The following is a 71,681-nucleotide window of genomic DNA, read 5'->3' on the forward strand; positions in this document are numbered from 1 at the left end:
AGAATCTCGGCAAGCAGTACTTTAGCCTCTATTATCTCTGAAGGGGTCGGAGATTCTATCTAGCTCGGTGTGTGGACATCTGGCTGCCTCCCTAACCGAGGGGGGTGGAACTTGCAGTGGTTCTCCATAATGAACCACTCGAGACGCCACCCCTTGATGCTATCCTTGAGGGGGATGTCGAGGTACTCTATTTTCCTCCCGCGACGAAGCTCCAGACTCGCGCCGCCAACGAGCTGGTGCTGTCCCCCTGCCATCCCGGGTCGACAATGATACAGGTACTTCCAGAGACCGAAATGGGGGAGAATCCCGAGATAGGCCTCACACAGATGTACAAAATGGAAACTTGCAAGATGGAATTAGGGTTCAGATGGGTCAAGTTCAGTTCGTAGAAATCAAGGAGGCCGCAGAAAAAGGTAGAAACGGGAAGAGCAATGCCGTGAATAAGAAAGGGAACGTAAACGACAGATTCATGGGTATCCTCTGTCGGAACAGTGACCCCGCGGCAAATTTGCCAGGAGCAGAGCTCTTTCGGAAGTAAAACCCCAACATCGACAAGGTGAAGAAGGTCAGATTCTAAGATAACAGACATGTGGTTACCCGCGAATGGCAACTGGCTGTTGGGGTCGATGGGCGGGATGATTGCCGCGACGGAGCTTTGCCTCTTCCGTTTCACCGCCATCGCAATCTTGCAGCAGAACAAACATGAGCGAGATCTCAAGGAAGCAGAGGAGTGGTTCGAGGCGGAAATGTGAAGTTAGGGCTCGGAAATCAAAACTGCACGTCCACGCGAGTATAAATGGGGTTTCCCGGGTCGGGCACTATTTTCTAAACAGCGCCAAGTCATTACTCGAGAAAAGCTAAGTTCCAAGCGTCAGATATGACTTGGCGGTTATCTCTAAAGCGCTAGCAGTGTCAGCCATCGCTCGACAGTTACCTCCAAAACGCCGGCAACATCAGATATGACTCGGCGATTATCTCTAAAGCGCCAGCAGTGTCAGCCATCGCTCGACAGTTACCTCCAAAACCTCGGTAGCATCAGATATGACTCGGTGGCTACCTCTAAAGCGCCGACAACATCAGTCATCGCTCGACGGTTACTTCTAAAAACGTCGGCAACATGGAGCATGTGGACGAACTGACAACCGTGTGAACAGAAAAAGCGGCAAAAACATGACTTTTACTGGAAACATCTTAAGCCTTTCATTAATATTGAGGGGGGGAGATTACACAAACTCAAAGACTGACTCATTATGAGCCGGCCTTTCCCCCCTATCTTCTACTACATTACATTATCCTACGTTACATTACTACACTACTTACACCATACTATACTACTAACTACTACTACATTATTCTACTACTACTACTGCTACTAATTATCTATACTAATGTTTAAGCCAGTGGCGCTTTGCCACTGGCCTTGCTGCCGCTGCCATCGCCACTGCCTCCACCGCCGCCCTCGTCGCCGTCTTGGCCATCGTCGTCGCCGCCACCTCCACCGCTGTCGTCGCCACTGCTGTCGCCTTCGTCGTCGTCGCCGTTCCCTTCCTCGGATGAGTCGGAAGAGTTCTCCTCGTCCGAGGAGACCTCCGACTCATCCGAGCCCTCGAGCCTGCCACGCTCGACGAACCAGATGTATGTCCACACCTCGACGGCTATCCCCTAGGAGTCGTCCGAGTCATCAGACGACGTCGGGGGGGGGGGGGGGGAGCGTAGACCGGCGACCTCTCGGACCCGGAGGAAACCTCCTCCTCTGAGTACTCAGAGTCACCGAAGTCCTCCGATGGAAGACTTGGTTCGCGCTTCCGCCTGTCACCGGAGCGACGTGGCGAACCTCGACCCTTTTTGTCCTTGCCCATGGTCAGATGGAGGAGAAGAGGGAGTTAGAAGAGAAGCAACAGATGATCGAAGGATAAGTGAAGAGAACAACGGTGCAAGCAGGCTATTTATAGAGGCCGGAAGCGACTGTTCGTTTCCTACCATGCTCGCCGAACAGTCGCAAGTATTCAGTAAGCAATTCAAACCGCCTGAAAATGAGTCAGGCAACAGACGTCGCTTCATGTAACACGACACCATTTGGACTAAGGTCAACTGCTCGGGCGATACGATTACACCCCGCGGTCACATCAAGTTACTACTCCAGGACAGTGTGCTAAATGCTCTACGTACTAAGATGTCCCTTGGCCACACCCATTGGGGGGACGGCCAGGAATTTTCAACATATTTTCTGAACAAGTCATATCCATATAGTATACGCAATGAATGTATTGAGACAGAAGGAAGAGATCGAAGGAAATCCAAATATAGCTACTCAACGGCAAGTCTAGTCAGCAGAAGCATTGAAGCATAGAGCGAGGTGAAGACCAGCCAAGAGCCATGTACCAGACATCCAATCTATCACCGATCAAATAAATTTCAAACCTAACAAGGCATGGGCAGACCACATTGTTTGAAATCGCAAGAAGCATGAAAAAAGCAAAATGCTGATTTCTAAAGCAAGAGATGAAGATAAAATGCTGATTTCTAAAGCATAAGATAAAGATCTTTGAGTGGATTATTTTCAAAAATCCACTCAAAGCTCGGGGGCTACACCCATTGGGTGCACCTCTAGTGCACCCAATAGGTTCTAAACTCTAAAAGACAAAAGGCTGATTTCTAAAGCATAGGCTGATGATAGAGCGCCAATTTCTGAGGCAGGAGAAGAAGACCTTTGAATGCACCAAAGGAGGACCCTTGAAGACTTTTTTACTGAGTCACTCAGAGTTCAGAAGCAATGTACAATAGGTGCACCTTTGGAGCGCCCATCACCAAAATGAAAATCAAGCCACAGAATCGCAAGCTGGACCTAGAATCTTTGGACCGATTATTTCAAAATCAACTCAAAGATTGGGGCTTGTGGGGGACGAATATCCCCCGGGTCCACTAGAAGGCAAGAAGGCCTCGCAAAAGGTTTTAGACCTATTGTCTCGCAAGGCCATCCCTTCGTGGGCCATGGAAGAACTGCTGGTGGAATGGACCGACGCAGGGAAGGAGCAGACTCAGGCCCGGGCGGCTCGTTGGACTTAAGCGCTATCCACAGCGCCGATCCGACCTTCCCGCGTGAGACGACCTTGATTCACGGAACAAACTAAGGATAAGTCGGATGGATTATAGGAAGATAAGTTCAGTTGGTTCACTATTACTTAGGTACACATCGTCATCATACACGCATGTAATGCCCCACGGTCAAGTATATAAGGCATAGGGGGTACCCCATCAGATTCATCGACCATCTACTCAGCTCACTAGCTTTCTCCATACTAGAGACTTTCCTTGTAACCCACCACATAAAGATCCACACCATGAAGTAGGGTGTTACGCATTTCAAAGCGTCCCAAACCTGTAGAAAATCGCCTACCGTCTCTCGTGCGTCTCGCATGAACCATTGAGTTACAGTCAACAACACCGTCCTACCCAAAAGCACCTCGAGGGGTAACCCCGGGTGCGCGGTCTGGCTCCAAACACCGACACCCGCGACGGCGGCGACGACAGTTCCTTGATTTGGAGGCGCGACGGCGAGGGCTCCCCGACCCGGAAGCATGGCAGCGGCGGTTCCCCGATCCAGAGTTGCGGCGTCGGTGACTCCCCAATCTAGAAGCGCAACGATGTCGGCTCCCTAATCCGGAAGCACGCCGGCAGTGGTTCCTCGATTCGGAGATGTGACGATGGCTCCCCTATCCGAAAGCGTGACAGCGGCCCCATGACATCCTCCAATCCAGCGCGCTTCGGGCATGCTCCGGCGATGATCTCCTCTAATCCGATGGCTTTGGGGCATCCTTCGGCGATTACCTCAACAGATCCATGTTTATGCCTCAATGATTACTTTTATGTCGACGACTACACTACTTTACACATTCCATTCGATGTTTTTATGATGATAAATATAGCGTCTCTCACTTGGCTTGTTATTTTTTACGGTAATAACATTTATGCTATATTTGCCATTATTTTTACGTTCAAAATTAATGATTTTTACGACCATAAATTCAACATTTGAGTTATCAACGGCTCTCATGTTGGTTCAATGTTTACGATCAAACATGAGGATTCTTACGCTAAAGGTTAATGGATTTTACGCAAATCTGGGGTGCGTCACCAATGTCCCACATGCATATTTTTCGCATGCACAGTAAAAAGGAAACCCGTAAATTTATGGTTTTTGTAACTACCATTAAAAAATCAAATCACATAATCAACTCCCTTAATCAAACCCCGTAATCAACTTCCCTAATCAAATCCCTTGATTTATGGTGGTTGCATGGACGTGGTGGCTGTTGGTTGGGATTGAATCAACGTTTACGCTGCATCTAACACTATTTTATGCTTAAACCTTAGGTTTTTTACGGTCATGGATACAACAAATCAAAGTTGTCAACATCGCTTATGTTGGCTCGACATTACGATCAAAACCAAGGAGTTTTACGCTAAACATTGAAGCATTTTACGCTCAAACTGGAGTGTGTCCACTAGTGTACCACATGCATATTTTTCGTGAACGCAATGAAAAAGGAAGTGCCTTAATTTATTGTGTTCGTGACTACCATAAAAAATTAAATTCCTTGATCGACTCAACTAATTAAATCCCCTAATCAACTCCCTCAATCAAATCCCTTGATTTATGGTGCCTATATGGACGCAGGGGCTATTGTTGGGAGTGAATCAACATTTACACTGTATTTGACATTATTTACGTTAAAACGTGAGAATGTTTACGCTCAAATATGGGTTGCGCCCACACAATGTCCCGCATGAATTTTTTTTGCATGCACAACCATTTTCGAATCTGCTATAATTTTTTGACGTGCCATAATTTTCAAATTTGAAACCGCACCTGCCATAAAATTGAAAACCGCATGCACGCCTGGTGGGTGATGATTGTACCTTCCATAAAAACAGGACCCCACATGCGAGGTGATGAAACACATGATTTTATGCTATGTCTAACCCTATTTTACGCTCAAACATGATGATTTTTACGCTCAAAACCTAGCATTGCGTTTATAACTGCCATAAAAATAGATCTCTAAAATAGTGCACCCACGTGATCTGGACATAGGATGCGGGTGTAAAGCCCTAAAATTTGTATAAGGTAAAATATATCTATATAAATAAAATAATAATAAAATAATTAAGTACATGCATTTATATAAAAGTGATTTGGGAATTATTTGATTTCCTTTTCTTTGTGCAAGCTCAATTATGGGAATTAAAGTAGCCAAATAGCAAATAAATAAATATGGAGATATGAATCTCATGTTGAGGTTCTTGTATTTGTGCATTTGAGTTTAAATTCGCAAGACAAGTTTAAGTTAAAAAAATAGAATTTAAAATGGAGGAAAGAAGGGAGAAGAGGGAAATAAAAAATATGCACTATAAAGAAAATAAAAATATTATAAAATAAATAATAGGCATTATCTTCACATTATGATTTTTATTGGATATATTTGGAAAGCTGAAGTTCAAACATGATTTAAAATTTGAATTGAAGTTTCAAATTTGGAAAAGAAATCAGAAAAAGGAAAAAAAAGGAAACTAGTCCTTGGGACGATTCCCTCTCCATAGCCCAGTTATCCTTTCCACCGTTCGGCCCAAATAGCACTCCCGCGCAGCCCACCCCTCCTCGCGTCCACTGCGCTGTCATATGGGGCCCGTGTGCCAGCCACACTTGCTCTCGCGCGCCGGGCTCGTGTCACTGGCGGGTGGGGCCCGGTTCGTCAGGGCAGTCCCCTTCACCGCGCGTCCGCCATGGCTGAGCAAGATGCGGTCCGTAATCTTTGTAGCAAGGATTCTGTTATACCTATCGCAAGATCTTCGGGTAGACTTCATTGGAGTCCGCAAATCGGCCGTGGCTCCGGGATAAATACCGCCGGATCCGCGGCCCTCTTCCTTCCCATCGGGTGACCGGCAACACGTACGGGATACGCATGCTCTGGGTGAGTCGTCGCACAGAGAACCAGGGGAGAGGGTGGCGACTATCCTGGGCATCGGCATTCATGGGGAGCCTCGGGTCGATGCCGATTGCTCACCAAAGACCAACGTTGCTGTGGATCCACTGCGCGCCATAGGGCCCCCATCTTCTGCCATGAACCGAAACCGGGAAAGAGAAGAGGAAATCGCCATCGTCGGGTATGGTGGCGGGTACCGCAAACGCCGTCCCTCGCGTGGGCCATCGTCGATCCCTTGGGGACTGCTCTGGGTGGTTCGCCGGGGTGCATCGGTGATGTACGTGGCCTCACCGTGCTCGGGGTTGGTGTAAGCGCTGGGCAATTTCTCGCCGGTGCTTAGATGTCGCCGTGGAGCTCCTGCGCACCGTGAACTGAAGTTGTCGCGACGCAATTCAAGGTAAAGTATTTGCCCTATCGTTCATCGTACTCACTTGCGTGTTCTGTGCTTGTGTCAGAGCGGGTCAGGGAGTTGGTGAGGTGATGGTGCCTTGCCGTGGTTGTGCGCCGCCGTGTGAACTACGAAGAGAGAAAGGTTAGGGGAGAAGGTGACCGCGGTGGACCGTTGGATCCCTGAAACGCGACTACGATCAGATCTGGGCGTTGGTTGGCGTGGACCGTAGATCTAAATATGGACAGTCTGGATTAGATCACAAAGCAACGATTCGGTTGATGCGTCCGTGACCGTTGATCCCGGATCGGAGGGAGTGGATCTGACCGCGCGAAATTAAATCCGAATCGTTGATGTTGGATCAAAGGGACGGAGTTGGATACCGGTTCGGGTGCGTGGGATTCTAATCTGAACCCTTGTTTTGCGATCGAGCGGCTCAGATTCCATCTTACTCCTTCGCCGCGGTTATTTTCTAAAAGAGCCCCTGCACCTATTTGAAATAAACCCGCCGTCCATCGGTGGGTTAAACTGTGTCTGGGGAAAACTTACTAGTTAGCCCCTGCAGTTTCCGATAATAATGCGCCCAGTTCGTGAGCAGTGAAATTAGATAATAAATTGTAGAAAATGATTTTTTTTAATAAAAAAATAATTTCAGAAACTTGTGAAATTCATATTTAATTCATTTTAGCTCCAAATTGATTCATTCTAGTTGCAATAATTTTGTTTTAATATTATCTATCACCTAGTACCTTTGTTTAGCCATGAAACTTGAATTAAAATTGTTCATTTGAATTAATCTATTCTAGGTGCTAAATAACTTTAGAAATTCGTAACCTAATAACCGTAACTTCGTTTTGATCCCTTCTAGTTTCATTAGTCTCACAATAATATTTATTATCATCTGGTAACTTTGTTTTGTCATGAAATATAGGTTAAAATGTTGCACTTAGTCTATTCAATACTTAACCACGGGGATCTTCGGAAAACCATAACTTCACAACCGTAACTCCGATTGTAGTGATTCTCGAGCACACGATCTCGTAGTAACGCGTAGATTATTATTATGCAGTGTATTCTTATGTTTGGTGTGATGTTAATTTTGCATATACCATGTTTGTCTGTATTGCTACGTTTAGCAGTGAGGACACGAGTCACCTGAAGAGCAAGTTGGTACCTGGAATCTCAAGTCCCAGGCAAGTTGTGCCCTTGATCACTTCTTTTTACCCAGCCATGTTCTGATTAATCATAATGATCTGCATAGGTTAATTTTGATGGGACCTAATAGGTTACCCTAGTTTGATTATCTTTATACCTTGTTACCACTAAACTTTTTGGGTAGTACTTGCTAGTGCTTTATGTGGTTTTGGGTATGAAGATACATTACTCATGATTATACTTTTGTTATCCGTTGTTATTTATCGTTCATGATAAGATCATTATGTTAATTGGAACATGGAGCGACCACCCGGGAAAACAGTGCTACCACAAGGGTATAATGGGACGCCCTTGGCTGATTAATTAGGAAGGCTAGTGGAGGACTACCTTACCCGAAAGGGGCAAGGGCAGTAGGGGAGTGGTCAGTGTAGGGAGGCCCTCGGGAGGATTTTGCTGCGATGGCGGTCCTGCAAGGGATTCCTGCATTGGAGCTTCCTATAAACTGTAGCGGGTTTTCTGAAGCTAGTGGAACTTTGTAAAGGCCTCGTAGTGTTACCCTGCCTCGCCTCCTCGGTAGAGGTGTATGGGAAGTCGCGATCCCTTGGCAGATGGGTAACATGACTTGTGGGTAAAGATGCGCCACCTCTGCAGAGTGTAAAACTGGTATACTAGCCGTGCTCACGGTCATGAGCAGCTCGGACCCTCACATGATTAAATTATGGAACTAAATTCAATTTGTCATATGCATTGCATCGCAGGTGAGTTTGTTACTTTTGTTCTACTACTTAATTGGGTTGGTATTTACTTATACTTAGTAACTGCTAATAAAATTTTGACCAACTTTAAAAGCAATGCTCAGCTCTAACCATCCTCTTTGGTAAGCCTTACACGTGAGCTCCCACCTTTGGCGAGTTCATGCACATTATTCCCCACAACTTGTTGAGCGATGAACGTATGTGAGCTCACTCTTGCTGTCTCACACCCCCCACAGGTCAAGAACAGGTACCGCAGGATGAGGCGCATGGAGGATGCTGTGGCGAGTTCGTGAGAGGTCTAGGCCGTCGTCTCCCAGTCAACTTTGGGTTGCTGGACCGTTGTCTCCTTATAATGTAATTACTTATATATTTTGTATAGAACTCCTATTAAATAGTAAAGATGTGACATTCGATCCTGTGCCATGATTCATCATATGTGTGAGACTTGGTCCCAGCACACCTGGTGATTATGTTCGCGCCCGGGTCTTGGTGCCCCCGAAACCCGGGTGTGACAGCGGGGTGGTGGGGCAGTACGGGCGTGGGACGTGGGGGAGGGAGCCAACCAGAGCTTCCTGTAACTGTTGAAGCTCTAGGCTCTAAATAACCAGACCATATATATATATATATATATATATATATATATATATATATATAGTGGCTAGCTAGAGCTCGTAAACGAGTCAAATCGAGTTGACTTTGTGGCTTGTTAGCTTAGTGTCGAGGAAATGATCATTGGGCATATGGGGCCCACTAGTCAGTAGAAGGCTAGGGAAAGGGTCGCCCACGGTTAGTCCCAAGGCCCCGAATCTGGGGTCGGGCGAGGTGGAGCCGAAAGAGGGTCGGGTGGATCGAGAGGAAGCCACTCTATTCGGTTGTGGTGTGTAAGAAGCAGAGAACTCATGCTTGGTGCCTTCCTCCTCAAGGTACTCTTCAAGTTGAAGGTTTTTGAACTTGGATCCATTATCGCTTCACACTTTCTTGATTCTCAAGTCAAACTCATTTTACGCTCTCCTTAAGAATCTCTTGAGGATCCATTGGGTTTCACTTTTATCTTGCAAGAAAAATAATGAAGTGAAGCATGTATAGTCATCAACAATTACAAGACCATACTTACTTCCACCAATTCTAAGATAAGCAACGGGACCGAAGGGATTCATATGTAGAATCTCTAATGGTCTTGATGTAGTCATTATATTCTTTGTGTGATGATTTGATCCTACCTGTTTTCCTGCTTGAAAAGCTACATAAGGCTTATCTTTCTCAAAAGAAACATTTGTTAATTCTAAAACATGCTCGCCCTTTAGAAGCTTGTGAAGGTTCTTCATCCCAACATGTGCTAGGTGACGATGTTGTAGCCAACTCATGTTAGTCTTTGCAATTAAACATGCATCAAGTTCAACATTATCGTTCGAAAAATATACAATATAAAGTTTTCCCTTTAATACACCTTTAAATACAATTGAACCATCACTCCTTCTAAAGACTGTCACATCGACATCGGTAAATAAGTCGTTATAACCAATAAAGCATAATTGACTAACGGAAAGCACATTATAGTCTAATGAATCAACCAATAATATATTAGAGATAGAATGTTCTATGGTGATTGAGATTTTATCTAACCCTTTAACTTGACTTGATTCCCATCTCCAAATATGATTACATCTTAGGAATCCTTATTATTAACGCTGGAAGAGAACATGCGCTTCTCCCTAGTCATGTGGTATGTGCATCCGCTATCCATAACCCATCTTGTCCCCCAAATGCATAAACCTACAAAACAATTTTAGGCTAGGGTTTTAGGTACCCAAATAGAGTTGGGTCATGTCAGGTTAGTCACACAAGTTTTCGGTACCCAAACGCAAGTCTTACCATTCTTGCATTTAAGTCCCACATGAGAGGCAACTACTTTGCTAGATTTACAATAAAGCACATAATAAGCATCAAAAGTATGATGAGATAGAAAGACCATTTGATGCATTCACTTAAGGCACATTAACGAATTTAGCATTATTAACACTTTGCCTACGCCTACAATGAGCAATAGATTAATGGGACAAACTAGCAAGCATGTCATGAGGAGTATAAGCATTGTGCACATTATGAACATTATGAGCAGCATGATGAACATTATGAATCTTACTAGCAACATGAACATGACCATTCTTAGCATTTTTAACATTAACAACATGCGTCTTAGCATAAGAATGAATAATATGAGCATGATCATCATGAGAAACAAAATCACAAAAATGAGCATTTTGGATCATAGGAGACTTTCCATTTTCCTTAACAAATTTGGGACCTTCATGGCTCCTGTTGGATTTGTCTTGAGCTCCCTATTGGAAGCCAAAACCATGCTTGATCCTGGGATGCCTACCACTTAGATAGATTCCCCTAGAGAATTTAACTTTTCTAGCTCTTCATTGCAAGTTTTAATTTGAGCATTTAATTTAGCAATACCTTCATTCAAACTAGCAATGATAGCAACATGAGCATGACAAACATCAATATCAACATCCTTGCATGTAATATAGATAGAGACATGCTCCACGACAAAAGAAGATGCAGGACATTCTTAAATCATTATTGGCAAACTTAATACAGGAAATCGAATAATGACAGTCATATAGCTCTTTAGACAAAATTACATTTTTTAGTTTACAAAGCAAGGGCTTCTACACTAACAAATTTATCATGTTCTTCATAACTAAGATCCTCTTGCTTTTCTAAGAGCCTATCCTTCTCATTAAGGACATCAATTAATTCATTAATTTTATCAACTTTCAATCTATCAAGTCCATTAAATAATTTACTATAATCCTCTTCATCATCACTAGATTTATCACTATAAGAGGTGTATTTAGGAGTGACTCTAGAAAATACCTTCCTCTCCTTTGTCATCGGACAAGTGTGACGCTTGTTGGGGAAGAGGGGTGACTTATTGAAGGTGATAGTGGTGAGTCCCTCCTCCTCCTTGTTGGAGGAGCAGTCCAAATCCCACTCCTTGCCAATGTGTGTCTCGCCCTTCTTTTTCTCGTAGAATTTCTTCTTTTCAACCTTCTTCCCCTTCTCGTCCTTCTCCTGATCATTATCATTATCTGGTCAGTTTGCTATAAAATGACCAGACTTATCGCACTTGAAGTAGACACATTTAGCATTTGATTTGTTGTCGTTGTAGCTCTTGCACCCCCTTTATTGCGGTCTTCAAGCGCTTGATACCAAGCGTCATTTCCTCATCATTGAGGTCGGAAGCCTCGACTTGCTTCCCCTTGCTTGGAAGTGACTCCTTCTCATTTGTTGCTTTGAAAGCAACGACTTTGTAGCTCGGTGGGTGGGGGTGCTCCCATTGGTGACATCATCGATGTACTTGGTGTCCTTAACCATTATTTGATGGCTACCAAATTTGCCAAGTACCTTCTCGGGCACCATCTTTGTGTACCTAGGATTCTCACAGATCAAGGAGACAAGTGTAGGATCTAAAATAGTAAATGACCTTAGCATTAGGTGCATGACTTTGTGATTCGACCATCTTGTGCTCCCATAGTTCTGCACTTAGTTCACCAGGGACTTTAACTTGTTGTACATCTCTTGTGGTCCTTCTCCCTTCTTCATGGCGAACCTCCCAAGCTCACCTTCAATGAGCTCCATCTTAGTGATTTTGGTCATGGTGTTGCCCTCATTTGTTGTCCTCAGTGTGTCCCATCTTTCTTTTGCATTCTCCAAGCCATTAACTTTGTTATATTCATCCATGTATAAAGATACTAGCAAGACAATATTAGCTTGGGAATTTCTATGAACCATCTCTTATGCTTCTGCAATATTAAAATTTTCATCATCACTATCTAGCACATTTATTCCATTTTCTACTACATCCCAAATGCTAAGGTGGAGGGAAAAAAGGTGACTACACATTTTATGGATCCACAAAGAATAATCATTGCCATAAAAATGAGGAGGTTTGCCAAGAGGAATAGAAAGCAAATGGTCACTTGAATTGTAAGGAATGCGAGAATAAATAAAAGACATTTTAGAATAGTTTTGTTCAACCGTTTTTTTCTTGGAGGAGGACTCCTTGTGCGAAGTGGTCTAAGAAGTAGAAGTATCGCTTTCATAGTACACGATTTTCTTGACACACTTCTTCTTGCCCTCCTTCTTTGTTCTCGAGTCAAGGGACTTCTCGCCTTTGGGCTCACCATCATCGGGAATCTTCTCCTTCTGAGCGTAGTCGTTGGCCACCATCCCCTTCCCTTTAGGATCGACTCAAAATGAAGAGCCGAACTGTGATACCAATTGATAGTCACCTAGAGGGGGGTCAATAGGTGACACCTGAAAATTACAACTTAAACACAAAAACTTGACTCTTGATTAAGTGTTAGTACAACATGCAAGATCCAAGCAAGTGAAAGAGGGAGAGGAGTTCTTGAACTTGATTGCTCTTTAAATGTAGAATTAGAATTAGAGCAATATTACAAGCTTGATCAAGAATTTAGAGGAAGAACAAATCGCAAGGAAGTAAAATGCACAAGAGAGACAATAAATTTATCCCATGGTTTGATCAAGCCTAAAATGCTTGACTATTCCACGTTGTGGTGTCCCAACGGATAAGGGTTGCACTCAACCCCTCTCAAGCGATCTTATGATCAACTTGAGTGCCATGATCTTCCTTATCTCAATATGTATCTCCTCGCAAGGATCTTCACATGTTGGACTCTCTTGAACCCTTACAAGTTTGATGAGATATGAATTCTATATCAACGCAAGGGATATATCAAACACACACAGAGCCAAAAGAACACCACCCAAAGACACAACACGAATTCACAACAAAGAAACAACACAATCTTGTAGAACTGACGCTCGAATCACTTTGGGGTGTCTCATGAATGCTTAGGAATGAAGTAGAGTCTCTTGGTATGCTTGGTGTGCAGAAGAGGTCGAAATGTGTCCTATTTATAGCCCCAAGTCTCCTTCTAGCCATTGGAGGAGTGCTGAAATTGCTTCCTGCGCAGTCGCACCAGACCGGTCCGGTGCACCACTGGACCGACTACAGTGCCCGACCACTGGGATCCTAATTGGCTCCTTCCATACCAAAAGGACATCGGACCAGGTCCGTGCACCACCGGACCACCATGTGTCCGCCTCACATAAAGTAGTCATCGGCTCCCCGAAGTAGTTGTTACTATGAGGTCCGGTGCACCACCGGATCATACACAATACCGTCCGATGATTTTTATAAATAAAAACCTGAGACTATAGAGTTCTTACGGAGGCTATCCGATGCACCACTAGACCGGTCTGGTGACTCCCAAACTAGCACAGTTAAGGTTTTTTATTTCAAAACTAATTCCATTTGACTTGGACTTTCTTGTGAGCTTCCCCACGACTTAGACAATCAAAGTTAGCACATAATCAAATTTACCTAGTCTAGTAAATTCACCTTTTACTTATAGTTTCTCTAGGAATTGAGTTATGGCCCAAATTAAGTGCAAAATGTACTTTTCTCACAGAATTGAGTTAGCAACCAAATGAAAGTGCTAGAAACATTGTAAAAAGGTTTATGCAACATTTCTAAAGGTTCAAACCTCATAGTTTTACCCTTTTACTCGGATTTGCACTTTCTGGTCTCTTTTGAGCTCGTTTGGACTTAGAAATCTCCAAATTGCATCTGAGTGAGCCAATACTCATACACTTAGCAAACAAGTTAGTCCATGATATTGTGTTGAACATTCAATCACCAAAACAGGTAGAAATGACTATCTAGCCCATTTCCTTTTTAGAAGCCATGTCCACATGATCTGCCTATGCGATCACAAGGAGTGTCGTAGCCATGTCCACACTGCCCCAAGGACCATGGCTTGCTAAGTTTGTGGAGAAATTTGAGTCACTGCCATAGAGAAGCGTGTGTTACTCTAATGCAAGAAGTTGGGAGTAGACCTCTACCGTTGTCAGCAGATTTGACTTGGTCGCTATGGTCGTTACAATGGAGTTAAACTTCGCATCAAGCATGAAGAGAATATAGAAGATGAGTTCTTTGTCTTTATTTGGCTCGCTAACGAAGATCATCTCATCAGTAAGTCATCTTTATTCATATGGGTTAGGGCAATTCTTGTGTTGATAAAGCGTGCCTATAGTCATAGAAAAAATATTCCCCCTATGGTGCTCATGCAATCCTCGTGGTAATGTTTGTCGCCACATGTGTCATAACATCTTTTGCCATGGATGAGAAGAGGTATGTAAGTGCTTATTGATCTATTACATACCATTTTTTATTGGCAGATTGATGATGATGACTTTCTTACCATCCTGTTGTACCTTCATCATAACTTGCAAAGTCAATGAAGCCCTAGTGAGGTGGTCTTCTAGATGCGCTACTCCCACCACTAACAGAACCTGTGCCTTCCATAGCACATAGTTTGTTTTGCTGGGCTTTGACTTTTGCCCTTTAAAGCCAAAAGTCAAACCAAAGAACCCGAACTAGAAAACAACTTTTTTCAAAAGCTTGCTTTGTTGCATTGTAAAATTAAAAGCACATCTGTACCTATTTTTAACAGCTTTTGGATAGAAATGTGCAAATATATATGGAAAAACTTTTAGCGGCTTCCACCAAACAATTTTTAGTTTTTTATAGCTCTTAGTCCACATCAGTTTTTATCACTGCTCACAACACACATCAGTTTTTTTTCACGGCCACAGTCTAATCAAATATGATCATATCAGTTTAATATGAAATGACTTTACCTGTAACAAACTTACAAGTAACATGTGTCTCGTCCCCAAATTGGTTACATGAAAATTATCCTTTACAGCTACTATCATCTCCAAAGGGCGGGTACCAACTACCAACCACGCTACAACAACTATACAGCGGGATGCTACTAATTGGAACATACATCTTATAAGCCATCTTACTCACTTCATCATTACTATAACTCTCTTGGAGGGGGGAAAAAGAAGACGTTCAGTCTTGTTTTGTCTTCTGCTACATAAGTATGATTTTGCAATTACTTGGCAACAATGAGCTCGTCCAGTGTCACACCGTCACTGTCCGTGCTAAGAGGTGGCAGCACCAGGTCATCATCGGCAGTGAAATGGTACCTTTCGCCAATGGCTCTGAGGAGCTGGTAAACCTCAAACATGGTTGGCCTCTCCTTCGGGGTGGCGAGCGTGCAGGAACACGCAACTTTCAGGAACTGCATCAGCTCACCATCAGCGTCCTTCGCCACCAGCGACTTGTCGATAGCATCTTGGAGGAGTGCGTTGTTGGACAGATGACTGATCCATTCCACTAGGCTTCCTCTGAAATTCTCCGGGGCTGAGGAGACGTGGGTGGGCCTCTCACCGGTGACGAGCTCAAGGAGAACCACGCCAAAGCTGTAGACATCGCCCTTGGGAGTAGCCACCAGAGTACGCGCGTACTCCGGCGCCACGTAGCCGAGGTCTCCGAACTCCCCGTTGACAAAGGTGCTGAGATGGGTGTCTATTGGGTTCATGAGCCTAGCGAGACCGAAGTCCGATATCTTTGGTTCGTAGTCCTCGTCCAGGAGGATGCACTTGGAGCTGATGTTGCGGTGGAGAACTCGAGGGTTGCAGGTATGGTGGAGATACGCAAGCCCTTTCGCTGCACCGATGCCGATCCGTAGCCTCAGCGCCCAGTCCATCTTGCTACCTTCCTCTTTGTTTAGCTGGTCGTAGAGCGAGCCCAAGGGCATGTGCTTGTACACCAGCAACCTCTCCTTCTTGGCGACGCAGAATCCCAAGAGCGGAACCAAGTTCCGGTGCCTCACCTGGCCAAGTGTCTTCATCTCCGATGCGAACTGTGATTCGGAATGTTGCGAGTCCTGTAGCCTTTTCACGGCTAGGAAGGAGCCGTCAGGTAGCACCGCCCTGTACATAGTCCCTGTCCTCCCAGTACCAATGATGTTCTCTTTACTGAACTCGTCTGTGGCTTTCATGAGATCACTCAGTTTCATCTTTGAAACTGGATTCTCAAACATAGATACCTGGATAATAATAGAAATGATCATTATGTCACCGAGAAGTTCCTGGTTACTTTTTGTGAGAAAGGTTACTTAGAAAAAAAGAAAATAAAAATTCAAATGATAAGTTAACAACTTGCCTTGATAGTTTTTGTTCCTTTGATACTCTTCGCCCACTTATTATCATCCTCATCCTTTGCCGCCTTCTTGGCCGGTACCCTCCGCAGACAAAAGAACACAACTATTGCACCGATAATGACGACGACTACCACGCCAACAACAGCCCCGATGATCGATGCAGTGCTCTTGCTCTTCGCTGAAGCTTGGCATTCACCTAATGGAGGCCCACACAGTCCGTCATTACCAGCGAAGTTTGATGCCGGGAATTTCTGTAGAGAGCTTGGGATAGTCCCTGACAGCTGGTTGTCAGCAACATTGAACTCCTGTAACCGAGCAAGGGCGCTGAACTGCCCTGGAATGTCACCACTCAACTGGTTATGCTGAAGATTAAGGGTGTTTAGGTACGTGATGTTATAGATGAGCACTGGGATTCCGCCTGAGAAACCGTTGTAGGAGAGGTCCAGAGATGCTAAGAACGGCACTTGCTGCTGGATGTCTGAAGGAATGGCACCTGTGAAGCTGTTACTCGACAGGTCCAGCGTAGTCATACTGGTACAGTTCTTGAGACCTTTAGGGAATGGGCCCTGAAGGCCAAAGTTGCTGAGACGCAATGCGAGAACTCGGTTCTCATCAGGGTGCCAGCATTCCACACCAGGAAATTTGCATATGAAACCCACAGAGGTATTATCGAAAACCCATGAGGATTTTAGTATGCCAGTAGGATCGGTCACTGATTGCTTAACGTCTCTCAGGCATTGGACATCAAGGTCGGAACTGAAACAGCTGCTACTTAGCAGCAAAAGAAGAAGAGCACCTAGACCTAGAGCGAAATGATCTGTCATCGAGCACTCTGGCGGAACAATCCAACTTCTCCCTGGTGATGTTACCACGCCACTTCTCGATTCAAGCTGCAACTACACAAAATCAAATTCGAAGCCACGGAATTAGAGACGCTGGTTTTTTTTCCAAATAATAAATACTAGTAAAATAAACTAGAGAGATATGTACTAATTTTTAAATGGTGACTGCAGCCAGTATGGGGACATGAAAGTTGCTATGCAACTTCTGTCTTTCACTGCCTAAAATGCGAAAATTCAATTCAAACTTGGTATTATCGACAATGCCAAATAATGTGAACTACACACAAGCAACGTCAGCAAAGAACCGATCCCCATTCCCCACTAGAGACAATCAAATAAGACGAGTTGGCAGCTTTTGTTACGTTTTTTCTTCTTCGACGAAGAATAAGTGCGGCCAGATGGATGGAAAGCAACCAAAAAAAAACGAGAGGCAGATGCAGATCATGAACAAATCGACGGTTCTATGTAAAAGCTGTCGACAAGCTTTCTAATTAGTCTCTTGATCTCTCATGCTCCCTCCAACCGCAAAAAAGGCGCAAAACTTTTAGAAGAAAAAATCTGAGGAAAAAGATCTCCCGAAAGCGGGCACCATAGAGCAGCACATGCTCCTCCGCCTTTCTCTATGATTTCACACGCCGTGTCGTTCTTTTTAAAAACAGCACCTTTTGATTGTCGCAGACCCTTCCTTCCTGAGGACACCAACCCGCTAGAACGAACGCAACACACAGGGTTTCTCCCCCAAATTCCAGCACAGTACTATGCGAAAACGCAAAATTGAGCGCTTCGTTCCCTTGCCATGACTGACGGACAGCTCCTCTCGAATTCAAGAGCCATCGATCGGCCAGACCAGAGCATGCGATATCGAACCGGACCGCGGCAAATTTTGGAAGAACAATAATAATTGACCCACAAGAAAGGTAGTTTAAGCAAACAGGTGAGAGGACGAGACAAGTGAGGGAGGGACCGGTTCCATGGGTGCTCACCAGAAGCTGCTTCCTGCAGCCCTGGAGGAAACCTGTAGCCCGGCGCACCAGGGGAGAGAGCGCAGACGGGAAGAGAGGAGGTGACGTCGAAGCTGCAGGTTGAGGGAGGTGAGGGGAGAGGAAGAGGACTCGAGGTCTTGGAGTCGGAGGACTAGAGCGAGCGAGCGAGCAGAGCTGGGCCGGTGTGGAATTAGAAAGCGAGACGAGAGTTTTCAAAGCGTGTGGGGGCCAGCGGGGCCCGCGAGAGAGGTGGTGGTGTGCTGACTGCTGAGTGCCTGAGTGAGGGTGAGCGAGGCCGGGAGCCCGGGACGCGCAAACAAACGACTTTCCCGTCAACTGTCCCAGTCCCAGTCAGTCCACCCCGCCGGCCTTTCCTTTTCTCTCTCATCTGTCACTGTGTGTCTGTGTGTGTGATCGAACGGACCAGAATGACAGCGGATAGGCTGTGGAGTAAATATTCGCCTCATAGAAATTGTTTATCAGTACCCATATCCATATGCTGTTTGTGGCCTCTAAATTTTCCCTATATGCCTTACTATACACCCACATCATCTAGATTACACTCTCTATTTTTTCCTTCCTGCGCCGGTTCCCTCAAAATTCTCTCCCTAAACCCTAATATAACCTTAAAATATTATTTTCAATACTTATTCATTATCCAACATTATTTTTTGTTCAGCTAACAAATAATGATGTGCACAAACTTCGAGACAAGGAGGCTTCACAGTGCACTCCTTGTTCTGGAGTGATATCATGCGCAGCAGGAGAAGTGGAGGAAGTAGCGCTGCACCCATAGAGTGACCCTACACGTGAATAGTCTTACGGGAGGGAGTGCCGAACGTCAAGCGTTGTGGATAGCCTAATACTCTCCAATTAAATTATCACATGATTATATAAATGTTTAATTTTTAATAGTATGTTGCCCGTGTCTAACTATAGTTTCTATATTCACAATCTTTTTAATATCATTTTTATAAAACATAAACAAATATGTATTTTAGTGGTAAAAAACTAAGCCCAGAGATAGAGTTTTAGGGTTTCTATGATAAATTTTATATATTTTTTATGGTAGTAGAGATATATCATGAGAAAAGCGGCAGAACTAAGGACACCGCTTTAAAATACCCTATATTTTAAACACTAATAGGTGAAGTAACATATAAGTTTACATTTGCGCTATATTTGATGCGAAATATTTTCGAATTTTTTATTAAGAAAATATATGATTCTGTACCTCTTATATTGAAAAACTACAATGTGTCTATATTTTATATGCCTCTTAGCATTGAAAGCCGCAGTATCGCTAAGAGTGTTGGACTATTCTTTTTTAAATATTTATAAACTCCACCTTCAACTATTTTGTTTCTAAACTATCATTTATTCATTTTGCTCATCTAGATGTTCCAAAGCTATAACACACAAACTACTCCTTATTGTGTTTCTGAAAAAGACACAACAAAAGTTATATTTTGTTTTTAAGGTCACTAGTAGAAAGAGATCTAAGTATGCAATGAGTTCTACTTTTTATAGGCGGTTTCGTTTATCGCGCGCCAGTGATAATAAACTGGTGGGCCTGATTAAGCAACCGCCAGTGGAAACACATTTCAAATAGGTTGCTTTAAGAAAACTCCTAGTGGAAATATTAGTCCCTACCACTAGCGGGTCTGAAAAAGCCAGTGAAAATAGGTTTAGAACCGCCGCTATAGAGCTTCTGTGTACTAGTGGGTAACAGAAGGTCTCTATAAGAATCTTATAATTGTCACTGCAATTGGAGCCTTTTTTACAACTCTTAAAAACGAAACCAAACAAAAGGATAATTGACTGAATACTAAGGTCCTGTTCCAAACCCCTAAAACTAATTATTAGCTAATTATAAGTTGCTAGTTGGTTTTAGCTAGGTTAAGACAACTAATAACTTATGGTTTTGAGGGAGTAGCTAATAATTAGCTGGTTCATTAGTTGACTCGTTTAAATATTTCAACTATTTTAGCTGCTAATTATTAGGTTTAGAGTTTTAGAAGAGAGCCTAAGCCTCTTAGGGTGTGTTTGGATGGAGGGACGAGGAAGGACGAAGAGGGATGGGATGAGATCATTTTAATTTGACTCGTGTTTGGTTTGGAGATCCAGAGTCAGGGTCAAGGAATATTCTTAAAAAATGGTGGATGAAGTCATCCCTCAAAAAATAAGGGACGGGGTCAGCCCAGGATTGATCCCGTCCCATCCCTCGTTGACACCGAACCAAACACTACCTTAAACGGCAAACCTCCATGCTTAGTGAATATTTTCATAGCCACGGTCTTGTGAAGTGCCCACTTTAAAAAAGACATGTCCTTCTTCAGCAGGGCATTTGAGAAACAAGTTCAACAATTATCCTAAAAATAACATGTAAATTCGAGTATATCTATAGTTTCTATTAAAAATTTCCAACGTCACTAAATTGTTAAATAGATCAAAAGATTGCAATTGCCTCCACACAAATCAGAGAGTGCAAGTGTTGGCTTACTTTTTTACTTATACATCCCACGCACCAAATAAGTCAGATACATCTTTTGGTAGTTTGAGATTAAAAGCCACTTGGTGGTATAAATCTAGCTACATAACAATCAAATAAAAACACTGAATACTTCACTTATTGCCACACAAACATCTATCATCGTATTTCCAATTTCTTTGATTAAAACTATTAATTAAGAACCAGATAAATATATTGATTTTAAGTGGTAATTCTAGCTTCCACAACAACCTTTTAAAGGCATGTCAACTTGATTAGTTAAAAAGTGTTCATACATTTATTGCACTGTGAAAGTTCCTTGTTTTGTAAGGCTCCACTTAATAGAATCTTGTTGATCATCCAATTGCACAAATGCAATTTTAGTCACTATTTTATTCCAATTAAGTAACATCCCCCCCACCCCACTAGAGGTCTTCTTGAACAAATGATAAGGGGAGTAGTGTTTGGTTTCCCTGTCTAAAGTTTGAATATTAATTATGAGTATTAAATATAGACTTAAGTAGATTTAACAAATTCTACGTTGTCTCCACGAGCACAGGGATGAGCTCACCGTTGCAGACTTGCAGCTGCCACGGCATCACATCACATTTGACTTGAAAATTGTTGTGAAGCCGGCAGGACGTAAGCTGAATTGAACGGGTCAAGTCTTAGCCTCATATGGGGTCCAGTCTCTGACGTTCATGTCCATCCATGGAAGACTTGAAATCACACCTTGGAAAACAGGTTTGGCTAGGTTCACATGAACACGCAGCCAGATAGATCCCCGTTTACATTCTGTACGCATGGCTGCCAAGTGCCAACCGATTTCCAGGTCAAGCACAACTGATAAGAAAATGGAGGCCACAGGCCCACAGCTCTTTATCTCTTATTTATTTATTCATTCATTCACTCACTCACTCACTCATTTCGTTCTATTGTTTGTTTATTTATTTATTTATATCGAATTCAATCGAGTAGATTTCTACGCCTTTTAATCTGGTCTTGTGGTAATGGTCAAGAAGGCTTTGATCGCTGTTAGATTCCTTTTGGAGCAAATCTTCAAACACTAACCCGTGTCTAGAGTTCCTTTTTCCTGCTTGGTCAGGTAAGACTAGACTAGAGCCCGATGAGGCCATGCACCACCGGGAGAAAACAAAACATGGCAATCCGTAGAGGAGTAGGAGAGGAACCTCCGTCGCAGATGGTCAAGCGCAATTTGTTGACACCTTATACTACGGTTGAAGTGGAGTGTTGGACCGCTCCAATGTGTCGCCAGCTTTCCAAGCTCGATTCCAGTACATTAATATATATAGTTTGATTGGTTATTTGTACTGTATTGTTCTTAGCCTGCATTGTTAAATGTTACGCAACATAACTTTAGTCATGCACATGTATGTAGGAGTGTAGGACATTAATCTTAATTTGGTTGTTCTCTACAGGTGAGTCATATTTAACAAAATTGTGTTTAGTTGTTTAAGTTATATTACATGTGGTCACCTCCATGCATGTCTCGTATTTGCAGTGAAGGTATGAGAGATGAAGATATTTTTTTTCCCTGTGTGCATAGACTTATACAATGTTGTTAGTATAAAACAAATACATCAAACATTGTATTGTATGAGTCCATTAAAACCAAAAGAAATTTTACTTTTGGAGTAAGGGGAGGGGGAAGGGGAGAGATAAGATACGAGGGATGATCCAGATAATATTCTTTATTGGATTTGAGTGACCAAGGGAGGGAGGTTATCCAGCGATCCGAGCCGCTGGTTTTGATGATGTGTTAACTCTGGGTGCAATTTCTTTGGTAGATTGAGTGGAGGTCATGGATGTGGAGTGATTTAGTTGGGTAAGTTTTGCAAAGTTTAAACTGGTAGGTTATATAGTGGTATATTTATATCTGATTCATCATCGTTCATTTGAATATAGACATAAAACTAAGAGCTAAAATGAATATTAATTTAGATCAGAGAGAGTATTATGTAACACGAACAAACTTCGTGTGCTACCTAATGTAGAGCTGGTCTACTTTAAGCATGTACAAGCCTACATAAGTCTTAACAGGCAAGCAAACATGGACAGGCGAAATCGCACTGCACTAGCCTATAGGCTAGCTAATGTTGACAATCAATTAGACCTATATAGACTGACAACCAGCACGCGTGAGGTTCGCCCGACCTGTTCATAGGTGCACAGTGAAGGACACAACATTAGCATCATAATTTGCATGGAGGATTGGAGGAACATGATGACCGATGAGATAATCACCTTTAAGCTAGTGTTTGGATGAGAAACAAGACAATTCTCCATTGGAAATATTTGTCTAAGATGTAGGGTGACCGTGTACATCAAAAGAAGTGGATGAAGCCATCCCTCTCGTGAGGTAGGAGTGCGGCCTGACAATAGGCACACATGCAATGGTTCATGCCCCGGCTTAAAGGTGACACCATGAAGAGGAGGAGCTGATGAGGCGACGGCTAGTGGACACAAGTCGATATGTCAACTCTCTTCATGAGAGGTGGCCCCATCACGGGCGTCTACAACAGCTGCCTCATGCCCCGGCTTAACGAGGTTAACACACTATGCGCCTTGCTCACAAGTCCTCCTAATGATCTCTCCGTGGAGATAAGTGTCCCTTTCAATGATCTTGAGTACAAGTAGAAACATGAAAACAACTTAGGTCCAGTTCGGCACGCCATGGTTCAAGCCAGGCCGGTAATTAAACCACCCAGGAACGAGTGAAACCTGGTTTGCCACTTATTTCTGGTCACCACCTCATTTCTATGCCAGGAACTAATCCGAAAGCTCAATCACATGTACTCGTTCTAGGTAGAAGATTGAGGGAAGGAAGTCCAAACCAGATGGTTTATTTTCGGACCAGTTCAAAACGAACATCTACACCAAACTGAATCAGATTCCAAACCGTATTTATTTATTTTGTCTCAAAGAGGCAGGGAATAGGTGGATCCACCAAAACGAACGAGGCCTTAGGGTTTATTCGTTTGGGCCAGGAACGAGCAAGAAACCACGTGGATCAGTCCTGCCTAGTGTTGGGAATTTAGGCCGGGCTTTTCGGGCCAGCATGAGCATGACCCGAAAATAAGAGCCCAAAGCACGGCCCGGCACGAAATAATGTGGGCCGGGCTAGCACGGCCCGAAGGCGGGCCTGGGCCGAGCCTCAAATTCCGACCCGTCGGGCCCCCGACACGGCCCAATTAAGCCCAATCTGTTTAATTTCTTTAATTTAGTAAGATATTGACTTTATATTGTTGTTATATTTGGAGTTTATGTGGTTAAATGATGCTATAATTGTTTAATATCTTTAATTTAGTAAGCTATGAACTTTATATGGTTATAATATTTTGATTTTATGTAGTCAAATATACGGGCCGAGCTTGGGCCGGCACGACCCAACGAAGGCACGACGTGGATTAGGGCCGGACTGGACTACTGTTTTTATACTTCGGGCTGACACGACACGACCCAAAAATTGTTTGGGCTTTCCTGAACCGAACCCGTTTGGCACGAAGCACGATGGGCTTGGGCTGAGCTGGCCCAACCCGGCCCAATTCCCAGCACTAATCCTGCCTATGGTGGAAAACGCTTTCGGTTAGCCCACTCGAGGATCCAACTCTCGTCCATTCCTGGCCTTTACCCTAACACCGACCCGAGAAACGGCCCTCCAAGCACAACGACGAGCGCACATGGGTGACAACGCAAGGCAGCGCGACGGCGGGGCTGCGGCTACTGCATAGACGAGCGGTGGCTGCTGCCGCTGCACAGATCTGGCCCTCCCTCGCGCAAACTCCGTTCCGCGTGGCTCCCTCGCCTCCCAACGTTCCGTGCGGCTCCCCCGCCTCTGGCCAAATCCAACAACGACATCGACATAGTGGTCTCCCACTCTCCCATTCGATTCAGTGGCTATCTTCTCACCGGTAGTCGCATCACCCTCCCTACCTTTCCTTTTTTTTTTTCCTTATGTTCCAGTTCTAAGGTTCTTGATTTGTGCCGGTTCTAGGTTTGAAGATTATGCGTCATCGAACACCTGTTCTGTTAGACTAGCTTGTGCCGGCGCTGTCCGGTGTTAGGCCTGCCGCCGGCTACAAGATTCGTGTCAATTTCTGCGCAAGCTTGTGCACACTGAAAATCGGTGGATTCGCGTCAGATTTTGTACAAGCTTCTGCACAGGCCTCTGAACCTGAGCTGTCACCAACCAAAATGTTGTTCCACCACTACAACTGTGGATTGATGTCGATCAAACAAGAACTGAGCCATGTCGTCCTTTGCGAGGGAGCCTAGGTTTACAAGTTCGAAGTAGGCAGACAAGTAAGGTTGCTGCCTGCTTGTTGTAGTGACGCATTAGGGCCTTGTCAAGTTGAAACCGTGCTTGTACAAGCGGCGATGAGCTGATCATCTCATATCCACTAGTAATACTGCAGTTGTAGTACAACTCTTTAAAAGTTTATTGGTCAAGCTGAAGTGCATTGTCAGGTCCCTTCATCTGTATGCCAAGCTGCTATTCCATTCCTTTTCCACATTAGCTGCGTCTTTCATGTGTTGGACCTCGATAAGAAGAAAAGATCAGCTAGGGGCTAGGGACGATGCATGCGTTTGTATGGAAGCAGATCATGTATATATATAATTCAATTCAATGGTCCACATGCTGCAAGTCCTGCGTATGCTGGTCCATCAAAGGAACACCTGAACCGTTTTATTTTTCAATCTTGAATTCTCAATGGCATGGTATGTCAGCTGCCACACCTCAACTTTTAAAACCTTTATATCTTCCTTTGTTATTGCTAATTAAGACGTATGTGGTGCGGTGGTATATCTAGATAGCTTGTTTTTCTTCTGTCCTCCACCACAGAATATGGAGCAGAAATAAATCTGTTTCAATTGTCAGCTAACAATTAGAGGTCCGTGCTACAAAAGCGGTGTTTATTATATTGGTGCCATGCATAATACGCTATATTTTTTTTGAAGTTTTACTGCCATGAACGATATATTGTAAGAGAAACTAGCGATCGAAATATGAGCTTCTAAATTGCACCAAGTCTCAAACAACGCTGTATACTTTCAGATGGAGTAGCACCTTGCCTATATGAATGAATAAATAATACACCATTTAAGAAGGCGTCCTTGGTACTGCTTTGAGCAATAATAATAATAAAAAAACTCAGGTCAATGCAAGTACACTGTCCGTTCCGGAAAGGACGATGCGGTTATAGCTCCAGTGCTAAGTCAAACTATCTACTGTTTGATACTCCCTCCGTTTCTTTTTAATTGTCGTTGGATAGTGTAATTTTGCACTATCCAGCGACAACTAAAAAAACAAAGGGAGTAATAAATAATACGTAGTACTGTTGATAACTTTACAAATATAAGCAAGATAGTAGTATAGAAGAAATAAACAGTTAAGATACAATTCGGAAGGCAGGCTGTTATGTGGAGGTGTACCTTATAAAGGAAAACAGAGATAGTAGGAGGTTGAAATGAATACGATTGGATCTGAACTAAGCAAGCATGACTTTGTTTGGAAATTACTATATATATATATAGTGGTAATATATCTGGATGACACCGACACCCATTTCGGTACGTATTTTGCTGCAACACAGGAAACGAAACAGGGCAGAGTGAGCTGACTCCACCCACGTTCCTCCGCGTCGAGGAGTTGAGTACGCCATCGCGTTCCTCGTGGGCGCCCTCGCGCTCGCGCGCGTAAAAAAGATCTCACGTGGCCCTCGCGCGCGCAGCGCATGCAGCACGCAGCAGCAAGAAACAATTGAATATTCATCGGCCGCATGCAGCAGAAGCGCATCAAAGGAAAAGGAAAGGAACAAACACGAAGTCAGGCACCGATCAAGTAACACGGAACTACTAGTATTTTGCAAGAGGTAGGCAATGGCAAACCCTGGCCGGCAGAAGCGCGCGGCAACCCAAAGCGTCACGAGCGTTCGGGCAGCAGGACCATCTCACGTGTCGGTGGTCTATAGTGGCCTGCGAGAAAGGACAGGTGCATGTGAAGTGAGCTGCCAGACCAGACGTCCACGTCCAGTTATCCAGTTTCCATTACACTCCCCGCCTGCCACTCCTTGCAGTTAGTTCTACGGCAGAAGCATCAAAGACCTCATCCGCATGCAAATGGCTCCATGGGTTTTCTTTCACACGGACAAAACACATTATTTATTAGGGCCTGTTTTTTTTGTCACTACAGTTTACATAACCTTTTCTAATTAGGGTTAAGTTCTTAAATTTGACCAGCTAATTTTGACAAATTGTGACCCAGCTGGAGCAAAACGGCCTTCATTCATTCATTCACCAAAACGGCCTAACCCAGATGGGGGCCCACGTGGGTTGGTATATGGTAGGCGGATGAATGCAGATGGAGCAGTTGCGTGCTGCGACTGCGAGCATCCGTGCAGCTGGTCTGCCTGCCATATGCACGCTTTTGTCACAGGCCATAAACAAAAAGGTACGCTCCAGCCTCCAGCCTCCAGTAGAGGTAGGAACTACTAGCATCACATTCCCCTCCCCGCGCCGCCCGGACAGGACAGCGCAAAAGGCCACCTTTCCTTTTCCTCCGACGAGGCCGGCCGGAGCTTTGGGACTTGGGAGTGATTGATTCCATATCATTGCGCATTAGGTGCGCGATCTCCGTCAACCTCCTTGCCTCCACTCCACAGCCCACGCATCCCCCTGCCGCTGCCTGCGCCTACATATCTGACAAACGACCTCCGCTCTGCACCGTGCCGAGACTGCCGACTACCGACAGACACGGTGGTCTGCCACTGCCAGTCTGCCACTGCCAGGCGCCGTCCTGCAGAGATGGCAGCGGCGCTGAGGCCGAGGCTGCTCGTGCTGCTCGCGGTGGCGGCCGCGGCGACCGGGCCGTCGTGCGCCGGCGCCGGCCGCGTCGACCTGTGGCCAATGCCGGCGTCGGTCGCCCGCGGCGCGCAGACGCTCCTCGTCAGCAAGGACCTCAGGCTGTCCACGGCCGGGAGCAGCTACCCCGACGGCAAGGGCATCCTCACGGAGGCGTTCCGGCGGATGGTGGCCGTCGTGGAGCTGGACCACGCCATCAACGGGACCTACTCCCGGGGCGCGCCCGTGCTCGCCGGCGTCCACGTCGCCGTCCGCTCGCCCAACGACGAGGTGGGTGTGGGGCACAGACAGAGCCACAGACTGGACTGGATTCTGGTGGAGCTGGAGCTGGAGACACGCCACGGGCACCCAAGCGCCCCCTGCTGCTCTGCTCTGCTGCATTGCGTTCTCTGCGCCTAGTAGTGCTGATAGATTGCTCTTTTTCTTCTTCTTCGCTTCTGCAGCTCAACTTCGGGGTGGATGAATCGTACAGGTTGTCTGTGCCTGCCACTGGGGATCCGCTGTATGCCCAGATCGAGGTTAGTGTAGCGAGCTGTCCTTGAACTACAAACAAAATGTTTTTTATGGCTCCCGCTCATAAGAGGACCGAGTTTTTGGAGGCACCGTATAATGGCACAAACCATCCTTATCACTTGCTGAAATAACTTATTCACCATAAAAGAAACGTGACACATAATTGATGCTGTTTGTATTGAGATATTTTGCAGGCTCAAACAGTTTACGGAGCGCTTCATGCCTTGGAGGTAAATATGGAAGCGAAACCTATGCACAAGCCAAAATCCGCCCTGTTATATCTTCAACATACCTAATGTATATTTTGCGCTATTGCAGACATTTAGTCAACTGTGCAGCTTTGACTTCAATGCAAACCTGATCGAACTTCATTCAGCTCCATGGACTATCCTGGACGCTCCCAGATTCCCTTACCGAGGGCTCCTCATCGGTAAGCCAGTCTGATTTTTGCTCTGTTTGGAAGAAAAAAAAAGGCAGGTGATCGCCCTCGCCCTAGCATAGGCAGCGGTTTAATTAGGACTTGGTCCAAGTACGGATCAGTGGGACAGATTAGATATGAAAAAGAAACGAATTGTGGTCATGGAGCTCATGCTTGCGAGATCATGCCGAATTCCTTGTTTTAATGTTCCAAACCAATTTTTTTACAGATACTTCAAGGCACTATCTTCCTGTCCCAGTGATAAAAGGTGTGATCGACTCAATGACCTTCAGCAAGCTGGTACGTTTTCGAGTTTCCACACGCAGACCAAACTTCATTAATTAATCCTTAGTGCTGCTACCCTTTCCTTTCCTCCAGAGCTCTTGAAAACATGATATCCTTGAATTAGTTCCGGCTCAGTCATGTGGCCCGTGTAATATCTATCATTGCGCAGAACGTTCTTCATTGGCATATCGTGGACGAGCAATCGTTTCCGCTCGAAATATCTTCCTACCCAAAGTTGTGGAACGGCGCTTACTCTTATTCAGAGAGATATACAGTTGATGATGCACTCGACATCGTACAGTGAGTTCTGTTTTTTTTTGTCATCGTACTGGAACTATATATATCTCAGCAGTCACTTGACACCTAGACCTAGACTTTTAAGTGGCAAACAAAAATATGACTTCATAACTGTGAAAAAAGCAACAATACTATTGTCTGAAAATTCCAGATATTCATCCTTTGCTTAGACTCGAATGTAGGGATTACTTATCTATGCTCCTGGATTTCCCAAGTTAAGATGACATATCAGGGATTCACAGGTATGCTGAAAAAAGAGGCGTGAATGTCTTGGCTGAGATTGATGTACCTGGCCATGCTCTTTCATGGTAATACATTTAATTATGTGCAACATTACTCTTCTTTACAAAATGGGTAATTTGTTTTTGAAAATTATTGATACAAAAAATTATTTCGTTGTTTTTATCATCTGCGCATTCTCATTATATTTTTAGTATATAGAAAGTACATTTTATCTTACAGATGAAATAATACAAATATATTTAAGATTGAACATACCTAAAAATTGTTAAAATTTGGTGCATTTCTCTTGTTTCAGGGGTGTCGGATATCCATCATTGTGGCCATCAGCTACATGCAAAGAACCGCTTGATGTCAGCAATGAATTTACATTTCAACTGATCAATGGAATTCTTTCAGGTTGTGCTCTGTCAAAATGAATTATTATAGATTTAGGCCCGCATTGAACACTTGATAGATCAAGTACTATACGCCTTCATGGTTTGTCCCAAAATATAATGAAATAGCACCCTGTACTTTAAAGTTCAGCTACAAAAAATGATGCTTCAATGGCCAGAATTATGAGTCAAGCATTGGAGGAAAGAAAACATATAGCCTCGTACAATACTGAATAAATTGCATTACCTTTGGTTGCCTTTTCAGATTTCAGCAAGATTTTTAAGTTCAAGTTTGTCCATTTGGGCGGAGATGAAGTAAACACAAGTAAGCTTGCAGAAATACGTGCTGTACAACTGATATATGCATGCTAGAATCTATTCATTCTTTATTATGATGTCAGGTTGCTGGAGTACCACACCACACATTAAGTCGTGGTAAGAAATTATCTTGTAATATGGCAAATAAATAAAAGGAAATTTTGCTAACCTGATATGACAGTTGATAACCTTTCTGTTCGTTGTAATTTGTACAAGCAACAAACTGCCCTGGCTCAGTCATCTAGTCTGATCAGAACTCTTTTTTCCTGTTTTGCAGGTTGATGCAACATAGCATGAATGAATCTGATGCCTACAGATATTTTGTACTGAGAGCTCAAAAGATAGCGATATCACATGGTTATGACATCATTAACTGGTAGGGTGACTGGTGTTACTAGTTTTTTTTTTCATATCAAAATGTCCAACTGATTCTAATAACCGTTTCTCATCCTTGTAGGGAAGAGACATTTAACAACTTTGGAGACAAGCTGGATCGCAAAACAGTGGTGCATAACTGGTATTTCCCCGCAGCCTATTTTTTCTCAGGCACTTGAGAAAATATTTACTAGCATCCTTGTTGGAAAATAACATCTGGCATAAGACCATGCATCCCTGGCTGATTTGTACCAATAAATCTATTGGTGCAAACCACACATAGTTCTTGATTTAAAAAATGCACTGATTTATATCCACAAATTTAAATAGAGAGCTTTCACCCCCTAAGTAATAGGAGCACATCACATCAACAGATCCATTGTAACCTCACATGCTGAAGTAACCGTGCTAGTTCTTCCTCATAACTTGGCAGGCTTGGAAGTGGAGTTGCAGAGAAAGTGGTTGCTGCTGGTTTGAGATGCATCGTAAGCAACCAGGATAAGTGGTACCTAGATCACTTGGATGCTACATGGGAAGGATTTTACACGAATGAACCACTGACAAATATCTACAACCCGGAGCAGCAGAAATTGGTACTTGGTGGTGAGGTATGCATGTGGGGCGAACACATTGATGCATCAGACATTCAGCAGACAATTTGGCCACGTGCTGCAGCAGCTGCAGGTATGATCAGCTCGATATGTTTTGACCAAATTTTTTACCTCCTTAATACCTTAGCAGATAGATTCTTATAATACTAGCAGTCACGACGTCGATATAAGAGAATTAGCAATGAAAATTTTGAGCAGTAATTGCTACCAGCATGTCAGAATGGGGATCTTTCATAACCAAGTGCTCTGATGTGCTTCGTTGTATTGAGAGAATTGGGAGACACGCTTCACATCGTAACTGACAAACTGAAACATCTGTTCTTTCTTATTTTAAGCGAGCATGAATGTATATGCAGACTACGAAAAGACTAGACATGCCTGCACAGTATGAAAGGCATAATAAGTTAAGTCTATCAGGTTTATAAACGCTCATAAGTTACATTTCAATTAACAATGTATAGTTTTGATTTGAGTTCTCTCGCAAAAAAAAAAAACAAAGTTTTGTCTGTATCAAGTTGCCTTGACTCACCGCATCACTTACTGATTTGAAGAGCGGCTATGGACACCAATTGAGAAGCTGGCGAAGGACACAAGATCGGTCACTGCAAGATTGGCACGCTTCAGGTGCTTGCTGAATCAAAGAGGGGTTGCTGCTGCACCACTAGCTGGTTATGGCCGCTCGGCACCATCAGAACCAGGTTCCTGCTTAAGGCAGTAGATATTTTTCATAGAGTAGATTAATAAACATAATTCCAGGCATCCAATTTACTTCTCTGAGCGATTAAAAATAGCTCGGATCGATGTAAGGCGAACCCGCAGAATGTTCCTATTTTTCTGATGCGCTCTATTCATTTGGAGATGTCTGGTCATGTTTTACTTTCAGTGTAAGGTCATGAATATCAAGATTTAGTTTCATACACCAATGAAACAAAAAAAATAATTAGCATGTGTTCTAAAGAAAGGTGCTTCAAACCTTGCAAGAACCAACATTTTAGTTCGGATGTTTTAATGGAAATTGCATCCATAACCCCTGCCTTTACAAAGAGCACTTCTGGCAAAGCTTGTCAATTCATTTCAATATGCAGACGACACTCTTCTGATTTTGGAAGCATGCCCTAAGCAACTTTTTTTCCTCAAGGCAATCCTCAACTCTTTTGCCTCCTCTACTGGCCTGAACGTTAATTACAACAAGTCAAATATGTTCCCTATTAACGTGTCTCCGGATAAAAATGGTGATCCTGTCCCGAACCTTCAATTGTCAGATTGGCGAGATGCCATTCACCTATCTTGGCTTGCCTTTGGGCCTGGTGAGACCTAGAAAGGAACACTATTTACCTCTTATTCAAAGGATTCAGAGGAGGCTGTCTTGCTCTTCAAACTTTTTGTCCCAGGCTGGGCGCTTGGAATTGGTAAATTCAGTCTTCTCAGCCCTACCAGTGTTCTTCATGTGCACGCTCAAGATTCCTAAAACCATCATTAAGGAAATTGATATTTTCAGAAAGCACTGTCTGTGGAGAGGAAATGACATCAACTCCAAGAAGCCACCTTTGATTGCTTGGAATTCGGTCACTCAGAGGAAAGTGAATGGTGGGCTGGGAGTTCTTCGCTTAGAATCACAGAACGAGGCTCTTCTAATTAAATTCTTGCATAAATTTTTCAACCACAGCGACTTACCTTGGGTGCATCTGATCTGGAACAATTACTATCTTACTCGAGGTCTCCCTGGCAATAGAAGCGTTGGATCTTTCTGGTGGAAGAGCATTGTAAAGCTTCTGCCAAACTTCAAAGGACTGGCTATCCCCGTTATTGGCAATGGCAGATCAATTTCGTTCTGGGATGATCAGTGGAGTCAGGGCATCCCGAGGCATATTTTCCCAGAGCTTTTTTCCTTTGCCAAAAACTCAAAAATGACTATCAAAGAGGCCAAGGATCAAGAGCAGTTTCATGGTCTTTTTCATTTACCTGTCTCTGATCAAGCATTTGATCAATTTCTGGTGCTCAAGGGGTCCTGGGAGCAAATCGTTCTTAATGATGCTCACGACCGATGGAAGTACATTTGAGGGTCGGACAAATTCTCGTCCCAAAAATCTTACAGATCTTCCATGGGCCAGATGCAGACTCACCCTATCTACAGACTAGTTTGGAAAAGTAAATGTCAGCCTAAGCATAGAGTCTTCTACTGGCTGTGGCTCAAAAACAGGCTAAACACCAGAAATATGTTGAGAAGGAGAAACATGGAGCTAGATTCATACTCTTGCGAAAACTGCCTTTGGCAAAGAGAGAAGACCCTTTACCATCTTTTCCTCAGATGCAACTTCACGAAAGCCTGCTGGAACTCAATTGGCATTACCCCGCCCAGAATTCCTAATCCTGAAGAGGCATCAGTGAACCTCAAGCACCAGCTCAACGTTCCCTTCTCTATGGAGATCATTATTCTTATGACTTGGAGCATCTGGAAAAGCCGAAACGAGTGGCTGTTTTCAAACAAAGATCCCTCGGTGCTCCGCTGTACTCAGGAATTTAGTAGAGAATTGCGACTGATCATTCACAGAGCGCGGGGGGAATTTGACACCTCAATCCCGAATTGGCTAAGTTTGTGGCAAACATAGGAATAGTTCTTTCTTTTTCTTTTTCTCTTCCTTTTATTGATTGTAAAAGTACCAGGTTCTAAGCTTTCCTTTTCGCTTTCTAATAAAATGCGCAGTAGGGGTTCCCCCCTCCTGATCCTTCAAAAAGCTTGTCAATTCATATTTATCATCGCAGTCCCAAAAACTATAACAAATGTTCATAAACATGAACATATACCTATCTTGAGCAATAAATTTACTACAAGTGCCACAATGATAAAAAAACACGGTTAATACATTCAAACCCCCGATATTACACAACTTCTTTTAATAAGAGAAGGATTTTATTAGTTCACAATCGTTAATCGAGTTGAGACAATAATCATGAACATGATTTTTTTTTGTTTCAGGAAAATTCTTTCAAAAGAATCATGTGCAAAATCATATTGGTGTATCCATGCTGCTATTACATAGTGTGGTTGAGAAAATATTTACAAATACGTCTTGTATCGTTTATATCACAGCGGGGATTTATCCTAATTTTTACAGTCATTTTTTCTTTTTTCTTAAGTCGAGATCTTCTTGTTCAAAATCCATATCTTTACTTGATCCCTAACCATTTTATTGGAGGTCATTGGGGTCCCAAAATATTTCCATGATTTTCCCGGATTTTTAAAAGCTTCCAAAGACTTCTTCGAAGATTAAAACAAAATTTTTTAAATATTTTAACCCTGAAAACGATATTCCAAAATTGGAAAAATCATAATTATAATCTAACTCGGCCCAGAACCCTCAAAGCCACCTTTTCGTCGGGATCTAAACTTAAAGCATCTCCAAAAAACACGTAAAGGCTTACCAAAACCATTTTTATAGAAGAAACACTGATTTTCATACTCCAATAGAATCCCTTTCCTCACTCGTATTTTTTCGTGACCCGCAAACAAGGACCAACGTCCCTCGAATATGGGCAACAAGAAAGTTCCCCCAATCGTCTGGGCACGTGCGCGCACTAGCTGGTGGCGTGACGGGCGTGTCATGTGCTGGTGTGCGAGAACACAAGGCAGTGGCATGCAAATTTAAAAAAACAAACGACATGTATGTGGGCTATTAAAAGCTGGTCCAATTTCGTTTTAGTTTTTTATTTTGGGGAAACTGCTGGAGTAAACATTTTATTCCACCCCTAATCAGTTTTAGTATGGCCTCTGTAATCAGTTTTTGGGGAAATTTTTTGCATATTCTTTTGGAGTTGCTCTTAGCTGCTACAAACGACCAAAAGAGCTCTCCATTCTATCCAACTCTGGTGAGGAAATTGTTTAACATCTGTCTATATCCAACTCTTTTGAAAGATCCCTTTGTGTTCTACTCTTTAAAAAGCTTTACAATGTTGAGTATTCTTTGCCCGATGATCCTCGGTTTGTGTGTCAGCGCCTATGTATACATGTACCCTAGGCGCTACAACCAAACGCGGAGAGAGTGGACAATGGGGCCCGCCTTTAAGGTCGGTCTGTTCGACAAGACTTCCGTGACCTCGCCACACATCATCGCAGTAGGGGCTTGCCAGATAAGCCTTCATCAAGCCTCCTCCCGAAACGACCCTTGCCAACCCATCAACAGGCCCGATTACGCCATGTGGCTCGACCGAGCCCCGTTGCCATGTGTTTCTGGGGACCCGGTGGGCCCCCGGACCCCTGGGCGATTTTCTATGCCCTACTATCCATTTGTTCCTAGGGCCTGGTCTCCGAAACACTAGGGCAGGTTCTTTCAGATAGTCGCCCCGCCAACAACCAAGTGGGACCTAGGAGCCTAGTGTACCTAGGTTTTAGGCGACCCAAACCTAACAAGAACTTGGTACGCCACGTGTCTCAAAGGCCTCGCGATGACCACAGTCAATAGGAGGGCTTCAGACAGGCCACATGACTGGCCGCCACGATGTGGTCGGTCGAGGAATTGGTGGAATCAGAATACGTATCATGCCTATTTAACGTAGCAAACATTGTTGTGTGAGCATCATACCCACTTCCAAGTTATTAGGCCCCAGTAATCTGTGGCATGGTGCCAGCATGGGATTGTGGCAGTGCAGCATGGTGTCACAATCTACTATGGGCACTGTTGCGGCATGGACGATATGTGCCACGAACCGTCATGTTCCATGTCATTCGCATCGTGCGCCACATGCCCCTAACTCTGATCATCTGTGACGTACACTGTGACGTCCCAAGCCTTCTACAGCGGCATGGAGGACCTGCTCTTCCACCTACCATGTGACAATGTCCTAGGATTTCGCAACAGACACACACCTTGTGCATATGTGGGATATCCGGTACAAACGGGGCATGCAACTACATCATCTTGGACATGCTTCCATAAATGCAGGGTGGGGCCGACACCATGCCAGGTCCGGTCTCCACCTATCAGGTGTAACCCTCTTTCTTGGTCTATAAAAAGGAAGATGGAAGCCTCTTTTGGAAGGACACACACAGACTACTCATAGATTCTGTCTGTTGGTCACTTATCTTTTATTCCATCGGGCATAAAAAAACAAGGCATCACAATTATGTTGTAATTCACCCTCATTTTTATACTCCTTCCTCTTCAGGGAGAAGGTCAAGTATAAAGATAAAGATGTAATCAAAGTGAATAAAAAAGTGTAAATACAATAATGGGTTAAAACGCATGATGAATAAATACATCACACACTCTTATAAACATGATTCATTCCCTTCAACATCATTCCATTATTAAATTGAAGATTACGTTTATACTTCGACTTTGTGAGGCTTACAAGACGAAGGAAGAATTACAACTCCGGAGACCGAGGGTATCCACCCTTGCTCCCATCAGAAGACGTCCAAATGTATGATATTGTGTCTCTATTTATAGGTGCGGGGTACAGTTTCAGTAAAATTACAATTATGTCCCTAGATTATACATTCGAACTATACAACATGATGAGGGTAATGATGTATTTTTTTTTCTCTTGCTGTCTTGGTGAACAAACTCTTGAAAACCTCCTTCAGCTTTGTCATTCATTCCCTTGCGATATTGTCTTGATGCTTGTTCTTTCGTTTGCAGTTGTTTCATCCGAAGGTGCTTTTGGTATGAATATCTATAACACTTAAAAGTAATCGAGGAAATAGTTGTTATCTTGGTGTTTTGAATACCTTCGAAAGAAGAAGGCCTCTCAACACTGTCCGTCTACATAACTTTATGCATTCTCACTCTGAGGCTCTGCCGAGCCTATTGTAATAGGACATAGCCTCTTTTTACAATCTAATTCACTTAAAGAGGACAAAGGGTGTTATGCCTAGGTGGTCCGGACCTCCATGAAATCCTAGTCTTCTTCATTGTGTAGGGTGGTTTTATTGCCGTGGTCATCTTTCAGGTTAACTAGACCGAAACCCCTAAGTTGTGGTAGACAATAGTGTGGCACACCAAGATTCTCTGCCGAATCTTTACAATGGTATTGTCCTTGTACCCTCGACTGTCGTGGCGACATATAGAAGCCTAGCTAGGGAGACGTAGCAGATGTAGATGGTATCGCTATCAGGGAGTTTGGAAACAAAGATTTGGTACAACGTGATGCTCTGTCAGACTCAATCTCACTGTTCGGTGTTACATAACTTAAAAAAGCTCCTAGCTAGCATGACATATATATCTTGAAGTACCAGGCAAGTACAGTTATTTCCATACTACATAGGTTTGAGGAGATTGAGAGATATCAGGAGAGATTTAAACCCCGTCCAATTCCTTTTAATATATATATGGATTGAGATTAAGAGCATGTTTGGTTAGACGTACAAGGAGGGATGACAGGAGGGATGACATTTAGACGAGAGTCACCTAATAACAAGTAAACAACATAGCAATTTTTAATGACGACGTGGTTCCAAAAAATCGAGAAAACGGTGTCTCTTCCGCCTCATCATATTATAACCTTAAACTAAACACATCATAAAATGAGCATACATTTGCTCAATATAGAAAATTAACGAAGCCTGAACTAACCTGCCTAGAAAATACATCATCTAACTCTAGCGGCGTGGCCCAATCGGGATGGCATCGTCCGACCTCATATCATATCGATCTCTCGGGACATGATGAATATTAGAATATATATGGTCCATGCATCAGTCGATCGCCCGCCGAGACGGTCGTTGGAGGGCTTTAACTCCGTGCCGCATTCATCTGGGCCCCGCCGCGACGCTGATCGGGTAGTATAGTTGGCGTCAGGACTCAGGAGGCCTGATGATGAAGCAGAGACGACAGAGTCGGTGTCAGTGAGGCCGACGGCGAAATCGCATTCAACGCGCGCGCGCGCAAATTAAACACGCATAGACGCTGGAGCTGGGCATGCATATGCCTCGCTGCCTGTTTGGTCGCGATCTGGCTTCACTTTGGTAGCTGCTGCAGATATTTACGTAGTTCATCACGCATTTGCTGCATGCCCAACGTGACTCTGAACAGCGGTAGAATTATACAGAGACAGGGATGGAATACGGAGTAAGCAGTTATGAATGAATGCAGCGAGAGTAGTAGACTAGTAGTAGCTCCATTTGGCGGGAGCATTGAATGTCAGCTGGTACACTACACGTACGTACGTACGACGGCATTCTTGCATTGGGAGTTATCGTTGTTTTGTGTCCAGTCACCCTCGCTCTGCAAAATACCTTCTGACATCCTCGAGTAATTGACTAGCTTAGAGGCGTAGAGCTGCCCCTGCTGCATTTAACTGCTGAAATAGCTGGATCGTAGCCTTCAACCTCTAGTGTAGCTGCTGTTTCTTCGCGTCACCTCATGTGCATATAGTCGCCTCCACCACCATCCCTCCTCCGGCCGAAAGGACACGGCCGGTCATCCCGCCTGCAACTGACAGCGCAAGAAGTAATTAGCAGAGACAATTAATAAAAATGTAGTAGCGGTGCACACACCGTGTCACTTAGATCGGAACTCAGGAAACCATGAAAACAATAACTTGGCCGGGGTCCGTGTAAAAACCGTCATAAACTGAGTTTCTTAAACCGAATGCCAACATGACGTGCCACGTTAGAGAATAATAATAATAATAAAAGTTTAGAGTTTAGAGACCCAAGTGACATAACATAATATACCGACCTGAGTTATACAATATTCCAAGTTCTGAGACCCAAGTGGCCTACAACGTAGCACATCACGTCGGTGTCCGGTTTGAGTAAACCCGATTTTAGACTGGTTTTGGATGTGCCTTTAAGTTTTAGCACTCGTTTCCCTTGTTCCAAGGGTTTAAGGACCCCAAATAGCACATCATCATGCCAAATTTAAAGGCGCATTTTACTCGTAATCTAATATGAGATGACGGGCACCACACAGAAGACAATTGATAATTTACAAGTGCTTCTATATGGTTATACAACGATAAAAATTTGATATATTATATATATAACACAAAGACACGCTACCAGAATCAACTGCTTTGCCGAGTGTCTAAAACACTCGGCAAAGTCTGTACGGCAAATAAAGCTCGGCGAACTGAACATCGGCAACATCTTCTTTGCCGAGTACTTTTTATTGGGCACTCGACAAAGACTTTGCCGAGTGTTACCAGGTACTTGGCAAAGAAAAGTCACCGTCACAACGGCTAGTAACGGCGACGGAGCCTTTGCCGAGAGTATTAGGTGACACTCGGCAAAGAGTTGACATCTTTGCCAAGTGTTCGCCGGACTAGCACTCGGCAACGAGGTCGCTAGCGGACCCCTTTGTCAGCAACTTCACCGAGTGTTTCCTTGTTTCGAGTGTCCTGCTATCAGTAAACGTGGTCGTTACCGAAAGTAGAACTTGGCCAAGTGTGGCCCTCGGCAAAGACTGCTTTACCAAGTGCCCGATAAAAAACACTCGATAAAGCGCCCAAAGAGTACACCTTTCCCGAGAGTTTTAGGTGACACTCGGCAAAGAGTTGCCATCTTTGCCAAGTGTCCACCGGACTAGTACTCGGCAACGAGGTCGCTAGCGGGCCCCTTTGTCAGCAACTTCGCCGAGTGTTTCCCTGTTCCGAGTGTCCTGCTATCAGTAAACGTGGTCGTTACCGAGATTAGAACTTGGCCAAGTGTGGCCCTCGACAAAGACTGCTTTACCAGGTGCCCGATAAAAAACACTCGATAAAGCGCCAAGCACTCGGCAAAGAGCCAGATTGCGGCAGTGACAGTTAACAAATATAAAATTTGCAACAGAGAATTCATATCTATGCACCGAGACCGATTAACGTATTCGCTGTCGCACATCGTATGTGCCAGCAATTTACAATTCATTGCTACGTACCATAAGTAGAAGTGGCACCTATTGGAGTAAAAGTGGTAAAATGAAGTTCTGGAGCGGCTTGCCGGCTTGTTGTGAATCAGAATCGATCGTAACAAACCCGATAAAAGCGACATATCGTTGACGAGACTACACGTGCGGATGTGACTATTCAAAGTTTCCATGCATGTATTTTTGAAAAGCTGTAATGCATGTAAGCTATACATAAGCCCCTCCTCTCTCTGTATATATATATATGCCCCATATGGATTTTACGAGTCTCTCGCGACAGGTGCCATGCATATCCATGCTAAGGCACCGTTCGAGAGGGCTCCGGCTTCTTTATAAATAGTTCTAGCTTTGGCTCCTTTAAAGGAGCAGCTTTTCCATACGAACCGATGTCTTTTACAAATTGTTTGATAAAATGACTCCTCATGTATTTTTCGAACACTACATCGTGAATGGGTGACCACCAAATGTGGGCTCGGACACCACGGATCTATGTCGACGACCGCGTGAATCTACAACATCGGTGCGTGCATGAGGATCCATGGTCGTTGGCATGTCGACATCGGGGAAGGTGCGAGCGTCTGGCGGTGTGGCGTTGCATCTACCAACATTATGACACGACGATGGCTCAGGGAGAGACGTAGCATGGAGAGGTGGTTACTCGGAGAGAGATGCTGCTTGGGGAGAGACGCGGCGCGGAGTTGCCTCTGCGCCCGTACGCGGAGTCGTGCAGAGTCAAAAATTTGGGCTCTAGCTCTGAGCTGTATTTTGGCTCCTGCTCAAGAGCTGTTTTTGGATGTGGCGTTTGGGAGGGCTCCGGCGAGGAGCCAGAGCTAGAGCTACCCGGGAGCCCTCCCAAATGGCGATTATATAGTTGCTCGTTATATAGATACTAGCATATAGACTGTGCGAACGCTACGATCCAGGGGAGGCAAGGGATCGATGACGGCAGCAGCGACACGAGAGGAGGGATTGATCGCGGTAGCAGGAGTGAGGGGAGGGGTGGCAGGGACGCGGGGGAGGGAGGAGGCTGGGACAACGAGGTTGCAGAGAGGGATGAGAGATGATATAAATAATATTGTTTATTGGATTTGAGTGAGTAGGGGAGAGAGTGTTATTCAACGATTTAAACAGTTGGTTTTCATTATGTGTTAAGTCTAAGTGTAATTTGTTTTGTGGATTAAGTTGAGGTTATAGGTGTTGGGGTGATTTGGTTAGGTAGGTTTTGCAAAGTTTAAACTAATAAATTATATAGTGGTATAGAATACATCATATTGGTTTGCTCTATGCCTCTATAGGACTTGGCCATCAAGGATCCTCAGGCGACTAGTACTTATATATCGGAGCTCATGAAGTGAAACCCAATTTTATTTAGAAGAATAATCAAGTGCAAGTGTTTGTCGTAAAAAACCATAGTCCTCATAAAAAATAATATGCATGCATGTTTAAAAATCTAGTAGTTTATTATAAATTAATGCCAAGCTTCATATATAGAATAACTTAGGTTTATATTATTTTGACTAGATTAATGTCAAAATTGTGTATACAAATGCATCCAAAGACAAAGCAACAATATAACTCAAACACTAACATGATATAGTGATATTCAAGTCAACTTTGTGAATTACATTAATAATTCAAACCAACAAGTACAAAATAAAGGACTCATTTCTTTTACTATCTATATTATAAAGGATGCTACTGTCTTGCACTTAATTTAGTCTTCAGATCCTTAAGCGACTAATTTAGCATGTTAACATCTTTGGCTCCGTAGTCATGGCCTGTATATTAGTAAATATGAAATATTGCATAAAAGATAACACAACCAAAACTCTAAAGCATATAATGACTATGATTTATTTATAGTAAAAGTCAAAATAAATTAACAATTATATGTATACATTGTTGTATTCTTTTTTTTCTATGATAGGTATATATAAATATTTAAGAAAAGATATGCCACATAAATTCTTCAAATTATTGTATATAGTTTATATACTAAAGTTTTTATATTAAATTACTTATTAAGTTATGATATTAAATTTACCATGAATGGATATATAGTGCCGTGCGACTTTATTTTTAATTAAATTAGTAAATTAAAAAGCCAGTTAGAAAGTCCAATATGTAGTAATCCTATGAAGCATGCATATATCGTCTTACTATATGACAAAATATATATTGTCATGAATGATAATAACAATTATTATTGTTATTAGATATTACTCTCTCCATCCCATAAAATAAGGCGTGTATGGTCAACACGTTTTAAACTTTAACAAACAATTTGGCAAAAAACATATATTAGTATGCATGTTATATACTTGAATTTATATTAAAAAATACTTTAATGTAATGCTCGCTCTGTATTTGTCGATGTTATATTTTAAAACAAAGTAATGGTTAAAGTTTTACTCTAAAAACTTTGTCAAAAGAATATACGTCTTATTTTATCGGATGAATGTAGTATATTATAAAAAGGAAGAGTACATTTGCAGCAAAAAATCATCTATATGTATATAGTAGTATAGAACCGAACCTGATAAAGATCACATAGTGGGCCGGTAATCCCCGCCCGTCGTGCTGTTTTTCAAGAACTGTCCACCGTTGATCTGCTGCTGCTGCACATGACCAGACACTACACCGTGCCCGACGCCCATGGCCGGCGAGTAGGCGAAGCCATAGCCTCCACCTCCGTTCATGCCCACCCTCGCCGCAGCTCCATTCTCACCCTCGAAGCTCATGGCCAGCATCTGCACGGAGGCAAAGTTGTCTTGCTGCATGAACGGCCCAGCTCCGGTGATCGACGCCATCGTGGAGTACCCGGCATTGATAATGTTTTGTGTGCAATTGGGCACTGCGTTGCCTACGAAGTCTGCCATCCCAGCTGCTGCCACACCATGGGGTCCCACGGCCACAGAGGCCGCCGCGGCTTCAGCCGCCTACACCAAAAATTGTGGCGCACGTGCGCGTACTCATTAGAACACGGCACAGGCCGATCACATGGCAGGAATAGAGGTGTATGTACGTGTGCGCATGATCACCTGGTAGTTGGACAGCTCTAAGCTGGCGCTCTCGAGCGCCTTCTTGAGCCGTATGAGGCGGTGCTGAAGCATGGAGACGACGCCGACGCAGCCGTAGATGGGGTCGCGGATACGCATTTCCGCCTCGTAAACGAGCGAATTGACGGCGTACTGGCGCTGGTAGGGCTGGAGGTTGTTGAGAATCTTGATCACGTTGCTGGTGCCGAAGACGCGGTGCACGTACGCGAACTTGTCTAGGTTGTCGGGCGGGAAATAGGGCGCAAATATGCAGTCCGGCTGGCACTTGCGCCGCAGGTATTTGCACCCTGCGCACGGCCCGCCTTTGCCGCCGCCTGTGATACCTGCAGAGACCGTCGATCCACCACCCGTGGGCGGCGAGGCCACAGTGACCACGGATCCCATGGTGACAACCGGCGGCACCGATGATGCTGACGGGTCGGCCATCTGTGCCTACGCGAGGAACTGATTAAGAGATCCATCTCAGCGTGAGAACCCAATAGAGATGAGAGCGTGAGAACCCAAAACCCTAAACCCAAGAGAAATATAATGGCAGAATGAGAAGCATATCAAGCGCGCGTTCGGATCCGATGTTGAGGAGTTAGAGGGAGGTTCGTACCTTTAATTTTGTTTTCCTCCGGCGAAGATGCGAGGCCGGCCGGCCGCCCGCCGCTCCGGTTCAACCCCGGCTCCGAGAGTAGCCTTTTGCTCCTCGTTTGAATAGGCTTTGGTTTTTTAACTCCCCGCCTTATAACCTGGCGTTTCGGGTGTTTGTTATGGAGAGAGAACGGATAGATATGAACTGGAAGCGATGACTCGCGGCACCGTGGGCCGTTTGGAATTGTGTAGCCTCGGCCAATCAATTGTGTCACGTGTCTATCTTTATATATATACTATTCGGTTGTCCGTGCGTTGCGACGGTTTACAACAATACCCACGTAAACTATCAACAAAAAAAATTAAGATTTTTTATTGATTGTCTCCGCTATTTGTATAATATTTTTTATTTGGCTAACTAATGTTATTGTTTATTCCATGCAATATGTCATGGTACAACACGGCCAATGAAGTGAGCGATTAGAAGAGAGTTTACAACGATTAACTGAACGAACAGAGGTTATAAAATTGTATAATTCCACCATACAGAGACCAAATAAGAGGCTAACTAATGTTATTGTTTATTCCATGCAATATGTCATTGTACAACACGGCCAATGAAGTGAGCGATTAGAAGAGAGTTTACAATGATTAACTGAACGAACAGAGGTTATAAAATTGTATAATTCCACCATACAGAGACCAAATAAGAGAAAGTTTGTGAGCTCAAGTTTCTAAAATAAGTCATATGAACTCAAACTTATAAAAAAAGATGGAACAAAATATGAAGTGATTGTTAAAGTCAGGCATCAATAAAAATTGGATGCGCTCCATATAAATTATGCTATTTCGTAGCAATTACTAATGTTTAAAACCAACAAATAACTTTTCATTTTACTGTTAGTGTGACAAATCATTGTTGCTCCATCCAATTCAGCAACCTCAAACATCATGGAGTCCATTGCGCCAATATGGTCTCAGAAACGACCTAATACTTGCAAGAGCCAAGAACATCGTGCAGTACTTGGGCTGTAGCCTGGGCCCGTAGTGCTGGCCCGGCCCAACACGAATATTTTTTTTACAAAAAAAACGTATATACATATATACAATTTATATCCAATATTAAAAACATCTAAGCATTATGTTTTACTGGTTAGACAGCTTGACCCAGTGTCTCCCGCCCTTCTTCCATCAGGGCATGAGTTCGAACCACACCTCCTACACTGTTTTTTAACATTTTACGCTGATTTAATCAAATGAGCCGGCGGGCTAACGGGCTGGCCCGACACAGTCAGCAGGCCAACATGACGTGCATGGGTCAGAGTTGTGCCCCGCAGGCGTCTGGCCCATGCCGGGCCGCCGTTTGGCCATCTATAGTCGTGTAACGGATTAATTTGAAATAACTGCGAGGGGTTACTTGTAAAAAGATGACGCCGGACGATTGTTGAAACTGATGCTTTAAGTATATATTATATATATATATGGTGAAGATATTGGGAGCCTCGAACTACCAATAGAATACATAAAGTTCCAGCCACCCTCTGTACCATCGAACATGGCCGCTAGACTGCCCCCCGCATGTTTGTTTCCATTTGCATGTGCGAGAAATTAGGAAGCGTATCTGTTTGAAAGGGAAATAAGCTCACACATTTTCCTAAACGATTTTTGTGGTTGAATTGCCCAACACAAATAATTGGACTAACTAGTTTGCTCTAAATTATAAGTTATACAGGTGCCAAAGGTTCAACACAAACCAATAAAAATTCCAAGAAAGGGTTCAAATAAAAAGAGCAAAAGACAACCGAAGGCTGCCCCGGTCTGGCGCACCGGACTGTCCGGTGTGCCACCGGACAGTGTCCGGTGCACCAGGGAGATCAACTCCAAACTTGCCACCTTCAGGAATTTGGGAAGCCACTCCGCTATAATTCACCGGACTGTCCAGTGTAGCACCGGACTGTCCGGTGTGCCAAGCGGAGCAACGGTCGCCAACGCAACGGTCGAGTTCAACGGTTGGCTGACAACGCTACAGTGCGCGGACTGTGCGCGCAGAAGTCAGAGCAGGCGCAGATGATGCACCGGACAGTGAACAGGACCTGTCCGGTGGCCCACATGTTAGAAGCTCCAACGGTCGAACCCTAACGGTTGGGTGACGTGGCTGGCGCACCGGACAGCGTCCGGTAGCGCACCAGACTGTCCGGTGTGCCTGTCGACAGCAGAGTTCCCCAACGACCATTTTGGTAGTTGGGGCTATAAATACCCCCCAACCACCACTCTTCAAGGCACCCAAGCATTCACTACTTCTCATTCAATACAAGAGCAATACACAATACTCCATGACACAAATCAAAGCCACCGATCGAATCAAAGTCCACAACTCAACTCTAGTTTTTAGGACTTGTGAGAAGATCAACTTGTGTTCTTTTGTTGTTCTTGTTGCTTGGTTGGCTTTCTTCTTTCTCTCATTCTTACTCTCAAAGCCTTGTAAGGAAAGCAAGAGACACCAATTGTGTGGTGGTCCTTGCGGGGTCTAAGTGACCCGGGAAATCAAGGAAGGAAGCTCACTCGGTCTAAGTGACCGTTTGAGAGAGGGAAAGGGTTGAAAGAGACCCGGTCTTTGTGACCACCTCAATGGGGAGTAGGTTTGTAAGAACCGAACCTCGGTAAAACAAATCACCATGTCATCTGCTCTTATTTGCTTGTGATTTGTTTTCACCCTCTCTTTCGGACTTGATTATATTTCTAACGCTAACCCCGGCTTGTAATTGTGCTTAAACTTTATAAATTTCAGATTTGCCAATTCACCCCCCCTCTAGGCGACTTTCAATTGGTAAAGAGCCTGGTACTTCATTAGATCCTAACCGCTCGAAGTTATGTCGGGAGCTCACGCCAAGGAGATGGTGACCGGCGACAAGCCCGCCACAAGCCACGGGAAGGCTCCATCGGGAGAGTCTGGCAACAAGAAGAGGGAGGAATCACCTCCCCGCGTGAAGTCACACCGGAGTGGCGACAAGAAGAAGAAAATGAAGAAAGTGGTCTACTACGAGACCGATTCTTCGTCGCCTTCCACCTCCGGCTCCGACACGCCGTCCGTCACTTCCAAGCGCCATGAGCGCAAGAAGTTTAGTAAGATCCCCTTACGCTACCCTCGCATTTCCAAACGCACCCCTTTACTTTCCGTCCCACTAGGCAAACCACCGATTTTTAACGGTGAAGATTATTGTATGTGGAGTGATAAAATAAGGCACCATCTAACCTCACTCCACACTAGCATTTGGGGCATTGTTGAGTTTGGTGCACAGGAACCATCCGTGGGGGATGAAGGCTATGACTCGGACGAAGTAGCCCAAATCCGGCACTTCAACTCCCAAGCCACTACTATACTCCTCGCCTCTCTAAGTCGAGAGGAGTATAATAAGGTGCAAGGGTTGAAGAGTGCCAAAGAGATTTGGGATGTACTCAAGACCGCGCACGAAGGAGACGAGGTGACCAAGATCACCAAGAGGGAAATGATTGAGGGGGAGCTCGGTCGCTTCATGCTTCATCAAGGGGAGGAGCCACAAGCGATGTACAATCAGCTCAAGACCTTGGTGAACCAAGTATGCAACCTCGGGAGCACAAAATGGGATGACCATGAAATGGTCAAGGTTATTCTAAGATCACTCGTTTTTCTTAATCCTACACTAGTTCAATTAATTCGTGGTGATCCTAGATACAAACTAATGTCTCCCGAGGAGGTTATAGGAAAATTTGTGAGCTTTGAATTGATGATCAAAGGCTCCAAGAAAATCATCGAGCAAGGCGTCTCCTCCACACCCGATGTGCAACTCGTTTCATTCAAAGCAACGGAGGAGAAGAAAGAAGAGTCTACGTCAAGTAGGCTCCCCATCGATGCCTCCAAGCTTGACAGCAAGGAGATAGCGCTCATCATCAAGAGCTTCCGCCAAATCCTCAAGCAAAGGAGGGGGAAGGACTACAAGCCCCGCTCCAAGAAAGTTTGCTACAAGTGTGGTAAGCTCGGTCACTTTATAGCAAAATGTCCTATTTCTAGTGACAGTGACAGGGGCGACGACAAGAGAGGGAAGAAGGAGAAGAAGAGGTACTACAAGAAGAAAGGTGGCGATGCCCATGTTTATCGGGAGTGGGACTCCGATGAGAGCTCCACCGACTCCTCCTCCGACGAGGACGCCGCCAACATTGCCGTCAACAAGGGCCTCCTCTTCCCCAACATCGGCCACAAGTGCCTCATGGCAAAGGACAACAAAAAGAAGAAGGTAAAATCTAGAGCTTCCACTAAATATGCAATATCTAGTGATGAGGCTAGCTCTAGTGATGATGAGGATGATTTGCTCACCCTTTTTGCCAACTTAAACATACAACAAAAAGAAAATTTGAATGAATTGATTAGTGCTATTCATGAGAAGGTTGAACTCTTGGATAGCCAAGAGGACTTCCTTATTAAAGAAAATAAGAAGCATGTTAAAGTTAAAAATGCTTATGCTCAGGAGATAGAAAAACGTGAAAATTTAACTAGTGAGCTAAGCACTTGCCATGACACTATTTCCAACCTTAGATTTGAAAATGATAAATTGATTGCTAAGGTTGAGAAATTAAATGTTAGTGATGATTCTCTTGTCAACCTTAGAAATGATAATGCTAATTTGATTGCTAAGATTGACAAATTGAATGCATCTCTCTCTAGCCTTAAAATTGAGAATGAAAAATTAATTGCCAAGGCTAAAGATTTAAATGTTTGCATTGTTTCTATTTCCAATCTTAGAGATGAGAATGCCAATTACATGCTAAGATTGTTGAATTAAATACTTGCAAACCCTCTACATCTACCGTTGAGCATGTTACTATTTGCACTAGATGTAGAGATATTAATGTTGATGCTATTCATGATCACCTAGCTTTAATTAAACAACAAAATGATCACATAGCTCAACTTAGTGCCAAAATTAATGAGCATGACTTAGAAAATGAAAATTTTAAATTTGCTAGAAGCATGCTCTATAGTGGGAGACACCCAAGCATTAAGGATGGCATTGGCTTCCAACAGGGAGACAATATCAAGCTTAATGCCCCTAAAAATTGTCTAATTTTGTTAAGGGTAAGGCTCCCATGGTTCAGGATAACGAGGGTTACATTTTATACCCTGTCGGTTATCCCGAACACAAAATTAGGAGAATTCACTCTAGGAAGTCTCATGCTGGCTCTCATCATGTTTTCATGTACAAGAGTGAGGCATCTAGCTCTAGGCAATCAACCCATGTTAAATTGCCTAAAAAGAAATCTCCTATAGCATCAAATGAACCTAATATTTCATTTAAGACTTTTGATGCTTCTTATGTGCTCACTAACAAATCAGGCAAAGTAGTTGCCAAATATGTTGGGGGCAAACACAAGGGGTCTAAGACTTGTGTTTGGGTACCCAAGGTGCTTGTTTCTAATGTGAAAGGACCCAAGACCGTTTGGGTACCTAAGAACAAGGCCTAAATTTGTTTTGTAGGTTTATGCATCCGGGGGCTCAAGTTGGATAATTGATAGCGGGTGCACAAACCACATGCCTGGGGAGAAAATGATGTTCTCCTCCTACAAGAAAAACCATGATCCCCAAAGAGCTATCACATTCGGGGATGGAAATCAAGGTTTGGTCAAAGGACTTGGTAAATTGCTATATCACCTGACCATTCTATTTCCAATGTTTTTCTTGTAGATTCTTTAGATTATAACTTGCTTTCAGTTTCTCGATTATGTAAAATGGGCTACAATTGTCTTTTTACGGATATAGGTGTTACTGTCTTTAGAAGAAGTGATGATTCAGTAGCATTTAAGGGAGTGTTAGAGGGTCAGCTATACTTAGTTGATTTCAATAGAGCTGAACTCGACACTTGCTTAATTGCTAAGACTAACATGGGTTGGCTTTGGCATCACCGACTAGCCCATGTTGGAATGAAGAATCTTCATAAGCTTCTAAAGGGAGAGCACATTTTGGGACTAACAAATGTTCATTTTGAGAAAGACAGGGTTTGTAGCGCATGTCAAGCAGGAAAGCAAGTTGGTGTTCATCATCCACACAAGAACATCATGACGACTGACAGGCCACTCGAGCTACTACACATGGACCTATTCGGCCCGATAGCTTACTGTTGGGGCAAAGGCGAAGACGCTACCCTTCGCTCCAGGACTTCGTCACCTCGCCGCACCAACGGAAGCATGATGACGGCGTGGTCCACCCTCCGCCCTCCTCATCGCAAGGCGAAGGCTTACGACGAAGGCCTACGATGAAGTCTTCCCACCCCACGTCCTCACCAGACCTGGAGGCCCTCTTGGGACTCGGCCCACCGTAACAGGCCCCGCATTGAGAAACCTGTTACGGGCCCAATTTGTAATAGCTTTTCTGTAATGACAGTCTATAACCCTCCCTTGTGGGAATATTCTGGGGATATTCCAGGTGCCTGAGGGCACAAGTGTCCTTACTTGGAGACGTTGGGCACCCAGGCACCTATAAATACCCCCGTACAGTGCCCTTGAGAGGCTAGATTAACAGAGCAATCGCCATCTCAAGTTAAACCTTGTTTGCACTCCTTTCACTCCCCCGTTGGATCATCTTGCCCAGGAGAGCAAGTTCCAACATTTGGCGCCCACCGTTCGTGCTACGAACAAACCACCCGCGATGGCACCCAAGAGAGCTAGCTCGAAGGCAGCCCCATCCGTTGACGAAGCAGCGAAGGCAGCGCTGCTAGCCGAGAAAAAAGGGCAAGGCCCTTGCAGACACCACCCACAAAGAAGTCTGCGAAGACGACGCCGTCAGCAAGAGACAGCGCAACAATCAACCAACTCCCGAGGGCAGCCTCTGCACCTGCAGCTCCGGAGGACAGCCACAGGAACCACCCCTAGGTTTCGCTCCGCTAGAGGGCGAAGACGCCACAGAGGACGGCAAAGTCATCGACGTTTCAGCAGAAGAACAACTACAGTTGTGGGCCCTGCGCATCAAGAACCGCAACCTCCAGAAGCAGAAAGAAATCCTCGAGGCCAAGCGCCAACGCGTTTCCGTGCAGGCCAAGGTGCGCCAGATGATACGAGACGAGGAGCAGAGGGCTCAGGAACTCGAGCAAGAGATTGCGCTCATGCAGCGCGAAGGCCAACATGATCTGCAGCACGGCCCGCCCCTCCAACAGCGCGCGCAAGTCGGAGACCTATTCATTCCTCAGCGCGGACCCTTCGCCCCGCACACCACAGCATTCTAAGGCATCAACTACCTTGATGAGCGGATCCCCCTAGCGCCGCAACTGCAAGTGTCACCATGGCCCGCCAACTTCAGGGCAGGGACCTACCCCAAGTACAACGGTAGCACCGACCCAGCATAGTACATCATGAGCTATCAAGTCGCTGTCGCATCATCCGGAGGGGACGACGCCACGATGGCCAAGTCCTTCATCATCGCCCTCGAAGGTCCGTGTAGCATCCCAAAAATCCTAATCTAGGTTTGAAACCCTAATCCACCTTTTACCCCTCCCTCCATCCTCTAATTCTAAAGTCCTCCCCTAAATTTTCCTTCATCATATGCATACATTTTGTTTGATCACAAAGCACCTCACTTAGATTCTATTTTCTAAACACTTAGAGTATCTACAAAATAATTTGTTCCAAAGAAAAAGATGCAAAATGGGAAATAGGAATTAGAAAGTAAAAATAAAAAGAGAAAAGCCTTCTCCGCCCCCGCTGGGCCGACTCCCGGCCCAAACCCGCGACTCCCCCCCCCTCTCGCGCCCGCGCTCCTCCTCTCTCGGCCCACTCCCGGCCTGCCTCCGCGCGCGCGCCAGCCCGCTCCGCACTCCGCCTCTCTCTCACTGACAAGCCAGCCCCACCTGCCAGCCGCCCTCTCTCGTGCGCTCGCTCCCACTGGCAGACCGGCCCCACCGGTCAGCCGCTTCGTCGTCCTCCCCGCATACGACGCCCCGCCGTCCCTTCACCGCCGTCCCTTCACCGCCGTCTCTTCACCGCCGTCTCCTCGCCGCACAGGAAAGTTTGGCACCGCTCCGTCCTCCTCCCCTTGACCAGCGTCCTCGCCAGTACCGCCCCGCCGTAGCGTCCCCTCGGCGGCGCTGTGCGCCATTAATGGCGGCATCGGGAAGCTCGCCGGAGTCAGGGAGCTCCACCGCTCCCCTTGCCCCCGCGCGCCTATAAAAAGCTCGCCCCGAGCTCCTTCTTCCTCGCACCGGCCTCGACCACTACCCTCCTCCCCTCGCCCGAGCCCAATTCGTGAAGCGCCGCCGTCTTCCCCCTCTCCGGTGAGTCCCTCCCCCTCTTCTCTCTCCCTCTCTGTTGGCCCAGCGAGCGATTGAGTTAGCCTAGCAGCTTCCTCACTTTGCCGCAAACACAATACACCACTCCCCCACCCCGATTGCTCGCCCAGAGCTCACCGACGGCAACCCCGCCGCGAAGCTCCGCCACCTCCCCGCGGACAGCCCCCTCCCGACCTCCTCGGACCAAATTGAACCCACCTCTAGGTCCGCCATCCCCTCCCCATGCTAAGGCACCTACACATTGCCCAAGAACCGGGCCACCGGCGGCGAACCGCCGCCGAGCCCACCGGCGGCCGAGTCCTCCCCGCGGACGGCCGGTTCACCCCCCCGTCAACCGTAACGCCGTTCCTTCTCCCCCCCTCTCTCGCTGGCAAGTGGGCCCTATGCGACGCCGTCACCCCCCCACGGCCGCGCCGTTCTCCCCCCCCCCCCCCCCCGCTCATGGGCCGCCGCTGGGCCGAAAGCGCCTCAGCGCGCGCTCGCGCCCGGGGTGGGCCAAAATTCATGCCCCCGGCCCAGATAAGAGGAATTCCCTTCTCTTTTTCTTTTCCACCCCTTTTTCCCATTTAAATAGTTTTCTCAATATTTTATGCACAAAATATTATCAAAAAGGATTTCCAAGGACACATAAAATAATGTTGTTAGGAAATGGCACTCTATGATTGTTAAACTACTGTTGATGTATTGTTTTACTATATGTTTCCTAGAAGAAGAGGGAACCGCAAATCCGGAACCCGTAGCCCCGGAAGAGGGACCAGAGCCCGAACTTCCGGAAGTAGGTCTTCTGTGCCAGGAAAGCTTCGACGAAGGCAAGTCCATCCTTCCCTTGATGCATAAATTACCTATTCTCTCTACTACTGCCTAGGCCGGGAATCACGGGGGAATATTGCATTGTGAGTGAGAGATGGCCCGCATTAATATATACTTTCTGGATACGTAATGTGGTTTGGAAAGAAGGGCAATGTGTTTTCCCTAATAAAGTCTCTTCTTGAAAAGTTTTGCGATGAAGGGTACTCACCCTCATCACCCTGAGAGTGGGATGATCAGGGACTCCCTGGTTTAGGGGAGGGCCTAAGGGGTTGGCTCAGCTGGTTTAGGCGTGAGCAGAAGGATTGTCCCCTCATATAAGGACCGGTTTGTCATTTTCACTACCTGTACTCCTTTGTCGTACAACCACTCGAGACTGTGTGGGCAGTCACTCAATCCGAACTCGTGCGGTCCAACCCCAGGGTTAAGAAGGCTGGGGAGCACCGGGAGGATAAGGAGGGGGAAAGTTTTGTCCGGTTTGGGCATGGTGGTGGCCTGACTCCTTCCAGATAACCGTTAAGGTTAGGATGCGCGAGTAAGGAAAGAGATCCGGCATTCGGGTCTCGTGACGGTGAGATCGCAGAAACCGGGCTAGTGGGTAAAGTGTACCCCTCTGCGCAGAGTTGAAACCTATTCGAATAGTCCGTGTCCACTGGTATGGATGAGTCTGGTATGGTATGGCAATTAAAACTTTTTCTCTAAGTTTCTTATCAAGGAAAAGGGTGTGTTTAAATGGGTTTTGAAAAAGAAAAAAAATGAAGCCACGGGAGCGGGAAGCTCAGTGGTGGTTGAGTTTTTGGTTGCTGGTAATACCATGGGAAAACCTTCAAGTAACTGCCTCTCTCTAAGAAAATGATGAGTGACTACAACTCCACCAAATAGAGCATGTACATCATAGGTCTCTTTCTCTCTACGGGAGCGGGGTGGGCTTGCGGAATACCTAGTGTATTCACCCAGATTTATTTATGTTTTTCAGCAGCCGAGGACTTCTTTTCTGCTATGCTTGATTAAGAGGGCTGTGTCTGCACCCAGTTCTGCCTGTGGCTTGGGCTTGTGTATTTTCCTACTACGCTTCTCTATTTGGCTCTCTCTCGAGCTTGTACCCCGGTATTGTAATAAATTTATCTAAACTCTGTACTATTTGAAGTAAGGAATGTGTTTACTAGCCTCCTGGGACTAGTAATTGTTTCACATTTGAGTCCCAAAGGATCGGGACGCTTCAGGTGGTATCAAAGCCCATAGGACTGGCCGTAGGTCGCAGCCCTGACCCTAAAACTTACCTTAGAAAGAAAATACCCCTTACCTCAAGAAAAGTTTTCTTTTCCCTTCCCCGGTTTTAACAAGACCCTTCTTTTCCTATTCCAGATGGAAGACTCTCTGGCCATTAAGTCATCCTACTGCTCAGAAGTGGAAGGGTTCCCACGCCTCTTGCGAAGCTGTGCGCTCCGCATGGGGATCCGCAAGAAGCCGGAATACGTCTGGACGGAACATTTCGAGGGCGGAATGATAAGATGCTCTATGGCAGTCTACCTGGGGGAAAGCCAAAGCTATCCCAACCAACGTTCCTTCCAAGTCACTTTTACCAGAGTCCATTTCCTAGATGCTTGCCAAAATGTCGCCCGAAAAGCCCTCCGACAGCTATGCCAGAACTACAACAAAGTAATCATTGAAACCCCCCTTCGCTACTTTCCACCCAGCAACAAGAATACCCCCACCTGGAGGAAAAGACTTCAGGCCCTATCAGGAGGAGATCCTATTGAGAATGATCCCACCATTGTCTACATGGCTGGATACCTTCATACCCTTGATAACCAATATGATGACCTCGCCCTCCACTGCACCTCCCTAACCTCCCGGGTGGAAAGCCTGGAGCAGAAAGTCAGGGAACTTTCAGAAGAAAAGGCGTCCCTTCAAGAGAGCCTCTCGTTAGCTGAAGGCGAAGAAACCAACACCCGTGAAGCTTACCGCACCCTCAAAATGGACTACGACAAGGTACTGAAGAAGCTCGCCCCCGCAAGGAAAATCCGCAAGAAGACCAGAAACCAAGGATGCCAAACTGAGCAGCAGGAAGAGAACCCTCCCAGAAACCAGTCCGACACCGAGGACATGTCCCTGGCCAGCCTTGACGACCTTCTCAAGGAATTTGGGGACACTTTAGAGAAAGAGTTCGAGGGTACCTTAGGTAGCACTCGTGTGTGATAAAGCTTGTGGTAGTGGTATGCTATGTAATGTAATGGCTTGATGTAATGAATAAAATAACTAGTTAAAAAAAATGGCATGTGCATAATAGCGACTCTCTTCCCATGGCAGATGGCTTCGGATAGAACCACGCCTACCGCCTCCGGGATTGGAGCAAGACTTCCTCTAGGAGCTGAGGGAGAGGCTGGCGGAGAAGGGGGTGAGACCCACCTTCCCGCACCTCCAGAACTACCACTAGACCTAGCCCAAATTCTGGCCAATCAAACCAGACTCATTGAAGTCCTCACTCGAAGTCTGGAGAACCAGCGCCCAGGCGGTGGAAGGCCCCAGGACAGGATGGGAGAATTCCTGAGACTGAAGCCGCCCACGTTCGCGGGGTCCAGCAATCCCCTCGATGCAGATGGCTGGCTTCGCACAATCAAGAGGAAGTTGGAAGCCATCGCTTGTCCTGAGAATCAACGTATTCAGCTGGCAGCTCATCAGCTTTCAGGAATGGCTTTAGCATGGTGGGACACTTTCAGTGAAGCCATCAGAGACGCTACATGGGCAGAATTTGAAGCAGCCTTCCGTGAGCACCACGTACCCCAGGGGATAGTTCAACTCAAGGAGGATGAGTTCCGGGAGCTAACCCAAGGCGGAAGAACAGTCAGTGAATATGTGCACAAGTTCACAGAGTTGGCCCGCTACGCGCCCGAGGATGTCAGCACCGAGGCCAGAAAGATGGCTCGTTTTCTGAGAGGGTTAAGACCCGAGCTTAAGACCATCCTCGCCAGCCAGGACTTTCACAGCTTCTCTCACCTTTCCAACAAAGCTATTCAAGTGGAAAGAGCAAAAGAGGAAGAAAAGGGGCACATCAAGAGAAAGTTCCAGGTCCTCCGAGCACAACAGCAAGAACGTCACCAGAGAGCTCGACCCTTTGGGCTCCCACCCAGGGGTCCAAGCTTCCATAAACAATCTGGACCCTCTCCATCGCGCTACAGTCAACAGAGTCAGAGCTCCCATCAGGCACCCTCCGTTGCAAGCAATCAGGCGCCAGCAAACGCCTGTTGGCACTGCGGGGACCCCAATCACTTCAAGAACAACTGCCCCCAGTTGAAGGCACCAGGACCAACCTACTCCAACTCGGTGAATGGCCCCAAGGTTCCATCAGCACCCACCCCCAAGGCGTTTCCTTCCAGCAGCCAGCAGAGCAGGGCTCAGTACCAGGGCAGGGCCCGGGTCAACCACGTCGACGCTCAGGAAGCCCAGCAAGCCCCGGGAGTAGTGCTCGGTGAGTTCCTAGTTGAATTTACTCCCGCTTCTGTGCTTTTTGATTCAGGAGCATCCCATTCATTTATAGCCGCTAAGTTTGTGGAAAAGCATGGCATACCCTCTACACCTCTAGCTATCCCCTTGGTCACCCGAACCCCGGGATCAGACCTCCTGTGCAAACTCAGGTGTTCCCAAGTCAGAATTCTTTTAAGTGGGGTAGTGTTCCTGGCAGACTTAACCATCTTGCCATCCCAAGGAATTGATGTAATTCTAGGAATGGATTGGCTAGCTAAGCACAAGGGTGTTATCAGCTGCGCAAGCAAGACTGTTCTTCTCATAGATCACCAAGGAAAGGCAGTTTCCTATCAAGCCCAACCGCCCGCGAATGATCCAATGATATTTAATCTGGCAGTAGAGAGCATGTCTGTAATCAAGGAGTTTGAAGATGTATTCCCAGAAGAGTTGCCCGGGATGCCACCGGAAAGAGAAGTAGAGTTCTATATAGATCTCATTCCCGGCACCGCACCCATCGCAAAGAGATCATACCGCATGGCCCCCACTGAGTTGGCAGAATTGAAGCTTCAGATTTCGGAACTACAACAAAAAGGGTACATCCGTCCCAGTTCGTCTCCCTGGGGAGCACCCGTTCTTTTCGTTACCAAAAAGGATGGGAGTATGAGGATGTGTATTGATTATCGATCCTTGAACGAGGTTACAATCAAGAATAAGTACCCTCTTCCCCGGATCGATGACCTATTCGACCAACTGCAAGGAGCCAAGTACTTCTCCAAGATAGATCTCAGGTCAGAGTATCACCAACTCAGGATTAAGGAAGCAGACATTCAGAAAACTGCATTCGTCACCAGATACGGGCAATATGAATTCACAGTGATGCCTTTTGGACTAACCAACGCACCCGCCTTTTTCATGAACCTCATGAATAAGGTATTTATGGAAGAATTGGATAAGTTTGTCGTGGTTTTTATCGACGACATCCTCATCTATTCCAAGAGTCGCAAGGACCATGAGCAACACCTTCGAACCGTCCTCGGAAGACTCAGAGCACATCAACTTTATGCTAAGCTCAGCAAGTGTGAGTTCTGGTTAGAAAAGATAGCCTTCCTAGGGCATATCTTGACTGCTGAAGGGATAAAAGTGGACCCATCTAAGGTAGAAGCTGTTTCAAATTGGAAGCAACCATCCAACGTCAGTGAAGTTCGAAGCTTTCTGGGAATGGCAGGGTATTATCGCCGCTTTATCAAGGGATTCTCCAGCATAGCAAAGCCCATGACGGAACTTCTCAAAAAGGACAATAAGTTTGTATGGACTCCCAAATGTGAAGGAAGTTTCCAAATCATCAAGGAGAAACTTACAACTGCACCAGTCCTGACCCTACCAGACATACACCAGGATTTCGTCATCTTTTGTGATGCTTCCAAGCAAGGCTTAGGGTGTGTCTTAATGCAAAATGAGAAAGTCATTGCTTATGCATCTCGTTTGCTCAAGCCGCACGAATAGAACTATCCTACCCACGATCTGGAATTGGCAGCCATAGTGCACGCCCTAAAAATTTGGAGGCATTATCTGATTGGAAACAAATGCCACATCTTCACTGATCACAAGAGTCTAAAGTACATCTTCACGCAACCGGACCTCAACCTCCGTCAAAGAAGGTGGCTCGAATTGATCAAAGATTATGACCTCGAAATCCACTACCACCCCGGAAAGGCCAACATGGTAGCAGATGCCCTCAGCAGAAAACCCTTCGGGGTTAAAGGAGCAAACTTTTTGGAAGATTGGAAGAAAGAATCAGCTCAGCTAAATGCATGTCTGGGAGACAACGGTAACCTGGAAGTCAAGCCAAATCTAGAAGATCTCATATGCAAGGCCCAACGCCTGGACGCAGAAACAACCAAGCTGATAGAAAGAGCACGAAAGGAGCAACTTCCGGACCTCAGGACAGATAATCAAGGAGCCCTCTGGTTCAAGGATCGCCTGTGCGTGCCAGTGGGAGAAACACGAGAAACCCTGCTCGATGAAGCCCACAACTCAGCTTACTCTATCCACCCAGGGACCACCAAGATGTACTTAGACCTTAAGACCAGATATTGGTGGAAAGGGATGAAGAGGGAAATAGCACAGTATGTGGCTCGATGTGACACCTGCCAGCGATCAAAGGCCGAACATCAGAAGCCTGCAGGCCTGCTTCAACCCCTCCCAATACCCGAATGGAAGTGGGAAGAAATAGGCATGGATTTCGTCACCGGACTGCCCAGATCACAAAGAGGAAATGACTCCATATGGGTAATCATCGATCGTCTCACCAAGGTGGCCCATTTCATTCCAGTAAAGACCACTTTTGGAGGAGCAGCCCTTGCCTGATTATACCTTAAAGAGATAGTCAGGCTACATGGCATCCCACGAAAGATATTATCAGATAGAGGAACGCAGTTCACTTCAAAATTTTGGAAGGGCCTTCAGCAAGCAATGGGCACCAAGCTAGATTTCAGCACTGCTTATCACCCCCAGTCAGATGGTCAAACAGAAAGAGTCAACAAGGTCCTTGAAGATTTACTCAGAGCCTGCGTGTTGGCTTTCGACAGAGATTGGGAGTCTAGTTTACCGTACGCCGAATTCTCATACAACAACAGCCATCAGGCCAGCATCAAAATGTCACCATTCGAAGCACTGTATGGAAGAAAATGCCAGACTCCCCTAATGTGGTCCAATGTAGGGGAAAGGACACTGGAAGGACCCGACTTTGTTAAAGAAGCCGAAGAAAAAGTTGCTTTGATTCGCAGAAGGTTGCTTGAAGCTCAGAGTCGACAGAAGAGTTACGCAGACAATAGGCGAAGGGAACTCAGATTTGAGGAAGGAGATTTTGTTTATCTCAAGGTTTCCCCAATGCGTGGTGTCAAAAGGTTCCAAATGAAAGGAAAGCTAGCACCCCGTTTCATCGGTCCTTACCCTGTCATTTCCCGAATAGGACCTGTGGCATACCGTCTTGAGCTACCAGAATCCATGTCGGATATTCACAATGTGTTCCATGTGTCTCAACTCCGCAAATGTCTAAAAGTACCAGAAACCCGTAACGAGGCAGAAGCAATTCAGATTCAAAAAGATCTCCAGTACCGGGAAAAGCCAGTGAAGATTCTCGACCAGCAGTCAGAAGGACCCGCAATTCAGAAGTGAAGCTCTGTAAGGTTCAGTGGAGCAGAGATGGGGAAGAGGAAGCCACCTGGGAAAGTGAGGACTCTCTGAGGAAGGAATACCCTTACCTTTTTCTCGAGCCCCGTCTGAATCTCGAGGGCGAGATTCCTTTAAGTGGGGTAGGTTTGTAGCATCCCAAAAATCCTAATCTAGGTTTGAAACCCTAATCCACCTTTTACCCCTCCCTCCATCCTCTAATTCTAAAGTCCTCCCCTAAATTTTCCTTCATCATATGCATACATTTTGTTTGATCACAAAGCACCTCACTTAGATTCTATTTTCTAAACACTTAGAGTATCTACAAAATAATTTGTTCCAAAGAAAAAGATGCAAAATGGGAAATATGAATTAGAAAGTAAAAAGAAAAAGAGAAAAGCCTTCTCCTCCCCCGCTGGGCCGACTCCCGGCCCAAACCCGCGACTCCCCCCCCTCTCGCGCCCGCGCTCCTCCTCTCTCGGCCCACTCCCGGCCTGCCTCCGCGCGCGCGCGCGCCAGCCCGCTCCGCACTCCGCCTCTCTCTCACTGACAAGCCAGCCCCACCTGCCAGCCGCCCTCTCTCGCGCGCTCGCTCCCACTGGCAGACCGGCCCCACCGGTCAGCCGCTTCGTCGTCCTCCCCGCATACGACGCCCCGCCGTCCCTTCACCGCCGTCCCTTCACCGCCGTCTCTTCACCGCCGTCTCCTCGCCGCACAGGAAAGTTTGGCACCGCTCCGTCCTCCTCCCCTTGACCAGCGTCCTCGCCAGTACCGCCCCGCCGTAGCGTCCCCTCGGCGGCGCTGTGCGCCATTAATGGCGGCACCGGGAAGCTCGCCGGAGTCAGGGAGCTCCACCGCTCCCCTTGCCTCCGCGCGCCTATAAAAAGCTCGCCCCGAGCTCCTTCTTCCTCGCACCGGCCTCGACCACTACCCTCCTCCCCTCGCCCGAGCCCAATTCGTGAAGCGCCGCCGTCTTCCCCCTCTCCGGTGAGTCCCTCCCCCTCTTCTCTCTCCCTCTCTGTTGGCCCAGCGAGCGATTGAGTTAGCCTAGCAGCTTCCTCACTTTGCCGCAAACACAATACACCACTCCCCCACCCCGATTGCTCGCCCAGAGCTCACCGACGGCAACCCCGCCGCGAAGCTCCGCCACCTCCCCGCGGACAGCCCCCTCCCGACCTCCTCGGACCAAATTGAACCCACCTCTAGGTCCGCCATCCCCTCCCCATGCTAAGGCACCTACACATTGCCCAAGAACCGGGCCACCGGCGGCGAACCGCCGCCGAGCCCACCGGCGGCCGAGTCCTCCCCGCGGACGGCCGGTTCACCCCCCCGTCAACCGTAACGCCGTTCCTTCTCCCCCCCTCTCTCGCTGGCAAGTGGGCCCTATGCGACGCCGTCACCCCCCCACGGCCGCGCCGTTCTCCCCCCCCCCCCCCCCCCGCTCGTGGGCCGCCGCTGGGCCGAAAGCGCCTCAGCGCGCGCTCGCGCCCGGGGTGGGCCAAAATTCATGCCCCCGGCCCAGATAAGAGGAATTCCCTTCTCTTTTTCTTTTCCACCCCTTTTTCCCATTTAAATAGTTTTCTCAATATTTTATGCACAAAATATTATCAAAAAGGATTTCCAAGGACACATAAAATAATGTTGTTAGGAAATGGCACTCTATGATTGTTAAACTACTGTTGATGTATTGTTTTACTATATGTTTCCTAGAAGAAGAGGGAACCGCAAATCCGGAACCCGTAGCCCCGGAAGAGGGACCAGAGCCCGAACTTCCGGAAGTAGGTCTTCTGTGCCAGGAAAGCTTCGACGAAGGCAAGTCCATCCTTCCCTTGATGCATAAATTACCTATTCTCTCTACTACTGCCTAGGCCAGGAATCACGGGGGAATATTGCATTGTGAGTGAGAGATGGCCCGCATTAATATATACTTTCTGGATACGTAATGTGGTTTGGAAAGAAGGGCAATGTGTTTTCCCTAATAAAGTCTCTTCTTGAAAAGTTTTGCGATGAAGGGTACTCACCCTCATCACCCTGAGAGTGGGATGATCAGGGACTCCCTGGTTTAGGGGAGGGCCTAAGGGGTTGGCTCAGCTGGTTTAGGCGTGAGCAGAAGGATTGTCCCCTCATATAAGGACCGGTTTGTCATTTTCACTACCTGTACTCCTTTGTCGTACAACCACTCGAGACTGTGTGGGCAGTCACTCAATCCGAACCCGTGCGGTCCAACCCCAGGGTTAAGAAGACTGGGGAGCACCGGGAGGATAAGGAGGGGGAAAGTTTTGTCCGGTTTGGGCATGGTGGTGGCCTGACTCCTTCCGGATAACCGTTAAGGTTAGGATGCGCGAGTAAGGAAAGAGATCCGGCATTCGGGTCTCGCGACGGTGAGATCGCAGAAACCGGGCTAGTGGGTAAAGTGTACCCCTCTGCGCAGAGTTGAAACCTATTCGAATAGTCCGTGTCCACTGGTATGGATGAGTCTGGTATGGTATGGCAATTAGAACTTTTTCTCTAAGTTTCTTATCAAGGAAAAGGGTGTGTTTAAATGGGTTTTGAAAAAGAAAAAAATGAAGCCACGGGAGCGGGAAGCTCAGTGGTGGTTGAGTTTTTGGTTGCTGGTAATACCATGGGAAAACCTTCAAGTAACTGCCTCTCTCTAAGAAAATGATGAGTGACTACAACTCCACCAAATAGAGCATGTACATCATAGGTCTCTTTCTCTCTACGGGAGCGTGGTGGGCTTGCGGAATACCTAGTGTATTCACCCAGATTTATTTATGTTTTTCAGCAGCCGAGGACTTCTTTTCTGCTATGCTTGATTAAGAGGGTTGTGTCTGCACCCAGTTCTGCCTGTGGCTTGGGCTTGTGTATTTTCCTACTACGCTTCTCTATTTGGCTCTCTCTCGAGCTTGTACCCCGGTATTGTAATAAATTTATCTAAACTCTGTACTATTTGAAGTAAGGAATGTGTTTACTAGCCTCTTGGGACTAGTAATTGTTTCACATTTGAGTCCCAAAGGATCGGGGCGCTTCAGTCCGGCCCTGACCTGGTACACCAGGTTGCCCCCATTGTCCATCGACTCCTGGAGAAGTCTCCAGGACAAATTTCTGCTCAACTTCCAAGGGTACCGCCCAGACACCGATGCCTTGGCCGAACTGTCACTCTGCAAGCAACTGGAGAAAGAAACCCTGCGGGAGTACTACCGCAAGTTCCTGACTCTCAAGTCACAACTGCCTTCGGTCGACGACCAAATTGCCATTCACTACGCCATCAGTGACCTTTGGGCTGGCGTCCTTTACAGTCACTGCATCAGGGACCCACCCAAGAACCTCCAAGAGCTCTATCAGCTGTTTGAAAAGTATGCCAGATCCGAAGAGCTCCACCAGCGCAAGGTCGAGTCCCAGAGGAAACCCAAGGACCCTCCACAGTCCAGCCGAACATGGACAAGACCTTCGCAGTCAGACTCCGGTCGGGACAGCCGCAGTCAGCAGCAGGTGCATAACATTGCCAACCAGCACCCCGTCGGCAAGGCCCCTCGCCGTCAATATTATCCCCCCAGGGCCACGACAATGGCACTCATGGTCGGGGTCGAGGACGGGCTCAGCAGCCGCGCAGATTTTACTGCCTGTTTCACGGCGAAGACTGCGCGCACCCAACGAGGGACTGCCTAGAAACGAAGGCCACCAGGGACATGATGTCTCAGGCACAACGAGCCGACAACCCAAGAGTTGTCGCGCACACATATCAACACCACCTCCCACAACCATACAACCATGGCCTCGCTCAGCATCCACCTAACCACGCATACCAACACCACCAGGAGGTACAAGTCGTACCACCCCCACTCCCGCCTCCGCACCCACATTAGCCAAACATCCACCACCCAAATCACCCCCAAGCACCAAAATAGGAAGACTCCGTTGATCAGCCGTATCGTGGAGTCATTCACATGATCACTGAGGGGTCCAGCGTCGACTTTGACACGAAGCGACAGAAGAGGGACCACTACCGATGCATCAACCACGTCTATGTCACCGGCCCAGTCGTGCAAACGAAGTGGTCCCACGTGCCGCTGACCTTCGACGCGAGAGATGTCGACCTGCGCAGCGCACCCCAAATTGACGCCATGGTAATCAACTGCAGTGTGGCAGGCTGGGACCTGCACAAAGTCTTAGTTGACAACGGCAGCCAGGCGGACATCATCTTCCTCCACGCCTTCGACCGCATGGGCATCAGCCACAGTTTACTTAAGCCTTCAAACAATCCACTATATGGCTTCGGCGGCAAGGGCACCTTTCCTGTGGGCAAGATAGAGCTACCCTTGTCCTTCGGTGTAGCACCCAATGCACGAAATGAGCAGGTCACCTTTGACATCGTCGACATGGTATACCCGTACAATGCCATAATGGGTCGGGGCTCCATCAACAAGTTTGAAGCAGCCATTCACGGACTTTACCTGTGCATGAAAATCCCGGGTCTGCAAGGCGCGATCACAGTCTATGGCAACCAGCAGACTGCGCGCAACATTGAAAGAGACTTCATTCCAGGGCAACGGAACGTACACTGCCTTACGACGCAGCGCGAAGTCCCCGAGGCTACCCGCCTAGCCGCCAACGAGCATGAAAAGGCACAGCTGCAGAGCAACGATGGAACGAAGACAGTTCCCCTTGACCAGGCAACGCCCAAGAAAACGGTCATCATAAGCGAAGACCTTACTTCGCAAGACGAGGAGAAACTCATCTCCTGTCTCTCCAGAAATAAGGACGTCTTCGCCTGGTCTGCCCTTGACCTGGTTGGAGTCAGTCGCATCGTCATCGAGCACAGTCTGGGCATCGACCCTTCGGTGCGCCCAAAGAAGCAGCGGCTGCGCAAAATGTCCGATGAAAAAACAGAAGCCGCCAAAGCCGAAGTACACCGCCTGCTGGAGGCCAATTTCATCGAGCCAGTCGCCTACCCTACGTGGCTCGCCAACGTAGTCATGGTGCAAATGAAGAGTGGCAAGTGGCGGATGTGCATCGATTTCACCAGCCTCAACAAGGCCTGCCCCAAGGATAATTTCCCGCTGCCTCGGATCGACAAGATCGTCGATAGTGCGGTCGGATGCGAAGTCATGTCACTCCTCGACTGCTTCTCTGGCTATCACCAAATATATATGAAGGAGGAAGACAAGGCCAGTACCAGTTTCATTACACCCTTCGGCACGTACTGCGTCATCAGGATGCCGGAGGGACTCAAGAACGCTGGGTCTACCTTCTCTCGCCTCACCAAGACGGTGCTCGAGAGCCAAGTAGGGCGGAACATCTTCACGTATGTGGACGACATAGTCGTCGCCAGCAAGAATAAGGCGGATCACCTAGCCGACCTCGCAGAGACATTCGCAAACATGAGGGACGCTCGACTTTGACTCAACCTCGATAAGTGTGTCTTCGAGGTCCGCCAGGGGAAAATACTGGGCTACCTGGTGTCACACCGCGGGATCGAGGCCAACCTGACCAAGATTCAGGCAATAGTCAACATGTCACCCCCGCAATCAACCAGGGATGTCCAGCGTCTGACACGCAGATTAGCCGCTCTGAACATATTTATCTCCAAGTCCGCCGAGTGGAGTCTACCTTTCCTCAAGACACTACATGGTGCGAAGGACTTCGCGTGGGGACCAGAACAGGCGGCAGCCTTCGCATCACTCAAGCAGCACCTGTCAGACTTGGCCATTCTCACCAGTCTAGACCCTTCGCTGCCGCTACTGCTATACATTGCCGCCTCGCCACATGCAGTCAGCGCAGCCCTAGTCCAAGAGCAGTACAGGGAGGGCACGACCCGGCAATATCCAGTCTACTATGTCTCCGAGGTCCTCACGGCCTCCAAGTGTAACATGACCGAGTTAGAGAAAATCTCCTACGCAGTCGTCATGGCATCACGCAAGCTGCGCCATTACTTCGAAGCATTCAAGGTGTGAGTCACCTCGGACAGGGGACTAGGAGAGCTGTTCTGCAACCTGGAGGCGTCTGTCTAGATCGCCAAATGGGCAGCCGAGCTCTCCGGCTACCATATCACCTTCGAGCCCAGAACAACAATCAAGTCGCAGGTCCTGGCAGACTTCATCGTTGACTAGACAGGGCCAATAACGCAGCAGGACGAGCCTGCAAAGAAAGTGTGGACCATTCACTGTGACGGCGCATGGTGCCATGCAGGGGCAGGCGCGGCTGCAGTCATCACATCACCCACGGGGGTTAAACACAGATATGCAGCACGCCTCAACTTTGCTTTGTAGTCCGACAGATGCACCAACAACGTAGCAGAGTATGAAGTGTCATCCTGGGGCTTCGCAAGCTACGAGCGCTTGGTGTCACTACCTGCATAATCAAAACAGATTCCAAAGTGGTTGCTGGCCAGGTCGAAAAAGAATATTCAACAAAAGACCCCGCACTCATGCAGTATCTCACGACTGTTCGTAGTCTTTAGAGACAATTTAAGGGCTTTACCTTGCAACTTGTGGACCGAGCCAAGAACGAGGAGGCCAACGCATTGGCCAAAGCAGCCGCCAGAGGTGAGGCCTTGCCCTCCGACGTGTTCTACCACATCATCGGCATGCCAGCCGTCCGCAGTCCAGAGGGCCTACAAATAACCAACGACGCCGAGGGCCATCGCATAGTCAACCTCATCATGACCGAAGATTGGTAGGCCCCAATCACCCTGTTCCTGCAGGGATATTACCATCCAAGCGACGTCAACGAGGCCAGGCGCCTCAAGCACCGAAGCCGGGACTTCGCAATCATTGAGGGCCAGCTTTACAAGAAGGGGGTCAGTCAACCCATGCTTAAATGTGTCACCAAAACTGAAGGCGTCCAGATCCTGCGCGAAGTCCACAACAGAACTTGTGGCTCTCATTCGGGGCCTAGGGCCCTCGCTGCCAAGGTGATCCGTCAAGGGTTCTACTGGCCCGCTATAATCTGCATAGCGAATCGAGTCACGCGGTCGTGCGAAGCCTTCCAGAAGTTTTCTACCCGTTCAGGCAACCCTTTGCAATACACAAAGCTGATTGCCCACACATGGCCACTTCAACACTGGGGACTGGATATTGTCGGGCCTGTTGGGGACTTGTTCTCAAATGCTATGAGTTAAGAACAAGGCAACATAGAAAATGTTAATCGTTAAGACCCTTCGTCCCCCGAAGCATTATTTCCCTTAGGACATAATGACTTGCGGACGAAGGTTATGAAGGACATACCTTCGTAAATTCATCAAACAATGACGAGGGATAAAATATAAAGAATGTAAAAGAGCACATGAACAATCATTTATTATTATTATTGAATATAAATAAAAATATTATTGAACTATAAGTGTACCTTCAACCGGAAGGAAATGACAATACAAGCGTAACGCAAAAAGCGAATGCCAAGTCAGCGTGAACAGTACGGGGATACTGTTCACCTATTTATAGACACGGGACACAGCCCTTACAAAATTACATTCATGCCCTTTACATCTGACAATAACTCTATAGTAATCTATTGAGGTCTGAATAGCCTTTTCATCTTTAAGTCGGTTCCACTCTCTGCTGTTACGCCGAAGCTTTCCTGCTCAACACCTTCGGCTCTGTATCAAGCTTCGTATTATTCCGGTCTACTGCAATGCCGATTTTAGTCTGAGGGTACCTGTTCACATATTGTACTACAGAAATACTGTTAAATCCTGTTTTTGAGGACCTTCGGACGCCGAAGGTCCCCAACAGTAGCCCCTCGCAATATTAATTTGTTTGAAATAATAAATTCAGATTGCGATATGAACGAAGGCTTTATGCCGAAGGTCCGAAAAAACACCTTCCCTTTGCTAGAATAGCAACATTCAATGACAAGTGGGGTCTTTCAACTTTCAACGCATCAAGCGTATAAATACGGCCATACCGCAAACTTATTTTGCACGCTTTCTGGCCAACCACTCCTGCTCACTCATTTTTTAGCTCTTGTGCATTGTGATCTGCTAAGCTTTTAGCTTTGAAGCTTCGGCTTTGAAAATAGTTTTTTAGTGTTTCCGAAGATGTCTGAAGCTGCTAAGAAGGCTGCTGCTGAGATGAAGCTGAGTCTTGATGAAGAGAAGAACTTAGGGTTTCTTATAGCAATGTCGAAGACCAACACGGAAAAGATCACCAGGGAAATTCTGGAAGGGCTGTCTGAAGATACTGGTGACAGTGAAAGTTATGATGTGGACAGCGGTGGCGAAGACTCCGAAGATCGCCCCTGGCGACCAAGCCATTCAGTTTATGGTAAATCAACTATCAAAGAGAATCATCTTGTTAATATGAGAGGAAGGTATTTCCGGGATCTGTCCGTTGTGAGGGCCGACGAAGGGGAGAAGACTTGCCCAGACCCCGAAGAAAATGAAGTCGTGGTGTTCCGAAGCTTTTTGAAAGCTGGGCTGCGATTGCCCTTGAGCAGCTTCGTCGTGGAAGTGCTGAAGATCTTTGAAGTCTATCTTCACCAACTTACCCCCGAGGCAATCATAAGGCTGAATATCTTCGTGTGGGCCGTGCGAAGCCAGGGTCTGAAGCCTGATGCAAAAAGTTTCTGCAATATTCACGAATTATTATACGAGACAATACCTTGGGGTAAGGAACAGTATCACAATAACTTTGGCTGCTACAGCTTTGTTTCTCGGTCTGGATCAAGCTGCCCCGTGCCAACTTTTCGGAAGAGGTGGCCTAGCGGCTGGATGACAGAATGGTTTTATGTAAAAAATGATCTGAAAGCACGGGAAGACATCAAAGGTATAATCATGCGTCCTATTTGGCAAAGCTTCAGCCTTCGGAGGCCGAAGGTTGAGATGAATGAAGCCGCCGAAGAGTGCCAAAGAGCCTTCGGCGTTGTCTGCTCTTTTATAGGAACAAGGGACTTAGTACAAGAGCATATTGCCTTCAGGGTGTGGCCGCTTGCAGAGAAATGGGAAATGCCACAAGAAACAATTAAAGAGGCCGACGAAGGTGGACTTATCAGGTTTAAGTACACTTTTAAATTTGGAGATAAATTTATTGAGCCAGATGATGAGTGGTTGAAAAGCATTGACAATTTAAGTGATGAGCTGCTTGGGGCCTACTCGAAGGCCGAAGATACTGCAATGTCGGCAGCCTTCGGAGGCCGAAAAAAGAAAAGGCTGAATCGGGTATTTGATGCCATCGGGTTTGTCTACCCTGACTATTGCTATCCCATTCGAAGGCAGAAGAGAAAAAACACAACCTCTGCAAAAGAAGAAGCTGCAGCTGCTCCTAGCGAGCCAGAACCGAAAAGGAAAAAGATAAAGGTTCTTACGCATCGGCCGCGTTACATTGAACCAGCTTCGGTGCCTGAGTTTACCGGAAAAACTTCTTCGGCCATCGAAGCTGAGAAACCAACCGAGTCAGCCTTGTTGCCAGAGATCGCAGAAACGGCCGAAGTGCCACCAAAGATAGAATCGGAACAATCAAACATTTTGTTGTCAGCAACAAAAGAGAAAGCCGAAGCGCCGTCCACAGAAAAAATTGAAGAGGTAAAAGAAGCTACTGAGGGCTCCAAAACATCCGGAGTTTTGAGTCCTGCAGCAAACATCGAGACAGTAAAGAATCAAAAAGTGCCAGCCATGACTCCGAAAAGAAAAAGGATGGCCAATGTGCTAGATGTGCTGGAAACAATCAAATCTTCAAGCACACCTCCGAAGAAGGCTGCTGTTGCTTCTGAAACAACAGCTGAAATTTCTGGTTCTACAGCTCCAGAACAGGAAATTGAAGCCGAAGCTGGGCCCTCAAAGCCCACAGAGGCAAAAGCCTTGGAAAGTGAGGCAGAAAAAATAACAAAGCCAACCTTTGTTGAAGAAACTGGTGTTGTTACCCCCGAAGCATCCCCCAAAATTCGTGATTATATTTTTCGTCATGCTTCAGGGAAAAAATTATCAGAAAAAGAAGAACAAGAGGCCCAGCACTATGCCCAAAAGTTGAAATATCCGAAGGGGGCGTTGATATTTAATGGTAGTGGAGAAGAAGATTTCTTGTATTGTCTCCCCGACAACAAGGAAATTTCTGTCTGTCGGGAGATGAGCAGAAGCTTTGGATTCCCAACTTTAGAAGACGGACTTTCGGTGCTGTCAAAGAATGATCTGGCTGACAGCCTAGCTTACAACAGTTTAAAGGTGCGACAAATGGAATTCTTGTATTTTTTGTCGAGTTCAAAATTTTTCGTTTGTTTAAAACTATTGACACAGACATGTTCCTGTTTGCAGGGCCTGATACTCAGCAATGCCCTCAGGGCACAGAAAGATGCTGAAGACGAAGGTTGTACTATAGCCCTGAACAACCTTCGTTCCGAAGTAATTGAACTGAGGAACGAAGGTCTCGAAAAAGACAAAATATTATACTCATTGATAGATAAAATAAAGGAGGACGAAGCTGCTTTTAAAAGTCAAGCTGAAGCTCAGAAACGCGAAATTGAAGACCTTCGGAAACAACTGGCCAGAGCCAAAGAAGAACGTATACTTGAAGAAACAAAGCGTGAACTCAGCGATCAATGGGCAGATCACCTAAAAGTGACTGTTGAAGAGCTTTGTTCATCCAAAAAGAGATGCTACAATAAATCTATAGATTGTGTTAAAAAATTAAAGGCTAGCTTCGCCAAGGTTGGCGCATTCTCGAGTGAGGAAAACTTTTCGAGGGGCAATCCCGAAGGTGTCATTGAATGGATTGACCACGAAGCTGAAGCCTTCGAAGAAATTTTAAATAGCCGAGGAGATATATGTGCCTTCTCTGGCGCCAGAGGGATTGCCACCATTTTAGAGAAGAAGGGCTGCGAACATGTAAAAACTTTAGCACAGTCCGAAGCTGCTTTGTCCTTTGAAGATACAAAAGATCCTTCGGCCGAAGCTAGCATAATTGGTGGAAAGTTTTTTTACCGATATCTGGGATAATGGTGGCCGAGAAATGGCCGGAGAAATTATTCGAAGAAGTGAAAAGGGCATTCACGATGCAAGAGAAGTAGCTGAGGCTGCTGTCAAGAGCGCAGAAGCCGAAGGTCAATTAGGTACTAAATAATAGTTTTTACCGTGTTGTAATCTTTAGGCTTTTAAAATCTGTTTGTGATTTGTAATAGTAATGTAGCCGTGTCCTGCTTCAGATCCGACTAAAGCGCCTTCGGGCCCTCAGCCGAAGGGGGACGACGAAATTAAAAAGATGGCCGAAGATATTATGGATGAAGTTGTCGATCGACTGTTGAACGAAGCTGCAGAAGTGGTACTTAGGGAAGACTAGATGCTATTTGTAAAAACATTTTAAATGTAACATGTGTAATATCTTGTAATCCTGTATGTAATATATTTGTTTTATTTTTCTTTATGGTTCAATTCTTTACGATGCATGAAACCTTACATACGTACCTTTTTTGAGTCTTTGACGAAAAAAAAACACCTTCCCTTCTTTTCATGCTTCGTGAAGAGAAATCACCACTTATCACAACAATATCCGAAATATCCTGGAAAGTTTTGAAGCTTCGTAGAAACATTCCTCAAGGCTATACTTCAGAAATCAATATTGTTTCTCCTTGTGACTTGGCATGATTTGCCCCTCTTTCAAAGCGTTTTCCCGAAGATTGGTATCATATTTCTTTCTTATGCCACATGCAGTATGATGTATGATGCTTATGTTATGCAAAGATGATGTGATGATGTTATGCTATGTAAGGTGATATTCCGAAGGTACACGCATATCTGCGCGATGAAACACATACTCTTTTTGCGAACCAACGTTAACTTTTTGCTATAAGCCTCCCTTAGGAGCTTCTTCGCCTTTTACTTCAGCGGAATCAGCGTTGACTTTTCGCTGTAAACTCTGCATTCCCTTAGGAACGTCTTTGGAGCTTCTTCGCCTTTTACTTAGGCGGTGTCAGCGTTGACTTTTCGCTGTAAGCTCTGCATTCCCTTAGGAACGTCTTTGGAGCTTCTTCGCCTTTTACTTAGGCGGTATCAGCGTTGACTTTTCGCTGTATGCTCTGCATTCCTTTTGGAACGACTTTGGAGCAGAAAACTTACACTGCGCTCCCTTCGGAACGACTTTTTGTGACTTCATTAAACTTACTCTGCGTTCCTTAGAACGTCTTTTTGTTGCTTCGAAAAATTTTCGATAGTCCGAAGGTCCTTTTTATTATCATAAGCCTGTGAAGAAAACATATTTTTTGTAGGAATCACCGAAACTAATTACATGAAATCTAAACAATGTCCTTTATTACAGAAAATAAAACTGAATGAAAAAGACTGCTATTAGGGTAGGATATTTGTCAATAGATGTGCTTTGATTCTGGCACAGTGCTGTTGACCGTGCGAGCTTCGGACTGTTCTCTGAAGTCCCTTTGATGCGGAGCATATTGGCTCCCTTCTGGCTGCTGGCCTTGCTGCAACGGGGGTGG

At 45.9% G+C, this 71,681-nt stretch overlaps 3 protein-coding genes and 1 long non-coding RNA gene across 6 annotated transcripts; 2 read left to right on the top strand and 2 right to left on the bottom strand.

Moving 5' to 3' along the window:
• Positions 1 to 15,018: 15,018 nt before the first annotated feature.
• Positions 15,019 to 18,386, bottom strand: LOC100281404 (BRASSINOSTEROID INSENSITIVE 1-associated receptor kinase 1). The gene is given in 3 exon segments (NM_001154322.2): positions 15,019 to 16,285; positions 16,402 to 17,295; positions 18,225 to 18,386. Coding segments are annotated over 2 exon segments (1,821 nt in total). The 5' UTR covers positions 17,224 to 17,295; positions 18,225 to 18,386; the 3' UTR covers positions 15,019 to 15,286.
• Positions 18,387 to 24,319: 5,933 nt separating this feature from the next.
• LOC103630364 (uncharacterized) lies at positions 24,320 to 25,224 on the top strand. Its single transcript, XR_555002.4, has 2 exons — positions 24,320 to 24,647; positions 24,731 to 25,224. It is a non-coding gene; the product is annotated as an uncharacterized lncRNA (long non-coding RNA).
• Positions 25,225 to 27,107: 1,883 nt separating this feature from the next.
• On the top strand, positions 27,108 to 32,014 carry LOC103630365 (beta-hexosaminidase 3). 2 transcript variants are annotated; one of them, XM_008651423.2, is made up of 14 exons: positions 27,108 to 27,867; positions 28,041 to 28,115; positions 28,305 to 28,340; positions 28,429 to 28,540; positions 28,758 to 28,828; positions 28,983 to 29,113; positions 29,353 to 29,418; positions 29,649 to 29,749; positions 29,993 to 30,052; positions 30,129 to 30,162; positions 30,323 to 30,421; positions 30,503 to 30,562; positions 30,854 to 31,104; positions 31,583 to 32,014. In XM_008651423.2, exons 1-14 carry the CDS (start codon positions 27,541 to 27,543, stop codon positions 31,747 to 31,749), a joined length of 1,590 nt encoding a protein of 529 aa, XP_008649645.1. In that variant the 5' UTR covers positions 27,108 to 27,540; the 3' UTR covers positions 31,750 to 32,014. The 2 variants fall into 2 exon arrangements, with proteins under 2 accessions (XP_008649645.1, XP_008649646.1); XM_008651424.4 differs by having other exon boundaries at positions 27,163 to 27,867; positions 31,367 to 32,014.
• A 6,095-nt stretch (positions 32,015 to 38,109) lies between these two features.
• On the bottom strand, positions 38,110 to 43,731 carry LOC100284737 (ASYMMETRIC LEAVES2). Of its 2 annotated transcripts, none has more exon segments than NM_001157632.1 (4): positions 38,110 to 38,464; positions 42,414 to 42,816; positions 42,919 to 43,380; positions 43,535 to 43,728. In NM_001157632.1, coding segments are annotated over 2 exon segments (837 nt in total). In that variant the 5' UTR covers positions 43,363 to 43,380; positions 43,535 to 43,728; the 3' UTR covers positions 38,110 to 38,464; positions 42,414 to 42,423.
• Between the last annotated feature and the right edge of the window lie 27,950 nt (positions 43,732 to 71,681).

The sequence above is a fragment of the Zea mays genome, chromosome 6 (assembly GCF_902167145.1).
Source record: "Zea mays cultivar B73 chromosome 6, Zm-B73-REFERENCE-NAM-5.0, whole genome shotgun sequence".
Classification (NCBI taxonomy): Eukaryota; Viridiplantae; Streptophyta; class Magnoliopsida; order Poales; family Poaceae; genus Zea; species Zea mays.

Excerpts from the sequence above, each read along its gene's own strand:
- LOC103630365 (XM_008651423.2), top strand. The coding sequence starts at position 27,541 with ATGGCAGCGGCGCTGAGGCCGAGGCTGCTCGTGCTGCTCGCGGTGGCG. Across the intron at positions 27,868-28,040 it reads TCCGCTCGCCCAACGACGAG|CTCAACTTCGGGGTGGATGA; the intron begins GTGGGTGTGGGG and ends TCGCTTCTGCAG. Across the intron at positions 29,750-29,992 it reads GATCAATGGAATTCTTTCAG|ATTTCAGCAAGATTTTTAAG; the intron begins GTTGTGCTCTGT and ends TTGCCTTTTCAG.
- LOC100284737 (XM_035959638.1), bottom strand. The coding sequence starts at position 43,362 with ATGGCCGACCCGTCAGCATCATCGGTGCCGCCGGTTGTCACCATGGGA. Across the intron at positions 42,817-42,918 it reads TAGAGCTGTCCAACTACCAG|GCGGCTGAAGCCGCGGCGGC; the intron begins GTGATCATGCGC and ends TTTTTGGTGTAG.